General features: G+C 34.9%; 2 protein-coding genes across 2 annotated transcripts; both read left to right on the forward strand.

Annotated features, from left to right (window-relative positions):
* Positions 1 to 1456: 1456 nt before the first annotated feature.
* On the forward strand, positions 1457 to 38664 carry LOC124639098. The gene is made up of 13 exons (XM_047176328.1): positions 1457 to 1696; positions 15009 to 15182; positions 18548 to 18660; positions 19368 to 19456; positions 23642 to 23760; positions 34509 to 34783; positions 34867 to 34958; positions 35323 to 35481; positions 35757 to 35868; positions 36150 to 36319; positions 36787 to 36932; positions 37206 to 37307; positions 38449 to 38664. Exons 1-13 carry the CDS (start codon positions 1692 to 1694, stop codon positions 38585 to 38587), a joined length of 1695 nt encoding a protein of 564 aa, XP_047032284.1. The 5' UTR covers positions 1457 to 1691; the 3' UTR covers positions 38588 to 38664.
* Positions 38665 to 41981: 3317 nt separating this feature from the next.
* On the forward strand, positions 41982 to 44844 carry LOC124639051 (zinc finger protein 277). The gene is made up of 2 exons (XM_047176269.1): positions 41982 to 42300; positions 42699 to 44844. The coding sequence occupies exons 1-2, from the start codon at positions 42051 to 42053 to the stop codon at positions 43742 to 43744; spliced, it is 1296 nt and encodes a 431-aa protein (XP_047032225.1). The 5' UTR covers positions 41982 to 42050; the 3' UTR covers positions 43745 to 44844.
* Positions 44845 to 72089: the final 27245 nt, after the last annotated feature.

The following is a 72089-nucleotide window of genomic DNA, read 5'->3' on the forward strand; positions in this document are numbered from 1 at the left end:
TTTAATAGATATCTCTAGGAGAAAATAATAGTATTCCGTGATCATTTTCATTTTAGAATGAAATACAAAACTTGACTATATGTATTAGGTTGATTAAAATGAAAAAGTAAACACTATAATACCCAAAAAATAAAATAAGACTGTCGCAAAAATTAGAAACAATGGAATTCACGTTAAGAATTTCAGTAGATGTGATAGCAAAGATCTAAACCAAATAATTATGTATGTACCAAGTAGTGCAAGGGCGTAATTCAGTCTAGATATTTTCGTTACCCAAACATAAGAATATATTATAATTACTAAATTACTACATATTTGGATTTCTAATTTTTCATATTATAAATTAGGTTGATTTACACATCTATCCAGTACCAACCAAAACAAAACGAAAAACCAATTCATAATAACACGAGCATGAATTCAGAGTGACACACACAAGCTACTGAAAGCCAATTTGTATAAACGATTAGCGTGACACACACACACACGTGCAAACTGTATCCTTGATTTAGATCGAGTGACGGACTATCCATTGTCACCGGACGGTTTATATTTAAAACTGAACGCGCTCCTTGCATACTGCGCGCGCGCACTTTTTTTCTTCTAGAGTTCGATTAATTAAATGGCACATAAAGAGGACGATTGGAAAACTGATAACGCTAAGTAGTTAGGGCTGTAGCTGCTCAAATGTTATTTATGTGTGTGTCATTAAGAGTAGTCTACATAGTTGTTTTTTTTTGGTTGGCGTTTTGGTCTATTTGTGGGAGAGAGTGCGGTGATCAATTTTAATAGCGTCTGTTTTTTTTTTTTGGAATGTTGAGGTAGCTTTATGTGATAACTATTTACACCTACTTTTTAAAAATATTACGCAAAATATAGGTACTTGTAAAAAAACAGCTGACGAAATAAAATAAAAAAGTCATTTAAAGCACTGAAAAAAATATTCAATACCCAATTTCTTCATTGAAATAAGGCAAATAAAAAATACTTACAACATAATGAAATCATAACACCATACACAAAATAAACACATCACCCAAAACCGACATAACCGCATCCAATACATTACAACATTAATGAAATCGCTAATAAAATTAACATTTCGTTCGAAGCTCGCGCCAAGCGACTCCGCAGTTTTTGTTTATTTGATAGCGATGCATCGCTAGCTTTTCACTGCACACGCATGATCGTTGCAGTCGCCTTGCAGCGCGTTCAACATGAGCACCGAAAGCTCACTAGATACCAATCGTAATCGGTTTCGGTATCAACACGTGTGAACTCGGCTTAACGAACTGAATTAAATGCCACTTGTAATTTTTGTTTACTATTTCCATATCGTAAAATGTGTGTGTCAAGTTTGTGAATTTTTTTGGAGTAATGTGATTTTTTTCTATGAAAATATTTTAGGGAAATAATATATTGGAAAAGAACAGGTTATTTAATATATATATATTATATTTTTTTTACGTAATAAAAATGCAACCTTCCACTTGCTAGGCGCAGTGCATAATTCATGTACATGTTTTTGATTTTGGTTTTATATTCAATCCTATTTTTCACGATCGCATTGAATTTCAAATATGTCTTTATAAACGGTGAATGTTTTTATTTTTGTGGACTATTTCCCGTTGTGTGTCTCGGGAGGGTGTTGTGTGGAGTCTGATCTCTGAGGTGCATCGCGAAACCCGGATATGGGGTAAGTTTTTATCAGAAAATATTTTTTTTTATTAGAAAATTTTGTTGATGTTCATTTATTTCGACTACAAGCTTGAAAGAGTGTAGATAAAAATATGAAGATGATTAAAAAAAAAAGTAAATAAAAAAATACCGTGATAAAATCACAGTGACTACTTGATAAAATTATCAATATTTGAAGCTCATAGTATTGTAAAATAATTTTCTATTATTTTTGAACTTTTGAAATATATTTTCCTATTTTTACGACACCGGGCCATAAATTGCAGTAGACAATGTTAGTCAAAAACACCATTTTGCTTACTCAAGTATACTTTCAGTAATGATAAAAAAGTAAGCCTATCTTTCTTTTTAAATATTATTGCACACACAAACATGACTTCACAACTTTTTAGAAGATTGTTATTAACACGAATAGTTTTACCTGATTGCCGAAGAAAGTTATTGTATAGTGGCTGCATCTCACTAGACTAAATAATTGACACTTGATGTCTCAGGTCTCACTTAAGGTCACAGCTTCAAGTACTGACAAGTTAATACCTGTGGGGTATTGCCTACCTACTACTACCTTTCGTTGTACCCATTTATTTTTATGCCAGTATGACATTTACTTTAAGTATGTAGTTATATACCTACCTTTCTAAATAATTTCTACCATCTTACTGAAACTTACTAATACATAATGTTGCAAAAAATATTTAATTACTTACTACCAGTTATCGGCGGTTATATCCGCATCCCAAGGGAACTCCTTGCCGCACCTGGATAAAAAGTAGCCTATGTCCTTTCTTAAGCTATGTGTAGACTATGTGTACCTAAAAATTGATTATCTACTTTTAGCGTAAAAAGAGTGAAGAGCGATAGATAGAAATTGATAATGTATCCGTGTGTATAAAGCTTCTTTGCCCAAACTCAGCTTGGTACAATATTATTATAGTTAAAACACTCAGTTTGTATATGAATTACAAAATAACAGTCAGAATATGGACAGCTGGTGGCCAGTTAGGTCATCGCCTAGATTATGTCACCAGTTTATCTCAGTTACCAGGGAATAATTTAAAGATAATCGTTTGTATCGAACATAATCATAAATACCAAGAATGTACACAAACGTCAAATTAGTGATAAAATATTATGTGGCAACACTGGCAACTTCTTAGTGTCTGTAATGTGGGTAGGTACCTCGTGGATTTGCCTACTGTATTTCGTAAATATCAATTTCGAACTGGCAATCCTTTACCAAGTTTTAGCATTTAAAAAGTATTTATTGAATAGTGAACGATCTGTAAGTACCAGCTTACAATAATTCTATTACAATTAAAATTTATATAACTGTAAAAAAATACGAAATAAATTGTACGTGTTCCCCAATTTCAGCACATAACCCATAAATTAGTAGATACAGTTTATAATTCTCATTAAAAGATTATAATTTCCTGCTTCTAACTAGTCACAAAATTAATGTTCCTTTTGACTTGCAAATTAAAATTCACACTTCTTAATTGGGCACCCCAGGAACTGAACCCACGACCTTAGGATCAATCGCAGTTATGAACACCGTACCAATAAAATACAGAAAAAAATGTAAAATAATTGAATCACACTTAAAATCAATCTATCATCATCTGCCTAGCCTTTTCCCATGTTGGGGTCGGCTTCCAGTCTAACCGAATGAAACTGAGTACCAGTGTTTTACAAGGAGCGACTCTCTGACGTCCTCAACCCAACACGGGCAACCTAATAATTCTAGGTATGACTGATTGTCAAACGTACCGGTTTCTGGCTATCCGTACGATTATCCATTTAAATGACAGCCGGAAGTTACAATTTATAGTGCCTTCCGAAACACACTTTAGAAATCAAAGTAATGCAAGGAAGAACTGTTCAGTGCAAAAAAACGACCGCAAATTTTCCACGTCAAGCATTGTAACAGTAACATGTTGTATTTTGATACACTTCACCCCATAAAAAAGGGGTAACTATCGCCCCTTGTAACTGAGTATTGACAGCTACATGGTGTAAATATTACAGGACAAATTGGTCACATACGGGGCTTCGTCATCGGGTTACGAAGGGTTAACAATATTGATTCGGTTCGTGTTAATGTTAATTGGCTATAAAAAAAATATGTGTTGGTATTTAAAAATCAGCCTGTAGATTTATCACTTCTTTTAATACATTTTTAACTCTATATCGTGTATTTTTTAATCTCTATCTGTGAGTAGTGGCTTAGTGGTCAAAGCACCAGGCTTGAGAGCCAGAACGAGTGTCAGTGTTCGAATCCAGATTGCGTTTTTTTTTTCTATATTATAGAAAGAGCTATGTGCTCTTCAGTATGAGAATCAAAAAGCTGATAATGTTAAGAAGGTTCTATCGTTCTAAGATGCATTCAGACTTAGCAAATAACTTTGCCTTCTAAACTCAATTTGATATCTCGCACATGCGCAGTGTCATTCTTCTTATACATTTCGACTATCGTAAAGTCACTAGCACCCAACTTTCGTACCAAAGGTAACTGTACTTTTTATTTAAAATACAGTCATGAAACACTACAAATAAATTGAACAAAATATCAACACCCGGCAACAACAATACCGACATTACTACGGCCCAGTGAAACAATATTAAATGTTATTTATTTGCGAAGTATACCAAGTTGTAGCACGTTCGAACCCCGTTTAGCTCGAATAACATGAGAACGAACTCTAAACAATGGCTATTATATTTGTTAAGCGATTCAGCTGAAATCTATGTTATATTTGAGATTTGAAATGTCAATCTTGTAGTGGTGATATGTTTATTTGTATTGGTAGAGGCTGATGGAGTGATTATTGTATTTTATACTAGCTGATCCCGCGAACTTCGTATCCTTCAAACCTTCCCTGGACCTCTACAAACATTTTAAAACCAAAATCAGCTCAATCGGCCTAGCCGTTCTCGAGTTTTAATCAGACTAACGAACAACAATTCATTTTTATGTATATAGATTACGAAAAAAAGGGATAAAGATTGAGCTTTCCCTAATGAGATTATACCTACTTATTATTACAGATAATTATGCTATCAGGTTGTACCTACTAGTTTGAAATCTTTAATCAGAAGCGCTCCAATATTTGTAGCAACTATGTGGTTACGTATCACACAATTTGAAAATAATATTTTGTTCGTTTTCTTTCTTTCGACATGTTATAGAGGTATTAATGGAGACTAGCTATAGCTGGCTTGGCTAGCTATCACGAGATATCTATAATATAAAAATGAATCGTTAAATGTGTTGGTAAGCGCATAACTCAAGAACGCCTGGACCAATTTGGCCAATTCTTTTTCTGTTGTATTTGTTATTGTCAGGAGAAAGTTCTTATAAAGAAAAAAAATAGGGTATAGTAGGGGCGAGTTGGGTAGAGTAGGGTAGGATAGGGTAGAGTAGTCAGTTCACGGAAGCGAAGCTGCGGGTAAAAGCTAGTTGACTTATTAATTCTTAAGATTAGCGTGTTCAAGCAAACAAAGCAACAATTACAATATTAGTATAGAAGAGAAACACTTCCTTCCTAAGCTTAATTTTCCTAGTACTGGATTAACAAACATTTGATTAGAGGATGGCCACACACTAATGTGTATGTGTGTGCGTCCTGTTTATACTGTTTGTTGGATCAACAACACTGATCAAGGGGATCCAGATTTGTGGTTTCTTTTTAACTGATTTCTAAGTTCTTTTGTTAGTTAAGTTTATAGTCATTTACTTGGGGATAAATACGTAAAAAATACAGTCGTGATTTCTCTCTGGGAGTGCGGATATCCGACTTTCATACTCGTCATAAAGTTTGATGTAGGTCAGTAAGAGTCTGACACTCCCTCACCGCTGCTAACCCACAGCGGGAGGGGTCATTTGGTGATTTCTGACGTCGTCAAAAAAAAAAAAAGTTTAATTACTGCAAGTTTTGACTGTGTCTTACCAAGCAAATTTTCAAATTATGGGGCCATTTTGTTCCACAAGATTCATATCACATTTTAAAACTTACAAAAACTGAGTGAGACGTCATAATTTACCATCGATATTTCAAGCTTCACAGAGTAAATAATTCAAACAGTAAACCCACACTCTCGAATCTACTAATAGGCACAACATACACCGCCTATTTTAATCCCACCACGTCACACCAAGTTTGCACTTAGCACCATTTATTTGCAAAGGAAAAATAAAGAAAAATGGCCAGTTTCGAATGCATAAATCACGAACCGATCACAGAAGACACTCCCAAATGCAATGCATATAATTCAATCGTGTCCCTTCTGTGCGACAGTTAATCACTAAAATGTTTAAGCCGAATGACTGTACGACACTTTTTTTTTGTTTTGTTCTTAATTTGTTTCATTCGGATATACGCCCTTTTTGTGTGTTCTTGAAAGTTTTGAAAATGGAATGCTTTATTGCCAGTATGCTTTTATTGGATGTTGGTTTGTATCCATCAAATTTTATCAGTTCTGTGGACCAATTTTAGATTTGGAATTTTTGACTTTATTTTTTTCTGCTGTTTCTGTTATTCTGGAATCATTAAGTCTACGTACGTTTACTAACCTAATTTTATTCATACAGTTTACTGAAATTTTAAGAGATTGCTTCCTTCGAAAGATTTGGCTCTGAGTTCAATAACTACTCATTAATTATTACAAGAATTGATAATGATAATTTGATTTAGCCTTTGATCAAAAAGGTGCCTTAGTTACAATGCCTGACTGCAGTTTTGTAAGAATTTCTTATCCCTCTCTCCAGTTTCACTGACATACAATATGGGTGTCGTCACTAAAATAAAGGCCACTTTTCTATCCAGCGATTTAACAAGAGAAACTTAATTGCTTCCTCATTCTCATAGCTACCGGTCTTCGGCACGACCTGGCCCGTAAATCTATCATCGGCCTATAACCCTGCCAAGTTTTCTAATTATTTCCACTTCATTCTTATAATCCTTGTTAAACCTTTTTGTTCAATCGTAGATGGCTCAACTTTTGTGTCCGGTATATGTAGTATCTTCCAGTTCGGCTCATAAGTAGACACTTGAAGATGATTGAAGAGGCTAATTGTTTTTTAGATTTTGTGAAATCTGTATTGTATCACGATAGTGCTTATGAATCTATAATCCTTGTTAATACTTTTTTCCTTTCGTTCAATGATGTCTTGGATGGCTTAACTTAGTGGCCAGTGTGTATGGTGTCTTCTAGTTCGGCTCATAGGTTATTAGACACTTGCAGATGATTGATGGCACTTGTTTTTGGTAAAAATTTGTGAAATCTACATAATGTTACAATAATGTTTTTAAAGAAACTTAAAAGTCAGCAACTAAAAATTGGCATCGTTCTAGCTTATCTAGAAGCTGTGTTATTTATTTTTAAGTACGTAGTTAATGACTCTATCATTAAATATTGGTTCACAAATTCTCTCCAGGCTCTGACAAGATACTTACTTCCCGATAGTTACAACTAATATCCGCTTGTATTTTTTTTATTAAAAAGCTTAACTTATGTTACCTTTGCCTTCAATCAATCCAAGACAAAAAGAACGTAAAAACTTATAAAAGTAGCATTGGTACTTGTCTGACTTGGAATCGAACCCACACATTCATACTTGCGGATGTTTCTTTATCCACTTAGCCACTACGACTTTCTGTAATGATAATAGGATACAATTTGTAACTTTTTTCATTGTTAGGTTACAAGGTTTTCAATTAACCATGGGAAGAAATCCAAGCAAAAGCTCCCATAGATATTGATTCTAAGTTATTCGTCGACACGTCTAGCTATAAACATTAAATTATCTGCAATAATATTACGTATTACATTTTACATAAAACATGACCCGTTGTATTGTATTATGGTAATTATGGCAATTCTATAAAGACCTTGGTGCTAATATCTAACTTTTATGTTGTGGAAAAGAACACAAGAGTTTGTAGAGGTGTTTTATTTCATGAAAGCGGGTAAGATAAACGTGTGTGTGAAAATATATACGCACATTGTCTTCTTGTATGACTTGACGAGAATATCGTTTTGTAATACCATTTTGAATGATTTCTCTTCATGATAATGACTAGATTGTTTCGTAAATTCAACAAAGGGAAGTTATTCAAGTTTCTTTAAGATTCTAAGGTAAGAACTCCAAGTATTAGAATCCTAATTCATTAATCTTTACTTCAGCCGAAAAAAGACGATATTCGCAAATGAACCAGCAAGTAAAAGCTATCGTTTCTATAAATACTAACAGTCTGCCCGTCCGTCTGTCCGCCACTGTTTTGTATTTCTGTCTGTCTGTGTTTTGATGTATTTTACTTTATGCAGGCGGATTCAGAAACGTCTCCAGGACATAAATAAACCCAAGGTTTGTAACGATTTAGTTCCTACTGAATGGCCAAGCTCTTTGTTTTAGATAGTTATTTTTGTAACATTTTCTTGTATTAATATTATGTCTACGTGTCTGGGTGTCAATGTCTGGGAGATGAAAGGATTGTGTGGAGTTTTGGGCGCGTCATCGCGACCCTGCGGTCGGTAACCTGGCCTAGCGGTGAGTCCTATTCTAAAAATGGGTGATGATGAAGCTTCTTTATTGCAATCTGTTTCTAGAGTTTATTTTAGGATATTTTTATTTATATTCAGATGTACGGTTTTTGAGTATATTTGTGTTACTTTTTATTTTAGCTCTTTATAGGTATATCTGTTCTATGAGTATTTTTAAGATCAAGGGGAAACCTGGAATTTTAAAGAATGAAATCACCAACCCGCATTGGGCAAGCGTGGTGATTAATGTTCAATCCTTCTCCATGTGAGAGGAGGCCGCAGCCCAGCAGTGGGATGATTAAAAGGCTGACGATGATGATGATTCATTTCCTACGACTTACTTTCAATTATTATCAATAGACTAACTTTATCAGACATTTGTATCTTTACCTCTTATTTACTACTCATAAAATATCGTGACTATTTGATACGATTTGAAGTAACTAATGAGAAAAAAAGCATATAAAATAAACAATTAAGAATATTGTTCATTCACTTAGGTACAAAGTTTTAATGAGTCATTACTTCTAAAATGCCAATCAATTACTACAGTTTTCAATTATTTATCTGCGAACACATGCAGTTTGTTAGTTTGGCTATCATTAACTTTAATTTATTATTAACTCGTTTAAGTTTCAGAACACGCATTGCTAAAGTAATTAAATGTTAATGGCAATTGTTTTTGGTAGTTTCAAGGTTTAAGAAAGTTTTAGATGGATTTAGTGGTACTAAGGTATTTCTTTCTTAATACTCAGAGAAAGATTCGTCTTATAGGTATGTACAAATATTAGTTTACAAATCGGTAGGTTTATTCATTAATATGTAGTTGACTATAAAAATAAGCTTATGTTTATATTGTAAAAGCTGACTACAAAATACGGATTTTATGGTCCCAATTCATATACTTTATTAATTAAATAATCCAAGAAAAACTGGAAAAAGGCATGTGATTAGTTCGACATTATAACGCTAGCACCTTTTCATCCGTCTTTGTGTGTTATTTATTTATCATTTATTTATCAATCAAAACCTTACAAAAAGGCCAGTCCTTTTAAGTCCATATCAGAACACCACGAACCCGACAAAAGCATATTTATCAAAAATCTACCTTTACACGTGTGCACAAATACTTTTAATAAAATATCACAAACAAATACTTGTGTTCTACGCAAAACCATTTATGTAAATTGAAAATTCCTATCCAGAATAGCTGATTTGATGGTCGATAATTGCTCATTGTGGTTTACCGTCAAACATAATAAGGAACCGAGTGTAACTGGCACATTTATTTCACCATTTCGGCGAAAGAAACTACCCATACGTAATGTGCTTCAATCTCTTTAACTACTACGACCATGATTTAGTGGGATAATTCCCATTATTTTCGGTTTAAACTGCTTTTAAAGGTCTCTGACTGATACACTCGCAGTTTTACCCGCGTTTCGGGAGAACTTTTTCTTGTATAATAGTAAAATATAAATAGGCCTATGTCACTCGGGAATAATGTAGCTTTCCATCAGTGAAAGATTTTTTTCGAATCAGTTCTGTAATTTCAGAGTCATTATTGTACATGATATGAGTATTAGATAGACCCTCGTAGTCATTGTATGTACTTCCTAATGTTAATTGTAGGTATCTAGGTAATGTAATCCGTTCAATTTCAGGCCTACTTCAGAAATGTAATAAATAAATAAATAAAATTAATTATTGTTAAGCCAAAAGGTTTGAAAGAAAGAAAGAAAGAAAGAAAGAAAATACATTTATTCACATGGACATAACGCATAGACAAATACAAACAATAATACAAACAAAAACGAATTAATAAAAACATAGAACTACAGAAGACAATACACAATAGTGGGGGAAATATGCGTCACATCCACGCGAAAAGGCCCTTGCTCAGCATGTTGCTGTCACTCTGTTGGACAACAAAACAGAAGAACAACAAAAGTGAACAACAAAACAGATTCTTCATTGCCATTTAATAATTTGTATTGGGTAATTCAACGGGAAAAGGTCGAGAGGTTTCTTGAATTTTCCTTCGATATTTTCGTTTTAACCTTATAGTAATTCTAATCTTACAAAACAAATAAACAAATAGAAGGGTATCTTAATAATAATATTTAGAAATTGAGAGTTATGAAATCAACGCAAATCGCAGATTCCTATCCATCTACCTACTTTACTAGTTACGCTATTTTGCTATTCCAATGGTATTTACGTAACTTTTTAGAAAACGTTAAAAAATAATATTCGCAAGCACTGAAAATTGTTTAGGACGCGTTCAAAACATGAATCATCCAGTACCACGTTACAACCTGGTCACCCTACCGAGTACCCACTCAAAAACATCATCAGAGCCGACCGTTTAAAAATAAACATTATTGCCTATATTTCCTTCAGAACAAATACTCCACTGTGTGGAGGCGACAGGTTCATTTCTTTGGTATATTATTGAAAAATATTTTTACGACCATACGATTTATGCGCCCATACCCAAGGTATGACGATTGTAATTCCCAGAGTTCAACGTGAGTCATTGACTATGCCGATTATGATATTGTTGAGAAAAAAGGTTTTGTTCCTGTTGGATATTGTTGTAATTGCAAATTGCGACAAAACTTTTTTTTTCAATTTTCAGGATAGCACCTCTCGTTAGTCTGAATATACTTTCGGTCAGGTCCAATTGGAAGGTTAATACTGCCACTTTGGTATATTTTTTTTTTCGTTTTCATCCTTTTTTACAAGCTTATAAGTACATACATAATGTTATTTTGTAAAACATTATATATATATATATATACTCGATACATTCATAGTTTCTGAATAAACACACGTCAGCAGGTCAACCTGCCCGAATCTGTAAAATTTTAACAATCAAAAATCAACCTTCTACTATTGTGATAAGGTTGAAAACCGATTGAAGAAATTTTACAGATTGAAATAGGCTGTACATTTTGCTCTCCTTCAATTCTTAACACGTTCAGTTACTTAGAAATTACCAGTTTTAATTTCTAATAGGGGTCTTTTCTTTTCTACCCTAGAAACTGAACCCATATAAGTCCATAATTATGAAAGGCAGTATTTTATAAAAATACTAACAAGTCTTCACGTACTCTTGATATCATTTAAGTGTGTGAACGTAAAGTGGGTAGGTAAAAACCACTTAGGTGGTCGATCTTTATAGCAATTTTATAGGTCCCATATATTTCCCCTTTTACGGATAATTACTTCAATAAAAACAATTAGTGTAAAATCAACAGTTCGGTATTAATATTGTACTTTTAATGGCAATTAAAATGATTCAAAGAGTTTACGTTTACGAAATTAATTTTATGATGTGGCTTAATTAATGGCTCCTACAAAACCAATTGGCTTATACCTATGTATTTTGTGGCTTAAGGTTATTCAGAATAAAATTATTTTAGAAACTATTTTAATATTGTTCAAATATTTAGAACGTTCAAAAACACACTTAATATTGTCTACAGATTATAATTGCCATCTAAAGAATCGTATTTTTTTTTTTTTTTTTTTATTTATTTATTTGTTTACCTCAGGCAACTAGGGCCCATAGAAAGTACAATACATACATAATTTAATATTGCAATACTTATAAACTAATACATATAAAATGACAATAATCAGCAGGACAATTTCTATTTGTTAACACGAATAGGCGGTGTCGTGTTGCACTGCGTGGTGTCGCGTAGCCTCCCGCGGAACCGCCGGAAAACGACACCTTTCGGCCAAAACGCTTCTTGGAACATGTCGAGATGCTGAGTCGGCACACGTACCACAAACGATTTGAAATTTGTGTTGTGTCTGGGCTCCAACCTCTCGACTCTTAAGGTCCAGTTCGTCTTGACTCGTATATACTCCACGATCTCCTCGACCTTCGTGGAGTGATGTAAACGCGAAACATACAGCTGCGTCGTCGGTATTGCGGGGCGCAGCAGCATGTTCGGACCAGTCAACGCAGTTCCGCATTGATTTCGGCTAGATGGCTTCTTCTTCCTTCTTTCCACCTTCACGAAACCATCTGCATCAACTTTCCCTTTACATGGTACAGATTGTACCGTACCTCGGGTTCCTTCGGGCTGATATTGTATCGCCACAGTAGCTTTAGGTGGCCGTTGGACGGGATCTCGCTTTACGGCATCCGAGTAAACACGTCCAAGCCTAGACGTGCTTACATTCGTCGGCGTCCCGTAGGCAGGGGACGCGGGGAGGGCGGGGCACGGTGACGCATCACTAGTAGTGGCGACGGCAGGCGACGAGTGCAATTTTGCTGACTCGGCGCGTTGCGGCGATGCGTTGACCTGTCCGTGGCGTGTGTTGTCGCTGTTGGCATGCGCGTGTGACCTACATGCAGAGTTTCGCAATTCTGCTACCTCGTTACGTAGATCACAGATGGTGGATTGTGATGCCTCCAGCTTCAATTGCAGCTCGACCAGGCTGGACCTCAGATCTGGTATAATAAAGATGCGTTTTGTAAGGCAGCTGCCGACTGCAACTGCCGACCGCACTTGCAGCGACTGCATGAATTCGGTCGATATTTGACAGCGACTGCACGTACTGCTGCCACTGCGATCCATAATATGAGCGCCTTTTATTATAATCCGAAAAAAGCTTTACATACATTTGTAATTTTTATATTCCCTGGAGGATTAAATATAAAGTTGACGTTAATTAAAATAACGTGAAGAGAGATTTAAAAATGAAAATTTTATTTTCATGCCTACATATTTGTGTAAAATTATTTCTTTAAAACAATTCTATTCTTTCAACAAAAACAGTTGTTTTACAACAGTTATGACCAAACATTTGCAGAAAATTTATATTTACGTTTACGTTAGTTTGTGCAGTAAAATTGTGCAATTGATTGCACTTCCTTTGTTTCCGTATATTTTCAGACTTTTACTCGACGATGCAATAACTTATTATGAATTATTAAGTGGGAAATTATTAGTTATTGTTAGCTTTAAAATGGCAAAACGCCTTTTTTATGAGGGACTGTTTAAAAGACATATTATTTACAACAAATCGTAATTTATTTATTTTTGAAAGTTAATCTTTATGGGCCTTAACTCAAAACATTTAACGTAACCATAGCTAAAGAACCAGCTAAATTAAAACTATTACAGAAGTGCTCAAAGAATTATTTACTAAACCTGGACTAACAGGGAATAACTCCAAATATTCATTTAAAAACTCATGACGTAGGTACTTCAAAGGTACGAAAAAAATTCAACCCTAGAAATCACATATACTAAAAAGACCAATTAGTACAACAATGTTTAAGTACCAAAAGACCAAAAAACTATCGCTAGAAGGGGATTCCACAAGAAATATGGCATAATCAGCGAAGTGAATATGGCGAAACATTGCTGAACAGGAACCTCGTGTGGTTTTTATGGAAACCTATATGGGAATACCAGGTTAAGATATCGTATTTTATAATATGACGAAGTTTAACAACCCTCAGCTTTGTACGTAATACGGCCTTGGATAATAGGATTCAATTAGACTTTATTATTCCTTTTTGAATAATTTATTTCGATTATGGATTTTTAAAATTTAAATTGGACTGGATTCGAATTCAGTAGTGTATGTTGCCAGTTACGCTTTACTTACCTAATTATTTTATTAAAACTATTTCAATTATTGTTTTCATATATTGGAATTTACATAAATGCTTTATGTTGTAGAACAATATTAATGCTGAATATATTAATATTTATTAATAACTTTGTACTTAGTTATTTTTAAGTCCATTTCCTATATTGATCATTACTCTGTTTAATATAGATCTCATCTTACAACACAATAAATGACATAGGTACTTTCAAAATATCTTCTGATTGAAAAAAATACGGTTGAATATACCTACTGAATGACACAAAACATTTATACTGAACAACGTGTTGTCAAGGGATTTGCTATTCCCACAGCACCTACCCACGTTTTCGATACACGTGGCAAAAATAATTGCCAAGACCACTGACCTCGTTGCAGCTAACCACACTCGAATCGAACCGATTTAAATCGATCCCTGTTGTATAATCGGTACACTCATTGAATAATCGATTTATAACAAGTGACATGGGTATCTATTTCAACGATTTCCTTCGTTTTTTCAATACATTTTCTTTGTTCAAAACAATTTGTGTTGGCACTTTGATTGATAGGCATGCTGAAAAAATTATGCGTTTACCGGTCTATTCAGTTTTGTTTTTTAAGAATGGGCTGGGATAAAAACATGGAGGTAACGGCCTTATTTACGTCAAAGAAAAAAAATATGCATATCAATGTTTGCACTGTGTCTCTAGTCTTGTGAAAAGCTGACCAACACAGAGTACTGTAATATGTTATTCTATCGAGCTAACCGGTCCTTTTATTCAGGTTAATTTTAAAGATTGTAGACAGGTGTGAAAATATTTATAATCGTTTGCAGTTTTAGTCTCTGAAATGGCTGAGTTATTCAACGAAATAATTTCATTTTTAAGAATGGAATTAATACATTTTAGGCTTCCTTACCCAAAAGGGGAAAACGGGGCAATGCTACTAAGACTGCTGTCCGTCTGTCTAATAAATTAGAGTAAGATTAATATTTTAGGGAACCCATACAACAAACGTGACTTTTTTTTCTCATTTACCAGATAATGGTACGGAATCCTCCGTAACTTAAAAACCAGCCTAATGGATAAAAAATCTTCAATCTTCCCTGTACCCAAAAATCCTTTATAGTAATAATTTTGTTTCAGAAATCTAAGCATCTTCACAATGAGGATAGCAAGCCTGCTGGTCCTCCACGCAGCGGGGGCCGGTCTCGCTTCACCGACCGTGCTGGTCTCCCGACCCGTCTCCAAAGTCCCTGTGGAGTGGCTGCCGATTGACAACCAGACTGTTTATAGGCTGGGTGAAGGGGAAAGTAGAAGGTGAGTTTTTAAACCTGCTGTAGTAAGATATCGGTACCTATACCTTATATATAAGTATATTATTATTTCTAGAGAAGTTGTTAACCTTTTCCTTCATATTCACTTCAATGAGGGTTTTCGATACTTTTTCTGCCGCCAGGCGGCGCTTCGTATGCGTCAGGTCCAAACAGCTGTCAAATAGTATGGAATTGTAGGGTCCGAACTTATTGTTTATTGAAATTCTGTTATATTGGAAGTGTTATTGATTTTATTATGGACTACGGTCAGAATAAGGTTTCCGAACTAAAAATTGAGCTAAGAGAGAGGGTGCAAAAGTCACTGGTACTAAGGAAAAGCTTGTTGAAAAATTTGTTAACACAATATGATTTAGTTTTTTTTATTTACTCAACCTCAATAGTAAAACAATAATGCAGTGCTTTAATTATAAAATAAAAAAAAAAAACACTAAAATCGTTCACTATTCATAGTAAAGATAAGCACTTTGACAGTTACCTGGACCTGACGACTCGGTGCTGCCACCTGGTGGACGCCATTTTAGAAAACCCTCATTGTTATCATTCTTCCTACAGAAGTTAACAACCTTTTTTTCCTCTTACTTTTGAACTTTCTAGTTTTAATTCTATCAGAAAGTACAGTTCAATTTGACGCATCGTACATGCGCAGTAGTGTTATGTTTGCACATTTACTTTTTGACTTTTGTGAAGACTATTTCGAAACGGCAATGTTATTTGACAAAACCTGATTGGTAGATGGATGTCGAGATGGCGAAAGTAAAGATGAACGGATCTTATGAAAGATGACATGAATATGACTGAATAAGAGTATGACAGCTAACATAGTACGGGGTTAACAAACTACTTGAGAACAGATAGGAAGAAAATGTTTGATAGACCGATGGGTTAGGTACTATTCTAAAGCTTAAAAGCAACATTTAAGAACTAAAAAACCATAGCTGTACTACATTAGTCATGTTAGTCATCTCATAACATTGTAGGTATAAAACAAGAGATGCACCATTATGGTCAATTCCATAAGGCAGGTGCTACATTCAATTACAAAACACCTCATAACCAATCTTTATCAGTGATACATAAGTGTGCGACTATCTTCTGACTATGAATTACAAGTAATGTGCATATTTTTTCGCCATTTACATTTGTTACAAGACATCTTGTGGATACAATTAGTGGGGTGTCATTTAGATAAACCGTAATAGGGTGAGGCAGTTAGCATTCCAGTGAGAAATAAAGTTAAGTAAATTAATATTTGTTTTGGCCTAAAAATGCGTAGTAAAGAAAAACAATATGGCGAGAAAGAAAGACAGTCAAAATGTCATTTGTTTATGCCTTAAAATGCGTGTTAGGTATATCAAAACTATTTGGTGAGAAAAAAACTCAGTTAAACTGTCATTTGTCTATGTAGATTTGAATACAGAATATACTTTGTTTTTAATATTTTTTAGGTTTAAATATAAAATGCGCGCACACACACATTTACAGTTTCATTTAAATGTAATTTGATTAATATTAATTCTGCACTTTGGTCCCTTTATCCAAAGTCAAATATTGAGTTTTAAATACGAATAATCTGTTATAGTAACAATGTAGCTTATTGAATTCCTATTAATAAACAAATTGAAATGCGAAACGAGATAGAAAGATACGAGTACTCATATTTCGTCCTATTTTTACACTCTACTCTAAAGAAAATATTATTTGTTGAGATCGTTTCAAGTGATACTTGATAATATACATTGTAGCTTTGATAAAAATACCGCGGAGACTGTAGGCGTAAGGTTATTTTAAAAATAATAGCATTATAAAATTAATAAGCGTTAAAGGTATGAAAGGCAAGGAGCGAAATATGATCAGTAAAAAATACAATGTCTAAGCTTTTAATATTATTTTTCTTAATTTTACTATCAGCCTAAAATACATATTTTTAAATTTATAGTTATTTAAATAGCGGTGCCTGTTTAATATCCCCTTAAGGGCTTACCGTGTTTTACTTGATAAGTGATAAAAAGTAATTTGTAGTAGGTATTTACTAACAACAAAATTACCAATAATTTGCTACATTCCCTAATTTAAACTAAAAAGCCTGTGAAGTTAAAATGGTCAATTTACGTACACCAAACTTTTTGCTCGTTAGTTATATCGCCGAATAAAGATTTTAATAAATTCTCACATTTCACACTATTCATACTAATATTAAAAAGACGTAGAATTTTCGTCGCTGTAGGCAGTACCTAGGTACACCTGGATTTATTGAACTAATTGTGAAAATTGAAGAACGGCTAGGATAGAAAGATAGACAGACATACGTATATGACGGCGCTTCGATAAATCGTGGTGGTTCTCCAAAGAGTGTTAGGTGCAATGAGAATAGTCCAAGGAGGTTTATTATAGGCTCATTGTACCTCTCGCTCTTGACACAACACTGAGCACTGGCAGCCTAGAAAAGTAATGACAACAATTCCTTTTGTTTCTTATGACGGTCAGATTGGTTCGGGCTTTTGTGAATGGTGGTCACGTGATCTGTGGCGTGTCGATGGAGTTCTGTATTTCCTATTTTACATGATTATTGAGAATTATTGGGTGTTAAGCTTCGAAGTGTGATTAAAGCGCTGATTGTATTGTAACAGTGAATTTTATTCTCCTCGCCCGATATACTTACGCCTACCATGATGATTCTATGACGAAACTGTAACACATTCCTAGTTCCTAACTCCTGATGTGGGGCTACTCCCTACATATACAACATGTAACGTAATTAACGCACACCCTCAAACACCCCAATTAGAATATTCTGTTATAATCATAATACATACACTGAATTTTTAATTTAACATGTATATGCATTGTTATTTATTAAATTAGTAAAACCAATTCTTGGAGAACTTTTTGGTCATACTACTACGCACGCAAATATCGCGCCGCGCGCCGCTCGACTCGACACAACATAACGAAACATCGGAAAAAGCCGACAATACACGAAGTTTTATTACTTTGAATTACGGTCTATTTGAATTTGTTTTGACTGTACAGGGTTAATATGACAATAATTTCCGTAGTTTTAAGTATTTTTAGGATAAAAAATTACCTATATTAAAAATGATATAAATCGATTCAGCAAACGATTCTGAACAAACTAATTTCAGGATGTGCGTTAATTAAGTTACATGTTGTAAATACTTTATTATGTACTCCAATTAGAATTACAAAAAACAAAACAATATATTACAAGTTTAGGTGACACAATGGGCGATCTTGTCGCTTAAAGCGATCTCTTACAGACAATCTTGGGAAACCACAGTATATTATGTGAATGCCTAGAAGATAGCTAATAAATAATTTTGTTCGCAGTTTGGAGCTAAACACCACTTCCATATCGCAGAGTATAGTCTTCATCACCATCAGTCCATGTTCCAGAGACTTCCATTGGGCATTGTACTATGGGAAACCTGGCAATAACAATGGTAAGTTTCACTATCTAAGTATAGGGAGACCTAGTTGAAAATCTACACTTTATCCGTCGTACCACAAAAACTTTTAAACGTCTGTTGAACACTTGTCTAAAAAGTTTCAGATTATGACATTGAAAGAAAGTCCGTTTTGCAGCCGCATTTTTTTCAGACAAGTGTTCAACAGATGTTTAAGTTTTTGTAGTAAGGTTGTAAGTGTCTATACTTCAGTATTATAAACTTTATCCGCCTTACCACAAAAACTTTTAAACGTCAGTTTAAGAGTTGTCTAAAAAAATGTCTGATTATGACGTTGACATATGGTTCATTTTGCAGCCACAAATTTTTTAGACAAGTGTAAAACAGGTGTTTAAGTTTTTGTAGTAAGGCCAGATGAGTTTTTTTAGTTAAGTGCTAACTCAGGAAACATCCGCACAATTTGAAAAAAAAATTGTTTGTCAGATATTTTAGGCTTTAAGTCTCTTTTTAGCCGACTGTGGAAAGTAATTTAAGCGGTTCATGGGTGTAACTGTGACGAACAGCCACTTAACGTCAAAATCGGTACCTATTCGATCATCACCACACCTCAAAATAATACGCTTTTAAAATGAAAAATGAATATTTAAAGTTATAGCCTATAAAGTTTACTAGGATATAAAACTAACAATAACACACCCACATACTTAAAATAACTATTTAATGTTACATTGTTTGTCTTCCAGGCCAACTCATTCTACAGAAAGAAAGTGGCAGCGGCGAAATGAGCACATTCTCTTTAAATATATCTCAACAAGACAAATATATTATGGTTGTAAGTATTTATTTTCTTATTTTCACATCTTACCTCTTTCTTACCTGTACAGCCTTACCAAGAGATACCAGGTTGCCCAAGTTACTGGGTTGAGGAGGTCGAATAGACTGTCGCGCCATGTAAAACACTGGTACTCAGCTGCATCTGCAGACTGGAAGCCAACTACAACACAGTAGATTGAAAAGGCTAGGCTAATGATGATTCTTTTTAGGGTTCCGTACCTCGAAAGGAAAAAACGGAACCCTTATAGGATCACTTTGTTGTCCGTCTGTCTGTCTGTCTGTCTGTCTGTCTGTCTGTCTGTCTGTCTGTCTGTCAAGACCCTTTATCTTAAGAACGCGTGGACGTATCAAGCTGAAATTCACATGAAATATTCGGGTCTATTGTCCCTTTAGGCTGTGAAAATATCAAGCTTCTAAGCCAAGCCAATCAAAAGATACAACCGATTATGTCGATATTTTCAACAAATTCTCGACACTCGCAAAGGAATCAAAACCTACAGGGTACTTCCCGTAAACTCAGAATCTTGAAATTTGGCATGAAGCATTGTTATATAATGCAAATATAGGAAAAATTGCGAAAATCTCATTTTTTTTTGTTATATAATATAATAAAAATATTTTAATAAAATGAAACTTACTACCTTATTTCTCACGAACGAATAAAGGTACCAAATTGAAATTTATACCAAATACCTAGGTCTATTGTCCCTTTAAGCAATGAAAAAATCAAACTTCTAAGTTAACGCGATCAAAAGATACAGCAGTTTTACCGACACCTTAGACGAATTTCCGTCACACGCTAGGGAATCAAAACCTACAAGGTACTTCCCGTGAACTCAGAATCTTAAAATTCGGCACGAAGCAACGTTATATAGTACAGATAAAGGAAAAATTGCGAAAATGATAAATTTGAAGTTACATAAAATATTAAAATATTATTTTTGCTTACATGACATAAAATATTTTTTTAATAATTATAAACTTACTACCTACCCTTTTTCACATGAACGCGTAGAGATATTAAAGTTTTGAATAAAAAGTGAAATTCATATCAAACACTTCTTAAATATAATGGCCTCTAAACTGTGAAAAATTTTAAATCATTCAAAGGTCATTGGGCATCTTAGTATGAAAACCATACCCACGGCGGATACGAACGAAATATAGCACAGTATAATGATAAAGGCTCTGATTTACTATGGCATTAGTCGCATCAATGTGAACCATGGGAATCTTGAGAAAATCAGGTGTAAACATCAAATATTTTCCTCATTTCAATGGGGAATTTAAACGACCAAGTTTGACGGATTTGAGAAATCATTTCTTTGTAGTGAAACAGTATACTCGCCGTTTATTTCCATTGTCATCAGGTCAGGATCTGATGATGGAAATCCTGAGAAATCGAGGGCAACTATCAGAAATTGTAGGCATGCATAGGATTAAAACTTGATTCTCAGATGTATGTCTGGTGATACTATCAAACAGTGAAGGTTTAGAGCTTATCTGATGATGGAGACGTGAGAAAGTCGAGAGAACTCCTCAACAGTATGTTTTAGTTACGTCGTGTTTGGGCTTATATTATTCGTATTGACGAGAACTTTTCACAAAAGTTAAAATAAAACTGACTGACTTGCCGTACAGCAAATTCTGTAGAGCCCTACGAAAGTGGCTAATTCAAGAGAGTTTTTATAGTGTTAAAGAGTTTCTCAACAAAAGTAAAAGTAAATGTCGTTTTGGTGCCCACTTAACGCCGTACTGTTCATATTCTTCTTTTGTTATCGTAATTTAAGAGTTGCTATTTTAATTTAACTTATTTTAAATATATTGTTTTAGTTTTAAATATTAGCTTTCGATTAGTTTTAAGTATTTGTATTTTGCATACCCGTAATAAGGGTGAAATATGTTTCTGTACACAAACTTACACATAATAAGATCTAATGTAACACCATATTTCCCGCAAAATTATATAAAAAAAAAACTTTTTACAAAAAAAAAAAACAACTTCTAAAACAACAAGAAAACTGTTTATATGCATCGGTCTAGATCTCGGTGGTTAAATAAATATAGATGCATCCTCTAGACACCGACTTCTAGACCGATGCACCTAATATCTTTTTAATTTCTTTCTTGCTTTTGTTTTCTTGTTGCTTTTTTATATGTTTGAAGTTGGATTTGTTTGTAAAATGCTACAAAATAAAATAATGCCGACTTTATAAAACAAAGAAAGGGACAGAATTACACTTTTGTCAAGGCTCTAGAAACGTAAAGCCAGCAGCCCCGAATCCTACTCTCTAGAAGTCGTTGTTACAATTCGACAGCTACAAGTCGTCAGGTGGTTTCGAAAAAAACCTGAAACTGGGGCTCTTTAGGTGATTAATCCCTCAAAAATAAAAGATCCCATTCCTGCAATGGCTGCTTTAACCCAAGTTAGTAGTGAATTCTCATCACCTAAAATAAAATAAGCTCCAACACAAGGTTACGTTATAAATTGTAAAGGAGTTCCCATAACTATATCTGATCTTAGCTGTCGATCCCACAATGGCAGTCAAACCTATCTTTGTGGAAAGTCTTCGCCAATACGAATAAAATAAGCCCAAACACGTGGTAGTTGCAACATACCGTTCGGGAGTTCCCTTGACTCTCTGTAGTCTCCATAATCAAATCAGCTCCAAACCTTCACTGTTTACCAGTACCCTCAAAAATACACTCACATGTCTGGTTATGACTCGATGCGTGCCTACAATATTCAAGAGTTGCCCTCGATTTCTCAGGGTGTCCAGATCCTCATCAGATCCTGGTCATCCGGATTGGCACCTTCCTTCTTTATGAAATGTCTTTAACAATAAAAACTAGCATTGCAACCTGTACAATCCTCTGAAACTGCTTGTCTTTTATATTTTTCAAACGATCCTGGACATTCGTCTCCATGGAATTTTAATAAAATATTTATATTCAAAGAAACGTCATACCATTCTCCACGATTTAAAACTACTTTGGTTCATGTCCGCCACTTTTTACAAAGCGGGTCAGATATGCCCAATGACCTTTAAGACATAATTAGTTATTTTCAATCAGATTTCTGAATGATGACTATAAAATGTTGTAAATAAATAACTTCAATAAAATAACTTTTACAAGGTACTGGCCTACTATTTTAGTTATATTATAAAATAAAAAATATTAACTATTTTGACTCTCACGAAATTACCATAACTATGATTGTTCTAAACTGAACGGTTGGCGCGAAACTCACTTTTTAACTATCATTTGTACGGAACCCTCGGTGCGCGAGTCCGACTCGCACTTGGCCGGTTTATTTTACACAGAGATTTATGTTGTACAAATCTTTGTTATCTATCACCGTCATCAGCAAAGCAGCCTCTTTTTGTGCAGATTTGAAAACATATTTCAGTGTCAGATAGACCATTTTTTAATGAAAAGGGATGGATGAAAGGATTTGTCCAGGTGTGAGGAGTATTTCTCACGGGACTCGGGTGAAACCGCTGGTGGAAGCTTGTATAGAATTTATGTAAACTTCAAAACAGAAAGGAAATATTAATAAAGATGAAGGTCATTTCATCAAAATATTTTTCTGTATTTCCTTCAAAATTTTGTCTGAATGCAAAACTGATTCATTCAAATCAGAAATTTAAGAATTCAGAATCACAAAAAGATATACCTACATCCTGTGTATCTTTGAAAATTTTCATAATATTATAGGTACCTATTGACTTGAATGTCCTAGCTGGATATAGAAATATGTGCATATATAATACTTAGCTCAATTTCGATACGTTTCAAGGACGTTTCACTCTTGTTTTTTTGAAATTAGTCACTATCTTGTACTTCTCTGTCATATAGAAATGAATTAAGCACCTTTCTGCAATGCGCTAATTTATTTTTATTACACACACCTATTACACTGGTCAACAAATTATTTTTCTTTTTTTGGTGCAAAGGTGAAATATACAATTTCTTGTAGAATATTTGATATGTAATCGAGGTCCAGAACATAAAGTTGCACTAGCACGTAGGGATTTAGAGATATACCCCTCCTAAAGTACCAAAAACGCGTTTTTTTTATGAAATTTGATGTAATTTTTTGGGGACAGCAGTTTACGGCAATAATCTTTATTATAATGGTGAAGATGAAGTATTCCCTAATACCACTGTTCTTTTCCAGCTATCATCAACTCGAGGTGGTGCAGCCGTGGTCAGTGTGAGAGGAGAAGCGACCAGACAAGTGCGCATGCGTCTCAGGGTGCGTTCACGAAGAAGGCTAGCAGCTAACTGGGAACCTAGGTGAGTTCTAGATATCATTATCTTTAAGGATGATTACAGAAAAAAAATATTTAAAGGTTTAAGACTTACCGACATAATAAAAAGATCAAAGGACCAAAAAAATGGTCTGAAGTAGGTACGTTTTCAATTCAAGATAGTAGGGCACTATTTTATTATGCATTTGGTGAAGGAGTGGATTTCCCTGTTTGTGTTTCCTAATATTTCAAGAGTTTCAAGAGTGAATAGGTTACTTCATAATCTTCATATTCGAATATGGAGCGCAGGTGAGATATGGCCAGTCTAGTGCCTATCATCAATTAAAAAAAAACAATGATTATCAAAGAAAATCCTCTGAAAAGAAAGTATGATCGATAAAAAAACACCAATGACGTTCAAACGACCAAAACCGTAACTACCACAAAAACATTTTAATAAATTCTAAGTAACCAAGCCTTGTTACTTACCAATATACCTCGTTACACAAGTCATGTGTTATCGAGTTTGCTATCTGTTACCCGTAATAAAGTAACTATGTGGCCGTTAAGTGAATTAAGTATTGGTTAATCTTGGACTGTGTCGAAGACTGGTCGGCTTGGACATGAGTTAGAAGTTACTCTCGCGAGTTTATTTAAGGATTTTCAATAATTGATGGTTTTGTTCTAAATACAAGGCGTTGATTTGCATTTGTGCCATAGTTCAGGAGGAGGACATACAATACGTAAATAATCCATTGGAATTACAGTAGATGGGAAATAAGTAATATGCACTGCTTTTTATGTCATTGTAATGTCGTGGTATTTCAGAAGTAATCCAATTTTATGAATGAAAGGACATTGTTCAATTTTGGCCTAAGAACCGATGTGAATATAAATTATACTATAATTTTTATTTATTTTTATATTGTTTGAAACATATTTTAGTATTCCACGGACACTTCAAATAAATAAAGTCCAAATAAAAAGTAGGGTCACAATTATTGATGCCTTATAAAATATTTCCGTCAGCCAGTGCTGCCAGTTTCGGAAGTTTTCGGGATTTCGGTAAATACGGATCGAATTGAGAACCTACTTTCCGAAGTCGGTTATTAAAATTAGTTGGTAACACTTTATTCATTTAAATACCTAAACTGACTAGCTAGAAAAAAGCTAGTATTCTGTATAATGTTTTAAGATGGTTTTGAGCGAATCGCGAATTTCTAGCTTGGCATTCGAGTAGGATTATAGTTTTCGTAATTGGCAACACTGGTGTACTTCAGTCAGTTTGCTAGAAGTCAGTTTGATTGGTTTGATTGCTTTGCGACTATCGTTTCTTTTGTGATTTTCTATGCGTTTCATGGTTTTATTCTAACAACTTTGGCTTGATTACGGACTCCGATTAGATTGCGTACTTGGTAGACTCGGCTTTGTGTAAAGAACTGGATTTTACTAGCATTTTCGGATATTGCTCTGTCTGTGATCGAATTTAGTTATATTATAATTACAACAATGGATGCAGAATATAGTATATTGTATAAATTGTGGATCTGCTGGAGGTTCTTTGGTATTAGAAAACGAAGATATACTTCGTTGCATACAACAATGGACTGTTCCCCGTATGGTAAGTGGTCTACGAAAGTGTTTTTCTAATTTTGATAAGAATGTTACTATCTACTTATGTTTTCATAAGCACACAATTTCTCGGTTTTCAAATCAATTGCCACAATTGCAAGTTACTTGATATTTACTAATGATTTTTTGTATTTATTATTACAGGTTGAAGCTCATGACCTTATATGTACGACGTGTTGGTCTGAAGCAGTCGAGCATAATAAGATGCAATGCACTGTTGGACGCAATTGTGTACTTTGTAAGAAGCTCCTACCATCAGGCATACTGTTGCAATTGTATCGTTGGGCGTAGAACAGTGGGCTGTTGTGCCCACATAATGACTATTATCTGGTATTTAAGCTGGGCGAGATACCAAAGCTCAGTTCTTAGATATATTATTGAGAAATATTGATGATTAAAAACCTTTAATTGAATATAAATATTGTTTTTATTGCACATCCTCGAAAACCTCTTTCATTGTTATTGGTAAACCTTACTTTAACTGTTAAATTATTTTGTGTGGTAATGACATTTTTAGTATGGTCTGTGCCTTCTTGGTAATAGACCGCGGGTTCGATTCCCGCCTTATGGCATGTAGATAGCTAGGTAACTGTCTAATATAAAAGTAGTAACAATCATTTAAATAAATAATTCTCCATCGTAATAATATCGATATTTTATGAATTGTGGTGAATGGAACTCTTCCATTTTGGAAACTTATGCGTTTTATCACAAATCCAAAGTGGATTCACTATATATTAAGAAACGTAACGTTGAAAGCAAAAGCGTTTAGGTAGTTGTTTTTCATAAAAATTCTAAGCATTTATGAAAACTAGTCACACGCCCCGTCTTCGCACGGTGGCAATGTAAAACCTTGGTGTAAACCTTCCTCTTGACCTACTCTATCTATTAAAAAAAATCGCACCCAAATCCATTGCGTAGTTTTAAAGATCTAAAGCATTCAAAGGGACAGACAGAAAATGCAACTTTATAAAATGATCATTGTCAAAGAATTATCTTAAACTTGACTATTTACTATCTCTTTTCCTAGTATCTAGTAGAGTAGTCTTTTCCTAGATCTAGAAGAGAACATATAGAGCTGTACATAGTATTGTTGATTTTTTGTATAGTGTAGTTTGATAATACTACTCTGATATTTCACGCAAGCTTGGTTATTTTTTATTTATAACCTCAAAATATTAACTTTTTTCGTAATTATTTTAGTTTCCTGAAGTGTCCGTTCGTGAAAACTTATTTCATAGGATTCCATATAATTTTAAGAGTTTATAGAAGTCACTTTCCATTCGAACGGTTCTTAGGCAGAACATGTATGGAGCCGGAACAATGTCCTTTATGAGTGATCGTTGCGTATGCTTTGTGTTTGCGTTTGTGTGAGGGTGCAGCACGGTTTTAAGGCCAGTAACATACGCGCCAAGTTTAAATAAGGCTAGATGACATTTACGGAATTCCAAAAAAAAAATTAAATAAAAAAAATTACGTACCAATTTTTTTATTGATTTGGGTCGAGAATCATTAGCATAATTACCTCTTTGAATATGGCACGGATGCAAATCAACAGCTTGTATAGATGAGTAAAAAGACGGATTAGGTGCTTAGCATTACAAAAATAAAGTCATTCGTATCATCCATCATACACCTTCAAAGTAATACAAAACAAATGAACAAACAGAAATCTACAGCTACTATAATACAGAGGATATAAAAATCAATGTACACTGTCGCCCAGTAAGATGTGATAATGTAAAATACCTTGGATTGTGAAGAAGTTCACCCGAGACGCGGGTGAATCACCAAATAAAAGCCTAAAGGGATTGAAATCTAAACTTTACTTTGATGACTGAATCAAGACATCAAAATCAAAAGAAGTAATCTCTATAAAGTTATCAATCTTCCAAATTTTCCAAATCAGTGTCACATCTAAACTGCAAAACGTAATTCGGTGGTAAATACCTCAGAATCAATATAACATGCTCTTAAATCACCTCGTCAGTTGACACTTAGAAATATCTCTATAAAAAACATGTTGTACCAGAGACCGTTAGAAATAAATGTCTGGCATACATGTGTTCGTCACAAGAAAACCAATTAATTTAAAATGCCGTTTAGGGCTTGCAATAGAATATAATGAAAATTTTATGAAGGCTGGGATATTTGTTTTCGCATTATCTTATCTTCATCAACCTTTTTATTGATTAGGGCACAGTCCTCTTCTCATACATAGAAGGGATGGACATTAATCATCGCTCTGAGACTTACTAATGAAGACAGAACTTAAGGATATTTTGAGATTTCAGACTTAAAGTCCAGATTTGCCCAAGAGGTCTTCCTTCATATCCACTTCGTCCAAGATTCACTTAAATATAAATTGGAGTAAAAGTGTAGGTACCTTCCAGTACACCGAAAGGACCAGAAAACCGCTAACAACTGCACCTTTTCTTCCCCTTCAATCGTACGGGAAAAACTATACTTATACCAGACGAATATTTTAAAGTTATCTGATCACAGTTAGAGACATTTCCTGATGTCTTTTTTATGAGCATGGTTTTCTATTGCGCGTCACGTAGACTATAAATCATAGCAGCTGTCGCACAACATTGTATAAGTATAGGAATTCCATTGGTTTTAATTGTATAAGTTCTATGGACCAATGTGCTGTTTCAAGATGCCTAAGTCCCGTTATTAAAAGTCGTGGTGATGGCTCAGGGCTGTGTGGGTCCTAATTTTTATAGGGAAATAATAAGTGTAGCTACAAAATTATTTATTGGACACATGATTAAACTTCTAATTTTATAACTAAGCAACGGGGAAATGACATAGCCTCTAATAAACTAATTCGTCTTTTTTACAACGCCAACTACTAGAAAGCTTCAATAAAAGATCATCAATTATTGTAACTTGTCCTTCTTATTTATAAATTGTCATCTAATTTACCAAAAACGAGCCGAGAAAAACGTTGATCTCGTTTTTTTTTTGATGGTAGAATTTAATTTGGATTCATTTTATTTAGCATATTGCCATTTATAACCTTCAATTAAAAAACATTGTATTAAAAATTGAAGTTAGTGACGAAAACGAATCGCTGCAAAACCGACTCCACGTAGTCTTGTCTGCCCTACCTCTAGAGTGCAATTCAAAACCGCGTCGGCGCGGAGGCGCGAGGCGGCCTGCGAGCTGAGGCGCAGGTAGTTCCAGCGCTCGACGCCGCGGCTGAGGCTGGCCGGCTCGGCCGGCCAGCAAGCCGAAGCTGCGGTGGTGAGCGTGAAAACCATCTGCGACGATAAGCTCGCATGGGACCGGAGCCCCGCAGCGCCAGAGCCGTGACAGAAGCCATTCTTGCTGCATGTTGCATGCTTACTTCCATGCTGGGTCAATTAATATGGGATGTGTTATATTTTAAACAAAAAACTCAGTAGGTACGAGTTAAAAAATTAGAAGGTAAATAAATATTTTTATGATGTCATTTAATAGTATTAAGATGTTTACTGTTAGAATGCATGCTACAAATTTAGATGCAAAAAAATAACCATAATGCTGAGTTGTATTTAAAGTGGAAGACAACTCGTGGCTAAGATAGTATTATTTAGATGCTCGACGCTTTATTAATTGTGGCTGACTTAGTAAATTAGAAGGCAACATACATTTTTGGGGGCGAATAATGATATTAAAAAGAAGCCTGTTTAATTAGCACCCATTTTTGTAGATGACAGGTACTTTTTTTAAGTAAATAAATCAAATATTGGAATGTTTTTCTTGTAATTATAACGTCACATACCTAAATATGCCAAAACTACTTGTTTTATCTGACTTTTGACGGGACTTAAAATTTTGTACGGCGTGGAAAGTAGTTCCCTTTAGACGCGAGTGAAGCTACGGTAGACAGCTAGCAGAAAATACAATAAGTAGCTACTTTAACAAAAAGCTCTAGGTTTTGAAAGGAATTTTGTTCTTTATTTATTTTTTGAAAGGACAAAAATCCTATTCAACCTTATTAACAATGACAAAATACTCATTTTATTGGTATTTTTGTATTTCTTTCATGTATTCATTTCATCAACCAATTGTATATTATACTCAAATCAAAAAGTACTCCTTAGAATCCACAAAACTTTTTTAAAAGCTGAGAAAGTTTACTTTGTAAGTATACAGTTTGTTGCACTCATAAATTATAGAATAATGTTTTATTTATTTATTGACAACAGAAACTACACAATTAGATTAGTTGGTACCTATGCCATTTGACGGTATAAGTGGAGTATGTGGTCCCAATGGGAGGTTTTCTTTTTGAATTAAAAAAACAATAGTTTCCAAGAAAGTGACGATAGCGTTGTACCTATACGTGAGTGTGCCTTTTTAAATTGTTGATGACAAAAACATTGGGTGCTAATTAAACAGGCTTCTTTTTAATATCATTATTCGCCCCCAAAAATGTATGTTGCCTTCTAAATTACTAAGTCAGCCACAATTAATAAAGCGTCGAGCATCTAAATAATACTATCTTAGCCACGAGTTATCTTCCACTCTAAATACAACTCAGCATGATGGTTATTTTTTGCATCTAGGACAATGGGCGATTCCGGTCCAAATGTCCACCACGAACGAGACCTATATGGCTAGATAGCCCGTTAAATGTAGAACATTTTTTGTTATGAAAGTAAAAAAAAAATATAATAAGAAAAAAGTTATAGCAAAATCAAATACAATATTTTATAGATTTTTCAATTTAATTTTTTCAATTACTTTTCGTGATGTTCGATTTTCGTACTTTCTGTAACTTCTGACAAAATAGAATTGTTAATTATTACAAAGAAGACACAGTTACATCGAACTTTCTTAGATCCAGGAACCGCTGAGTATATTCAAGCACTTCTGGCGCCTCAATTGGTTAGTGATTCGTACATCCATCGGGCAAAAAATATGGGCTGTTTATATACAAATGTGTCTTACTCATCTTAGTTTTAGATAAAGTGCGGAAATGGAAGTGGAATAAAATAAAAAATAATAATGATAACATACAAAAACTACCGAAAATAAAGAATACATTTTTGGCTCTAACTTTTTTTTGGCATTGTTTTTTTTTAACTTTCTTAGTAAAAGTTACTCTAAATTAAGTGGACTATTTAATTATACAGGTCTCGTTCGTGGTGGACATTTGGACCAAATCTCATATATTCTTGCCCAATCTAATTTGTAGCATGCATTCTAACAGTAAACTTCTTAAATATTATTAAATGACATCATAAAAATATTCATTTACCTTCTAATTTTTTAACTCGTACCTACTGAATTTTTGTTTAAAATATAACACAGCCCATATTAATTGACCCAGCATGGAAGTAAGCATGCAACATGCAGCAAGAATGGCTTCTGTCACGGCTCCGGCGCTGCGGGGCTCCGGCGGTCCCATGCGAGCTTATCGTCGCAGATGGTTTTCACGCTCACCACCGCAGCTTCGGCTTGCTGGCCGGCTCCGCCGGCCAGCCTGCAGGAGTAGGGCAGGCAAGACTACGTGGAGTCGGTTTTGCAGCAATTCGTTTTCGTCACTAACTTCAATTTTTAATACAATGTTTTTAATTGAAGGGCAATATGCTAAATAAAATGAATCCAAATTAAATTCTACCATCAAAAAAAAGAAAAATCTCGTTGATCTCGTTTTTCTTGGCTCGTTTGTGGGAAAATGAGGCCGAGTTAGTAATCTAGATGACAATGTATAAATAAGAAGGACAAGTTACAATAATTGATGATCTTTCATTGAAGCTTTCTAGTAGTTGGCGTTATAAAAAAGACGAATTAGTTTATTAGAGGCTATGTCATTTCCCCGTTGCTTAGTTATAAAATTAGAAGTTTAATCATGTGTCCAATAAATAATTTTGTGGCTACACTTATTATTTCCCAAAAACATTTCGTTATACGACCAGAAACTTATATGACGTTGATAAGATATGACGTTCTGTTCCTTGCATTAAAGTACCTAGGTCAGCGCAATCTAGTCAGCTAAGAAAAAAAAATACCTCGTTATAGGCGATCCCGTCATTCCCACATTATTAAACACCTGACCTTATTATGACCTCCTTGGAAAAAAATCCTTACCAAACTCAAAGTTCGTTTATCCTATACGTATTGACATAGATACTCTTCACTTGATCCTCATTCTTGCACTCGTAAATTTGTAAAGCTAATTCCTCGTGTCCGGGTTCCACAGAGACGCCACATGTCTTTGATATTCCTCCATTATTCATTTCAAGTTAGCCTTTTTATTAACATACGGATTGTTTAAAAAAATATTTGGTAGCAATAATACTTGATTGACTTGATGTAGGTAGTTGAAAGTGAGATCCATATTTTCTAGAGCATTTTTGGTAAATCGTTCAATCATTGTCACCATCCATGTGTCAGCTACTGAAGTAGTAGTACCTAAAATCATAACGAGGGCAACGGTAAATGACAAATCAATTACAAAAGGTACTTCTTCTTCTCTTGTGAGGCCCCAAACTATCCTACGAAAACTATAAGACTAGGTATATACATACGAAAAAGATTAAAGGATTTTAAATATCCATTCAGATACGTTCGAATAAAAAAAGGATGAGCTCTTGGCTCCTAGTACCTAGTTTAATAAAATACGAGCTTTGTTTTTACATATTCCAAGCAGCAACGGATTTTTTCGATAAATCTTAGTTACAGTTGCGCCGTATTTGGAATATCTAGTACCTACTACTTTAATATTTAAGCTCTCTTTCACGTCTTACTTATATTTTATCTTGCTCCTAAATCTAATATTGTCTCACGACGAAAAATTTAATAGAATCAAAATATACTTGCCCAAAAAAATATTTTTAATATTTTTTTCTCAAGTTCTTTCTTTGTATTTTCAACGTTGTCTGGGACATTAAAATACTTAATTATGACAGGAGCAACATTTTAATTAAGACGGCGTACCGGTATGCTTAGTCTTGATTAACATTGCTTGGACATGCCTTATTTTTTGCCTATTTCATTGTATGGATGCCACCGCGGTCGGACTGAGTGATAACTTAACCATTTTACTTAAGTAGTGAAGGGGGGTATTCTCAAAGCCGCAATTGAGGTGAAATTTTAAAAGATAAAAAAAAAAAAAAACATACCGGCAGAATTGAGAATTGAAACAAAACTCTATGGATAGTTTTGTTTCCTTTTAAAACGACTTCCCAAAAAGGAGGAGGTTCTCAATTCGGCCGGTATGTTTTTTTTTTTATCTTTTAAAATTTCACCTCAATTGCGGCTTTGAGAATATCCCCCTTCACACTTATTAAAAATGTTTCCTTTCAATTTATCTTCCTAACACGTTCACTTTCGATGAACGTATGTTATGTATGAACATACCTACGTTCATACGTATGGACGTGTGTAGGTATTTGCGTATGTTTACATTTAGACACACGGCAGTGTGTCCGCCAAGTTCGAGCAAAAAAAGCGACACACCGGCCGTGGGTTATATTACACGAACCATTTCGGGCCAAATTCGACCCCCCTATAACTCAAAATCTATTTTATTTAAGCATATCAAATTTCTAGTATCTGTTGAGACTCCCTCACTTTTCTAAAATACAAAATTTCATTAATATACCTATTGTAGGTCTTGAGATATTGACGTCAGAAAATCGCTATTTTTACTATACACTCACAGACTGACTGACTGACTCACTCATCAAAAACCTAGACTTCCAATGGTCGTATTGACTTGAAATTTGGCATGGAGGTACGTCTTTATGTCAAGGTAAAGGGAAAAATCTGAAAATGGCCAAGCGTGAGTCGGTTTCAAAATAATGAAGGTGTAAATTTATACCCGGTGTAAATTTATTATAAAATCTATATTTATATAATACCTATATCTTCGAATGGTCGTACCGATCTGAAATTCGTTACAAAGGTTTGTATTTAGTCAAAGTAACGTAAAAATCTGAAAACGGCCAAGTGTGAGTCACTTTCGAAAATAACGAATGTGTAACTTTGATCCACGAACATAATATATGATAACATGTCATGTCAGTCAGTTGGTAAATCTAGTCCATTTAGTTAATCTAGTTCATTTCTTTGTAAAAAGCATAGTGCATATTCAAAAATCTGAAAGATAGTATAAATGAGACATTTCCTTAACTAACTTAATCATAAGAAAAAAATAAAATAAACAACCTTACAAAAATAAATGAAATCCCACCCAAAACAAAAATGTGAAAGACTGCCAAGTTCGATAATATGGGAATGCTTCGCCTATAAAAGAAGTGAGATCTGAATAAGTACCAAGTTCCATACACATACCTCAGTTAAAAATAGTTACTTTTTAATGATGTTACTTGGCAAGTTTTAATAGAAAATTAAATACTTGATTCATTGCGTTTAGTCGGTTTATAACAAGGTGCGTGAAAACTTGCCAAGTAACATCATTAAAAAGTAACTATTTTTAACTGAGGTATGTGTATGGAACTTGGTACTTATTCAGATCTCACTTCTTTTATAGGCGAAGCATTCCCATATTATCGAACTTGGCAGTCTTTCACATTTTTGTTTTGGGTGGGATAGCTTAGAGCGAAGCACTAATAAATAATAGTAAAAAAAAATGGGTTCAAAGAAGACCAAATCGTAATCATTCTGGTTCTGTTAACTTTTCTTCTTTAGTAGAAACGTACCTTTACTCAGCTAACAGCGTCAAATACATTGTTACTAACAAAGATTAAATGAAATACAATCCAGCATGTTTAGAATCGGCCTCGTGTAATGAACAAGCAAGTTTTTACAAACTAAACACGTATGAAGCTAACCCATCCTACCATTAAAGCAATTCAATAGGATTTTTCAATGTTCCAGCGTGCGTCGTCAATTTAACTTCAATAATTGACTCCATATAAAGCTCGTTAGGAAAGTTGCGATTCCCCTTTCTAGTTCTATCTTGATTATGTGTATACAAAGTCTACTTTTCTTATGTCTTTCTCTGAGAATTGCTGGTTAATTAAGCGGTTTGTTGATCATCTCATCAACAAATCGTTTTATAAGAGAATCTTGCCTTTTGTGGATTGTATGTTAATGCTCACAAAATATTTGAATTTTAATGTTGATTCTATTGCATAAGCTTGGTACTGATCTAGTAGCTCAATGTTCTCCTTATTAAGGTATTATTTTTGGTTACAGCCCCATCGATCCTCAAGCAACCACCTACTGCGTAGTGGCCTCCCATAAAAAGAACTACACTTCACTCTGTGCAGCCCAACACGACATAAAAACTAAAAGATTAGAAAACAAATCTTACCGCCTCAACCAAGATACGGATCGTTCGAAATCAAACGAGCGGTTAAACGAAACTCGTCTTGAAATATTGACAGAAGTTGACAACAAAATCAACATAGAAGATACTTTGAATATTTATGAAGGGAATTTCAACAATATATTTAGGAGGAAGAAGTTTGGTAAGGATATATCTCTTTAGCTTGTAATAAACAACAATGGTAACTTGGGAATGGAATATTGAACTGGACTTTTTCCCTTCTAGGTCGTAGCACAAAAGTGACGGATGAAGATCCAGTGATCGCGTGCGTGGGTAGTAGAACACACCATTTGATCGAAAATCTGGATCCTAGTACGGTAATTAGATTTTTTCTAATCAATCAGAGAGAGAAAATCAGCATATATTTAGAGATGTCCTAAGCATTAGATCATACAGTTCGCACCAAATAACTTTACAATTCGGAAGTAGGTAAGCCATTTGACAATGGCTACTACTCGTAGTAGTGTTTTGTTTTTTGTTCATATCTTTTTTGTCTGTTGTGAAGTCAATAGAAGCTAACTTCGGACAACCTAAGCGTCTCTCGACAATACTTGGAAGATCAAATACGCGCGGAGTCTATTGGCTAACTTCAGAATTGCAAAGTTATATGGCAAAAACTGTTAGTAACTTTGGAAGAAAGGACCAGACCGATTGGCTAACATTAGATATTTCATTATGCAGACTTACTTCGTAAGCGTGTTCGGTGTGGCGAAGGACCGTCGATCAGGATCTCTGCTAGCTACGGGCAGTGTGCGCCCGCGCTCATCAACTGCTAAGCGACTAAAAGAAAATGTTCCTATTAAGGCAGATATACGAGGAAGAAATGTATTTTATTTCAAGGTAAGTAACATGGCTTGATATAATTTTTATGATACTTAAGTTAAAAAAAACAACCACACTGTGAGAACATCCATTTAAGTACTCCACTGCCCACCATAGATATTAGAACAACGTTTTAGATTTTTATGGTACCCACGCAGTTAGTTCAAGAATCAGTATTTTACTTTCATAGCCAACTTCAGAGTGGCAAAGTTATTTGACGATAGCTCTACTTAGATAAAAAATAGTATTGTGAAAAAATTACAAATTTTATCATACAATAAAAATATTTTCAGACAACTGTTGGAGCTGGAGGAGGCCTCTGGCTAACGTTGTCAACCTGTGGAGGTGCAGTAGACGTCGAAGTACTGGTCAGAGGGAAAAGACTTCACATGGCCAGAAACATTGGTAAGCAAATTAAACTTGAATGTATAGTGCAACTAGATTATAAACAGACTATAAACACAAACACAAACTATAAACAGACTCAAAAGCTATTCAAAATTTCGATCCTTTGAGCTCGAGTTTAGTCTCAAAGGACCAAAAACATTGTTTTTAAAATTCCTACACTTTCTCATTTAGAGAGTTAAACTTTCTAACGTTTGATGACATAATCCGAAGTAGGTTTTTAATGAAATCAAGGACTCTCTATGTGAAGGATTGTCTTTATCTCTTTAATTTATTTTCAGACCCTCATTCCAAATTCTTCGTGCCAGCCCCGATATCAATGTCTTCAATACAAGAGACGAGTGATGAAGGATCTGTACAGTTTGACTCAAGTTCAGAGGAAGCTAGAATGAGATTCGTCATCAAAGTCATACCTAGCAAATGGGATAGGGATCGGGCTGTTGGTTTAGAAGTAAGTACTTATGTAGCTTAGTGATTTTAGAAGCTTGTGAAGCGAGTAGTATGACTCTCGCTCATTTTGACTATTGTGATGTTACTAGTAGCTAAATTCGGCCAAAAGTGCTACTCATTAGGAAACTGTTAATATAAAGTTTAATGTTCCTAATGAGGACACACAATTCTGGTAGAAATAAACTCTCGTTAATTTTGTTAAACTTATGCATGGATTCAATGATATAGGTATTTAACAATGCAGCAAAATGGTTTATCAGTGGACGTTCCTTATTTCCATAAAGTTTTTTTAGACTTTGGTTTAATGACAAGTAAATATGTACACACTTTATACACAAAAAACTACTTATCTTTATACAGAACTAAAAACAAAATACCATGTACAAAACATAAAAACATATTGGTTATTTCTGTAGGTATAGCTAGACGGTATGTTGCTTGTAATTAATTATTATATGTATCTTTTAGCTAATAGCTTCAACCACGCGATGGGGTGTCAGCACTCCAGAGCTGACTGAAGATGGAGCAGTAAGAGAGATCAGACCAAATAGGTCGTGTACGTCAGTAGATGTCGCATTCTTGCCTGCCACACATAATGCCACTGATGTTATCAGGTAAGATTCTAAAAGCAAACTTCACGAGGACTAATTGTAGAAGCCCGTCAAAAATGCAATGTCGATGGGTCAACTCCAACTGCTTTGGATTATATTTTATTACCTGTGTATCAATAGAGGGGTAGCCTGTTACCTGGGTAACTGAGAAGGGACTGAGATTGAGAAAGTCCGATAGGCAGTCGCTTCGTTTAAAACAACAAGCCCTGACTCTTAATGAGCAAAAGGCTAGGCAGATGATCATGTCCAATGTCATGTGTTTTCTTTTTCTTACAGATACTGCATCATGGCCCGAGAGACGGTTAGCGGGGAAGTTTATAGTTGCTGGTTTGGTAGAAGAGCTGGGAAGGGCCAATGTGTCGTCCATACAGAAAAGTCGTAAGTTTATCCAAAATATTTCGAAAACACCCTTTACCTACCCTATTTCCATTTTTAAAGGAAAAGTCTAAATAAATGACTGATTGAAACACTAAAGGTAGAATTCCGTCCATCGCGACATCGTAGGACGCGCGCGGCCGACGACAGTCGTAGACCGCGCGCGACAATAGTCAACCTATGAAAATGTATGGCACCGCTGCCGAGGTCTTGAAATTAGTAGATTTTGTTCCTCCGTTCCCTCTAGTCGAAGTGCTAATTGATATCCTTGAAGAAGAGGAGGATGACGTGCTGCTGTGGCTGTATAATGAAAATAGATTACCAATCGACACTATCTTTAAAAAGTAGAAATGAAGAAGGATACTACCAAATACTGATTCAAAAGCATTTGTATTGTAATGAAAACAAGAGGAAGTTTTGCCGACTGAATAAAAAACAATTCAATTCTGGTTTTACTAAGATTCTATAGATGTTATTAAACGCTAGACCATGTTGAGAAGCGTACGGCCGCGCGCGGCTTACGAAATTCGTCGGCCGCGCGCGACTGTCGCGGGCCTCGGCAGCGGTGCCATACATTTTCATATTTTGACTATTGTCGCGCGCGGCCGACGACCGTCGTAGGCCGCGCGCGGCTGCGACAGCCGCGCGCGGCTGCGACAGCCGCGACCCACGGAATTCTACCTTTACCCAAAGCAATCGGGCCTGATTTGACGGAAATTGAAAAATGTAGGTAATGATATTATATAAGTCTCAATTATTGATCTTGTTAATCTCCTGTCTTTTAAAATCGAATCAAAGAAAAAACGCAACATAAAGCCAATTGACATAACAAGAGAACAGGAATACGAATTTAATCAATAACATTAACGTCATGTCAGTTACATTAAAAACGATCAGATAAAAATATTGGCTGTCCAAATAAACTATGTAAAAATATCTACTAGAAAGGGTAGTTACAATACAACTACAGCTTTAATGACCTTTAATGACTTATTATTATTAGAATGAAATGTAGATAATATTATTACTATCAGAAACAATCATTTCCAACAACAAGCATTTTCTCCGGCTACGATTACAACTGAAAATATCTCCTGAAATTAAGCATTTACCACACTGAAATTAATGTTCATTTTGTCTCCAGGCCCGTGATCGTGCAAAAAATTGGAGGACTAAAAGCTGGGAGGAAGTATGCTATCCAAGTAATGGCTTCGAACAAAGGCCATTCAGTGCCATACAACATTTTATACGTGGACACTAAAATCTCGTGTAAAGAGGACTAATGTGACGTCACGTTTTGTGATGCAAGACAAGAAATAAATACATGCAAGACAGCAAAATAGAGAATAATCTACTAGTTCTTTAGACATAAATTCTTGCATGTATTTCATATGAAATCTTGCGGAGCAAAAACTACCTTTCGTAACAGTATTAGTAGAATAAAATTACCTATACGAGTGTTTCTTTTAGTGTAGTAATATAATATTTATATTCTTGTGAAAAAACTGAAATCTGTGTCAAAAAGTTTCAAAAACATGGGTCTGCAAAAATGAAGATTATGGTTTACCTACGACATATAGACTTATTAAAAAATTGAATTATTTACTTGGGAACATTGTATAAATCAAATATTTTAATTAAAAAAAAATCACGAGCTGGCCCGCAAGCGATTCGCCCGGGTCAACATTCGGAATCATTATTCTTATTACCTATTATTGATATTGGTCACATTAAACCATAAAGCCACTGAAATAGAACTGTAAATACCGATATTTATAAAAATATGTATTAGATAGTTAAGTAATTGTTTCATGCTTATAATTAATAAGGTATGTTGTTTTAAAATAACGTAGGACAATTAATTTAATCGTAGTTTCTAAGTATTTCGTAGGTAGGAGGAAAGTGGCATTTATAATTTGTTTTAGTTGTAAGTTAAGGTGTGATTAGGACACTTAAAAGATAATAAATCGGCACATTGTCATTCGATATTTTGTTGTGTTAACACGATGCTATTTATACCATACGATGGAGTTAACTGTAACGCATTATTAAAGTGTTAAAATAATGTTTGACGTCTTCAGGAAGAGTTTTCACAGGTTCTCTTAAAAAGATAAGGTATACAACAAAGTTTTAAGCAATTGGGTAAGCATATATACGAAATCTGTAAGTTCCTACTATTTGTATGTAAATAAGTATAATTAAATATTTAAATAAGATTTGTCTAATAATCAAAATATAAAAAGTAACGAACACGATACCCTTTTTATTTGCTTCCGTAGCTACATACCTATCCAAAGAGTACATTTTTACATGTACCTCCCTATCCACCTTGCTACCTATTTTGCTGATCCTATTATAAAACTAGACTGCTTTGCAAAGAATTAAAATCAATTTTAGCAAAGTATCCAAACGTAACTAATGTCATAAACGTCAACGCTAAAGCTGTCATCGCGCGCTGTGACAGTGTCAGTCAGTACATTGTACCATTGACATATAAATAAAGGGACAGGAAATGTCACGAAAAAAACGTGCACACCTACTGTCAGTCTGCAGTCGTAACTAAAATGGCTGCCATTACTAGGGTTGTACCGCTACCGGATTCAACAAATATCGATATTGTATTCTAGTTAGAAGTATGTACGAGTCTTACTGGGTGCATAAAAATAACCGAGTATAAATAATCTCTTCGTCATAGAACTAACTATCACATTAACTTCACTGATACTAATAACCTCAACAACATCAACCAAATGGGAGGAGTCATTTCAGTAGGGTGATACCTTTGAAAAAAAAAAATAAACAGGCAAAGTAATTATTTATTATTTCAAATAGCCCTATGAAAGTTCTTTCACGTCAGACTAGTTGCAGGGTGCCAAAGATTCGGTCCTATGAAGAAGAATCCGCAAGAAACGCCATAAGGATACTCTCTTAAAAAAAAAACAATAATTTAAAATCGTTTTCAAGCTATTCATAAGAAAGTTATATAATGCAAATGGAGCTAATTATGTATTAATCGATTGTACAAAACAATTTTAGTGCTAAGAAAAAAATATTTATACAATTCGAAATCTATACTCGGTAACTAAGTTCTCAAGCAAACATTGCAACTTGCATTCCGATTTGCTCGTCTGTGCGGAAGCACTGCCGTGCCCGTGGTCGCCGTAGAAGCATCATGTGAAAATAAAAAGGCAAAACATATTATTTTCAATAAAATATGTCTTTAAAATCCTGAATTTTATAATACGCCTTTTTAATCAAAATGTTTTTAACTGATGTTTTGTTGAAAATAATACACAACTCTGAGGGCTCAGTGTCTTAGGGACAGTAAGTTCTGATGTTAAAATTTGTAAAAGCAGACTTATTAAGTGGATATTATATCGATACTATTATGACAACTGCACAGCACTATGCCAATATAACATGTTATTGTAAACAACATTTATTTCTAAATATAGGTTTTTATACAGAAATAAACCAAAATATAAGTACTTTCACCATCAATTCATGTTCCCGTAACATATTTTTTATAAAATGTGAATTATTTTATGTAGTTTCTAGCAAAAATAGGTTCCTAACCTGTGTAAAGACAATCCAGCTTGATTTTGGTGCTTCCTAGCACCACACTTCACAATACAACACATAGGCATATTCGTTGATTATTTCACTATTTAAATAGTAAAGTCTTAAAAGTAAACACGAGTGATATTCTATAAAATAGCAAAAATAAGTCACGAAGAGCACCTATTTGACAGCACAACTACCATGACATAAATGGCCAGATATGGCACGCAGAAGGATTTCAAAAGTAAATGTCACCATTTTACGCAATCACAAAAATATTGTTGTCCCTGTTTTCAAATACACTTATCTGCTTAGAAAGAGTGAGACAGAACTATGTTGCATAGTTTGTTTCATATTTATATAACTATAGATACGTCAATATCAAAACGGCGTCTCCTTATAATTCTAAGCTCGATGCATTGTACATTGTGGCTCTGTGAAATTCAAAGAGTAAAGTAATATATAGGGAAAAGAGAGCCCACTCACGTGTTATTCTTGCAACCCAATTTGACAATGCGCCATCTTTCTCTAAATTGGCCCCGAACTACCTACATAGCTATAGCTATAAAAATATTATAATTATGCATCATATTCATAACATTTTCTATTAGGGTAAGTAGCACCATATAACTATAACATTGGTTATCGTTATAGTTACATGGTGCTACTTACCCTAATAGAAAATGTCATCGTTAATATAGTAAAAGGTCGAAGGAAAACAAATAATTATTATATATTACTTTTTATTTACGCGTGTATGCGGAATGCAAAAAACCGCCATATTGATATTATGATCGGTTTTGTTAAGTTACTTGGAATACTGACACCAGGTCTTTTTAGATGAAATTTGATATTTGTGCTTTTTTAAACCGTATTTAATTTATTCGCCTATTTTATCTTTTTTGAAAGTGTCTAATATTTTCCTCATACTTTTCTCTAATTAATATTGCATAAATAATTTTATATTAACAAACAAAATCGATTATAGTGTAGTGCCATCTGTTGGTAATTTAAGGTATCTTTTAGATAGTAAATAGTTTCCGGGCCAAATAAAAGGTGGCGACTCTTCGTTTACTTAGCTGTCAAAATGTACGGAGAGTCCTCCCCCTGGTGAAATTAATTTCACAATAAAAACGTGAATTATTGTAAATATATTCAACTTAATACTACTAAAATAAAGCCACAATGTCAATGAAAGAGAAAGAATTCTTCGGACCGCTAACACTTCATCAAAAGGACGAGAATCCCTCGATTTTTAAAAGCGAAGAGCTATCGGAATGTTCTTGTGTTTTGTGCGAGGAAAAGTTCACATTGCCTGATAATGAAAAACAGTTGCTCACTCATTTGTTTATGGAACATCGTCTGGTTATAGCTGATGTGAACCAGATCGTTGATCTGAAGGAATACTTGAGATATTGGAGACTTAGATTTAAAGGTTAGTTGGACATGATTCTGGATGGTTTTGGGCTTTCAAAAGTGCCCAAGGTTGTGTGGGTGTATTAGATGGGATATAATTTAATAAGAAAGCTTATGGAAATAACTTCAAAAATGACTTTAAAATTAAACAGACAGAGGAATGATGTTTTGAACTTAATGATTTTATGTGTGTGTGTGTGTACCTTGTGTTTGTATCATAGTTCTTGTGTGTTAATAAAGCATCACTTATTATTCTATGTTACACGACAAGATGTTACCAAACCACTAACACAGTTGCTGCTACTTTACTAAAATTGTGCAATAACCACCACTAGTTGATAGCAATTTTTTTTTTAATTATCTGCATGAAAATTATCAAACCGTCAATCTGTGTAATTAACAAAAATGTTATTCCAGATGAAAATTTACCTTTCTTCTGCACCACAATGCTTCTGGACAATAAGCCCGATGGTACAAAATCAAAGAACGAAGAATATTACCTACTTAGTGACGTCCTCCCTGAAGACAAAGAGCTGCGAACTAATCTTCAACAAACAAGACTCGAAAAGTTATTAGAAAGACACCAGTTTGAACGGGAAGATAAAAACTACATAAGAGAATGTCTCTTTTGCCGTAATATTTCAACGACAACCAGAGCGACCTATCTAAACCACTTGTATGAAAAACACAACTTCCATATAGCTAAACCAGATAACCTAATCTTTATTGACGAGCTGGTCAACACTATTGCAACAAAACTAGAGAAATTACAATGCATTTTTTGTGAAGGCAACTTCAAAGATCGAACCATACTTAAAGAACACATGCGTAAGAAAGGACACAAAAGAATTAATCCTGAAAACAAGGAATATGATAAATACTTTCTAGTCAACTACGTGGGAGATAAGCAGCAACATAAACAAAACTATAGGTTAAATAAAAATAATATCACAAAGAAGTCACCGGATTATGAAAATGACTCCAACATTGATAGTGATCCCGAATGGTCCGAATGGACTGAGGAAAATGGACCGTTAATCACATGTCTGTTATGTGAGCATACGGAGAAAGAATATGATAAAATTTTAGAGCACATGGAAAAGCAACATGAATTTTCATTCGCAAAAGCGACAGAAGGAATGGATTTTTATCACAAAGTTAAAATCGTTAATTACATACGTCGTCAGATACATATGAAACAATGTTTGGCATGTGAGACGAAGTTCGATGACTCGAAAAATTTAGAAAAACATTTGAAAGATATGAAACATTGGGTGCTGTGTAAAGAGAAATGGGATCAACCGGAATATTATTTTCCTACGTACGAGGATGATTTATTCCTATGTTTTATTCAAGATGATGATGAAAGTTGGTGGTCTGGTGATGATCAAGATGTTGAGAAGAGGAATAGCATGTCGGACAGCATATCTAAAGAAATGGCCATGGCGGTACTGAACGATTGAATTGGTGATTTCGTATAAAGGATCTGGCTTCCAAGTGAAAGACTGATATACTTTGTTAATGAATGGTGAAATGTGGTATACAATATGCATTTGTGTATAGTATTTATATGCAATAATACTTGTTCTTTATAATATTTAAATTAAGTTTTATGAAATATACAAAGTTAGAATTCTTGGCCATTTTAATATAGGTAAGTGTTCAACATTTTGTTGTTTTACATTGGCTGATCTTGGGTTCGAACCCCATGTCATGCAATAACTTGTTATTTGTCTTATTAGCAAAATTGGTCTTGTTTTGTGCCTGAAACAGACAGGCATAGATATTATGAAATGCATTTGTAATGTTTATTAAATCAATGCATGAATTAGTACTGTTGATATAGTTATCGGCACGAATCTTGAGCTCTGACCTACATCTGCGAAGAGTGACGGTTATGACGCGATGCACTGCGGGCCAATCACCGCTTTAGCCCGCCCCAGCGCCTCACTTCATACCACAAAAGAGCTCAAGATTCGTGCCGATAACTATACCACTTCATTATACATATAAAGAAATTTTTATTAAAAATTGCAATAAACAACCATGTATATAATAGTGTTATTAAAGATATTATACCTTCAACATATAAAAGCTTAATTGGCATAGTGTACCTCTTTTGTAAATAAGTAGTTTCAAATAAAAAACTATCATGCATGATAAAATACTACGGAAAAAAATAATGTGTAAAAAAATGTATCTTATTGTTACAAAAAAAGTAAAGATTGTATGGTTGTTCTTTGTTTAAACTACAATAATAATGTTGTGAACTTATTTAAATTCTTACCTATGCTTAGATACTGATATAATAATATTTTACTGTAACAGTGTAATATTATGTTATTTATCCTAATATAAACATTTGTATATGTAAGATTGTTCATTGCTCAGTTTCTAAAAGATTGTGAAAATTGAACTTTGAAGTTTATTAGGCTATGTTCAAACAAAATTGAAAAAAAAAAATAATGGTTGAATCAGATCATTCATAATTTACGCTAAAAATTGCTTGATAAATAAAGTTATACACTTGCCAACTATTGAAATAAAATATACTCAATAAAAATATTTATTTTTATTCTGTAATCTTGATTGAATTAATCATAATATTGTGAACATAAATCACAGTATGGCAAAGCTTTGTTTTATCAATATTCGCCTTGACATAGAATATTATCTGCAACATTAATCAAAAAATTGGTACACTTTTAAATCGTGCCTCGGAATATAAAAGTTATGAGATTAAGAGATAAGGTAGAAAGTTCCTTTCTAATCTGTACATAATCACCGTTTCTTTCTTTTTTCCTTTTGAAAATAATTTACGTTTTTGTCCCCATAATTTTCATTATGTTAATGATCTTTGTTGAGCTTTAGTTTTTTTTGTTTTGTGACAGCATTTAGGTAGGGTTCTATTGTTTTTGTTAACCATCACCTAGGGGTTTTATAATTTAGTTTTCGTACGGTGAGTTATAGTTCGATAACCGAACCATTTTCAGTTCAAATCGATTTCACTAATGTTCAACAATTTCACGGCTGGTTATGATTTGGTTCAGATCCCTGATCCCTTTCCGGTCGTGTCGGATTGCCGTCCCATCAGGTTATGAGGGTGAAGGAATAGGGAGTGCACCTGTGTCTGCGTAAATGCTCGTGCACTATAATTTATGTCCTGCGCAGCTGGCTGCTCTCCTTAAATGAGAACAGCCGCCGTGGCCGAAATCGGCCGTTGACGCCATTATTATGATTTGGTTTTAGTTTAATGGTGTAACTCACCCTTAGTTATCTATCTTGCATTTTTCAAAGCTGTATTTATGATGGACCCACATACTTAGCTCGACTTTCTACAAGGTCCAAGCATTTTAACCAGTCAACGTCCGACTTATCCTATTCCTGAAATATAGGCCTAACGCTCCTTAAGGAAGCTATCACTCACACAGTATACTAATGTTAACACATACGTCTGCATAGCTGTATATACAAAGCCGTCGTTATTGTGTAGGCCATAGAGACAAATCTCCCAAGAAAGTAGCGCGATGAAATGCGGGAGCTCGGGGGACAAAGAACGTTACTACCTCAGACCTTCCTTACTTCTATAGAACCCGTCCATTATCTTCAAAATAATATCACCAATCAATCGATACCATTCTTAGCGACTTGTTAGTTCTAGTTTCACGCCTACCGTATGTTGCTTGACCTACAAGAAGGCGCCTGACCTGCCTTCCGCATCTCCGCTATCTTTTCTTCCTCCGTGTTATAGGTAGTATTACATAGGATACTCAACGCCGCCGCCGGACGCTGGCAGAGTGAACAGGATATTTGCTTACGCCCCGTATAATGTTGCACGCACACAAATAACCTTTAGGAGTGAAGTTAGAATGAGATAGATCTGTAAGGATATGTGGCCATCAGTTTGTCACGGAAATGTTCCGGGTTAAAATACTATGACATAGTAGGGCTGTTGTATGTTTACATAAACTAATCTGTAGTGATAATGTTTGTTTGTTTGCTAATCCAGGAACCCTTTCGGTGTTACATTTATTGGGACTTTTTTGGGAAATGGAACTTCGTCAAATGACCCTCCAACGCTGTGGTTGGAGTGGTAGAAAAGATCTGACTGACTGAGACCTGCCGTTATTCCTTCTGAAGTCATGATAACGTTCCCTAAAAATTTCACAATCCCTGAATCCCGTATTCTGTTTTCAGTAGGTAAGTGTGACAAATCTGCCATACTAAGGTACCTACTAAAGCGTTATTTAAAAAAGTAAATATGCTCCAAAGGGAATTACTTTGGTACAGAAATTTGCATCCTGAAACTACTGATGAATATTTCTGATTAAAGCCAACTAGTAACTACCTTCTTACTTACCTTTGATTAATGCTATATTTACCTAGCTACTTATCTTCTCTGTGGCTCAGATTTTCAATTAATCAGTAAGTTATTAAGCTCGCTTTAAAGCAGTGTTCGCTTTATTCGTTGAAGTGACTGTAAGTATTTATTTCCATCGAAGCGAACTGTAAAACTGTTACTTACAAGTGTTACTTAGTCAAGTTTTAAATGGCTTTCATTTACATTCAATATTCATGTATTTTTAAAGTACAGACAATAAATCAATATCGAACTAGTTGCTCTCTTGGTAGGTTGCATCCTTGGCAGTCGTTACGGGTAGTCAGAAGCCAATAAGTCCGACACCAGTCTAACCAAGGGGTATTGGGTTGCCCGGCTAACTGGGTTGAAGAGGTCAGATAGGGCAGTCGCTCCTTGTAAAGCACTGGTAGGTACTCAGCTACATCGGATTAGACTAGAAGCCGACTCCAACTTAGTTGGGAAAACGGCTCGGAAGATGATGATGCTGTGCGTATGTAAAATAAGGTAGGTGTTAATTAAGAAGTGTTTTATGTTGTGTTTGGTGTGTTTAAATATAATATTAACCATTTAGGGTAATAAATACTGACACGTAAAGATGTGTTAAGCTTACATATTTTTTTTTCTTTCAGCCTACTTACGAGTAAACCGGAATACAGCAATGAAGGTAGGCAGAATTTGACCTATATCCCTGGTAGGTAATTCGAATAAATTCGAAAGATGAAACAAAACGAAATACATACATGATATATAAGGCGTCGTCCTAATTGGCAGCGATCGCACGATGGCGCGATGCGTTTTTCATCTCACGATCTCACTATCTCACTTGCGAGGTTCAAATAGGACACTCTAATGAAATCTGTATGTTTGAACTCATCGAACGACGAGAACGCATCGTGTCATCGTACAATCGCTGCCAATTAGGACGACGTCTTAGATGAAAAACGCATCGCGCCATCGCGCGATCGCTGCCAATTAGGACGACGCCTTAGGCTCCTTTTAATCGGACCGTTAGTAATTACCTACCTATTCCGGAAAATGCAATAAATGAAACTTCGTGCAAAGTGAATTCCGTTAGCCAAAACAAAAACAAAGAAATTGGCACGTGCTTATTGAAAATTGCGGTCAGTCAATATAGTTTTGCTGTTCCAGTTTTGGTGGAAATGCTATTTCCTATCTGTCTGTTACCGTTAATTTTCTCATTTCAAAACTAATATGAAGCTTTTCATGTGTGACATTTTATGCGCGGAATAGAAAGTTAAATAAAAATTTAGGGGATATGTTTCTGCCTCGTTTTGATGTGAAGTTTATCCACTAAGCTAGTTGTAGGTACTTTTCAGAGAGTTACTCGCCGTGAGTAAAGTATCAAAGCCATTAAGTTACAAGTAGGTACTTATGTTGTTTTGAAGTTTGCAATAGCTGGATGTTAATCCAGCTAGAATGTCGAACGCTGTAGTTCCCAGCCGTAGCCTATTTAACATAGCAATCAGACAGATAGGTATATTCTGTATTTAGATACAATTCAATTTTCGGTCTATACCTAATAGTTTACTTCGCTTTATATAAAAGACTGATACCTACTCAGCTGCATTCGGTTTAGACTGAAAGCCGATCCCTACATACCTAGATTGGAATAAGCCTGGGCAAATGATAAATACTTAAACAATTCATTTAAGAATTAATAATTCTTAGTACCTAAGTATCTTGGATAAACGGCGTGGTTTCCGCAAGCTATTAAGTATTTCTCATCAAAACAGTCAATTGTTTAGCGGCTAGGAACACTCAACTGTAATTTCCCTTGCTATTACTCGACTTTGATTGCTGAAAGGTATAAAACGTAATCCTTTCGGAGGTACCTACTCAGTAGCTATACTTAAATCCTTGGGTTTACTTAAGAGTCTCCTTTATCCGGGTGCATAGAATATTCTTCTCACTCGGTAAAATCTGGTCATAAATTGCTGTTTACAAAACCAATGCTGGTAAACACCCGGTACTTCTCCGCAAATTTTACCAAAAAAATAACATAATAGCAAAATTGCTTATTGCTATTTTGCCGTCCGATTTTCCTCAGGCAAGGCTTGCCGCTTGCCAAATTGATTTGCGAGGCGTCGCGTCACTTCAGCTTTATTTATCCTTTTTAAATAACGTCACGGAGCGAAAACACGTTTCTCATTTGATGAAGGAAATCAGAGTTTTTTAAAAGGAGCCTTTATTTCGGTAATAGAATCTTTTGATGAAGGAAGTTGCTCTGCGCTTGGCTTGGTTTCTTGGTGTCAGTTGTACTATCGGGAGCGGTCCCGCCCGCCCGACCACTACTATGTTCATTTTGGCTAGGATGTAAACTAGCTTCTCTCGAGCGGGCCCACTCGTGCCCGTGGGAACTACTTCCCGCACATGGATAGAATCTACCCAATAGCCTTCCTCAATAAATGGGCTAGAATTCCTGAGTTAAGCACGTTTGCCCAAATAATTTGATTTTTTGATTGAAAACCTATATTGAATCATAATTATTTTAACAATAGATATACGTACCTACCTATAAATAGACATGCCATTATTAATACGTTGCGCTTGACAATAATTATAATAGTTCAAGATGTTTGGCAACTTGAAACTTGAGTTCAGTCAATTTGTGTGTTGCTCTCTCAAGGGTTTATCATGAGTTAATGCTAGACTTGCTTAGTTTGACATTTGAATGTAGATGTACCTACCAAGTTGCTTATTTTCGAAATAGCTATAATATTCTAAGAACATACATACATCAATACTATGGACCCTAATTATTGAGCATTCACATTTTACCAGCTTTAAAACAAAATTACCCTTGGTAACTATGCTTTACGTTCAGCTTTAGGTACTCCTGGTCTCTAACTTAAATTTAGGTTAAATCCAGCAACAAAATCTACAATGCTTTTCGAAATCTTTAAAAAATAAATATTTTCGCGTACCTTAAACAATTTTGATTACTGAAAACTTCTGTAAACCGGACCGAAGTTTATGCTTTTCATGCTGCACAAACGAATTCAAAATATTTTAGCACAAAAGAAAAGTTTGCAAAAAAAGGTGAAAAATTTAATAAGACGCGACCTACTTGCATAAACAGGAGTAAGGAACTTTTCCTGGACAAAAACGTCATCAATTTTCATTTCTTCGATTAACAAAAAATATTTTTGGTAAAAAGTTTAAGGTTCTTTCCACTAGCTTCTATAAGCAATTGAATAATATTTCATGGGTTATCTAAATGCAAAACTTAGGTTAATAAAAATTGAAGTTGGTAAAAGATAAGTTAGTTAAACTCAATGAACCAATGCAATACCTTGGCATACCCGAACCTGTTGACTTTGCCCGGGTAACTGGGTTGACGAAATCACATAGCAGTCGCTCCTTGTTAAACACTGGTACTCAGCTACATTCGGCTATACTGGAATCCGACCCTTACATTATGTAGTTGGTGAAAGGCTAGGCAGATAGATACCAAGTTTCATGAAAGTGGTTTCATTAATTTTATCACGAAAACGTTACTTTATAAACAAGTCAAAAACCTATTAAATATTATTCTCAAACTGTTTTCAGTCGATTTTCAGGGTAATATTGTATTATTCATCAGTATTGAAAAGCTGAGATAACTTTCGTGAAACATAAAGCATAATTTATCAATAAATTCAAATTCGAGTTCTGGCAAATTGTTTAATATTTTCCCTCGATTCGGTAATCCTTAATAATATTATAATGCGAAAGTACTAAGACTGTCTGTCTGTTGCGCTTTTACACTAAAGCTACTGTGACCCATTTACACGTAGGCACAACATATAAAAGTTAGTTTTTCATATACCTAACAACTGTTTACTTTGTAAATTGGACATAAAATCATAGTAAATAGTAATTTTTTTGGGAGAAAAGTTTTAAATTTTCGGTGAACGTGGGCCTTATTCACTGGTACTCAGCTGAATCCGGTTAGACTGGAAGCCGACCCCAACATAGGTGGGAAAAAGGCTCGGAGGATGATGGTGAACGTGGGTCTTACAAGTCAACATAAACGTCAGTTTTTCATAAAACAACTGTTGTTTTGAGATAACTTTAAAGTTTTCTGTAAACTTGGCACACACTGATAGTGTAGAATCTGAGTAACGACACGACTTCTTTTTCTGGTGTCGTAATGAGGTATCTATAGTTCCCTCGGGATTCGGGTGGAACCGGGGGGAAAAGCTAGTTGTTTCAAATTTTCCTTCGATACGGTAATATTTAAATATTGGCAATTCGTATTTATAACGAGGAAATGATACTCGTATTTCCTGCATTACATAGAAAATCTGTTTTGAAATTCAATTAGATATTTTCGAAGGATTGGTGCTTGAAGATGGAGAATTTATAATGTTTCTGGTTTACTCAACTTGGGAAAATTTACTTGGGAGAATGTCTTGTTGCGTTAATTATAAATGTAAATACTCTGGCTACGTGCTATGTATTCTTAAACAATAACCGTCTTACCACAAAAACTTTTTAACGTCAGTTTAAGACTTGACTAAAAAAATGTCAAATTATGACGTTGACATATGGTTCATTTTGGAGCCACATTTTTTTTAGACAAGTGTAAAACAGTGGTTAAAGTTTTTGTAGTAAGGCCATATATCTGTAAATAGTGTGCATCATTAAATATTAAGTATTTGGAGTTTAAATACTAAGTAGGTATTATGTACCCATAACACTTAAAAAAACTTTAATTTATGAAAACGTATCGAGAGATACTCGGGAACAATAAATTAGACCACTTTTAAATTACAATAACCACTTTTATCATAATCACATCTTTATTTTTGGCATGTTTAAATTCCCGCCAGACATATAAATATTAACGTTATCAATTTTCTTGAATATATTCATTACTTTAATATGAGTAAAATAAAAATAAAATTGTAAGCATTGGTCTTGAGAAATGTCCTCAAGTGTACATTTAATAAAAGAATACTCACGATAAATGACTCTGTGTTTTTATAACATCTAAAACGCTCAAATGATAAAGAAGAAAATAAGTGAATCATAATATTTTTTTAATGTTCATGCACTTAACTGGGATCCCAGAGAATATTTTTAGAAAAATACTTAAAACTCATTTACACCGTCGATTTTTTATAATAATATACGTCACATCATTACCATTGAAGCGTGGAATAAAAAGGTTATTTAGGTGATCTACGCCTTTCGCAAGTCTGTAGCAAATTCTTTGGAAACATTTATCTATAATGACGAAGAATGAAAGAAAGAAAGAAAGTAATGTGGCGTTTATTTTGAAGTTGCTCGTTTTTCAATGGAATGCTGAATGGGGTTTAAATTTTGAAGACTTTGATTAATAGAGAAGGTTCACTTATGATTTAACGATGTTACTGATTGATTGGTTTTGTGAAGTCATGCAGTGCCTGCCACATACACACAGTATTCTTACATACAATTAAGTATACATTGGTCCTTACGTAACTTACTAGCTCCAAACATTGTAAACGCTTCTATGTTGAATGTGTTTATGGAGGTCCTTGTCGGCTTTTCTATAAAATAAAAGACACAGTCTTTGAAGCCCTGCACCAAAGCTTCTGAAGTTTTGGCGAAATCTCTTATAGGTCTATGTGTTTGAATAAAATATTACTTTGGTTCTCGTAATAATTCAATGTTAATTATATCCAAAAATACATAGTTTTTTGCATTGTTGGTCTACTACGCTTGAAAATAATGTTCCCAGTAACAACCTAAGTTCTACAAAATTGTGATCGTCGATCAGGTGTCCAGAGTCTTATGACGATCTTACCTTTTATTGAGCTTTGAAATTTCTGAGAAAGTAAAGGTATTCTGGAGCTCTACATATAGGTAGTATGGTAGGTACATCTATGTATAGTATGTAGGTAGAAAGTATGTATGCAATAATAAAAAGACGAACGAGCTCTAAAAATCTGGAGTGACATCAAGAACGTGACAGTAAAGTTAGTTTAGAACTGTGCAGTGTCACTAAAAGAATTCTCAACGAGGATTGCACTCTGCAAAATATGCGGAGAGCATCAACAATTTTGTTTTTTTATTAGTGCAGTCACCGTGCAGGTTGTGCTACTTATTTGAGAACAAACTACGTGGAATTTCATCTGTTCGAAATAAGAATGCTTTTGCGACCCTGTCAAATACTTTTTTATATCGAAATACAAAAAATAGACTTAGATGATTGTTCCCTAATCTAATTTAATTCCTAATACAAAGGCAACATTTTGTTGTTTATTTATTTGTACAGGCTCTCAAACTACAGAACCGACGATTACGATTTGAAAAATTAATTAATTGTTGAAAACTACACTCTTCTTTTTTTATCCCGGTACGGGCAGTAGTTCCACAGAACGCGGATGAAACTGTGGGATCCCGGCTAGTTCAATATACTTATAGTCAAAACGGGCATTTTTTCAGCATCTAGGAAAATACTATTTTTTATGCCAAGACCAATGAAACGATTCATCATATCAGTAACACTTTCATGAAAGATATCATAAAGGAACGACACTAAAGAGGCATTCCAAGTCTGCCTCTTTCAACCAGCTTTGGCGACACTCCAAATTATTCTAGACTGGAATTCCAGACTAACAAATGATGGTATAACATTCAAACGTTTATCCATCGCCTTTTATTGGTTTGTTGAGCCTGTATTTTTCAGTTTTGTGTTTTTTGTGTCTAATGAGTTTTACTTGTCATCCATTTATTTAAAATCATTTTTATTGCTCAAGGTACCCAAGAAGAACCCGCACCTCGTACTTGAAAAGTAGAAGGCATGTTCCGACGATTTATCGCGGCCATGTATGCAAGTTTTCATGTAAAGAATTTCGTTCAGCACGTTCGATTTGGATAAATTTGCGTTCACCTTTATACTGCATTTCGTAAAGGACTATAGTTCGGCCATTCAGAGAATGCGTTCCTGACACGTCGCGATTGAACTGACGACGTAACTTTGCAATGGCGTTGCAGTTACGATAAAAATATTTTTGCTGGTTGTTTACCGTTTTAACAATTGAGGAGCATTAAAACAACATTATTATATCAATAATCAATGAATGTAGTTACGTCGTCAGTTCAATCGCGACGTGTCAGGAACGCATTCTCTGAATGGCCGAACTATAGTCCCTGAAATTTCATTTTAAGGTCCCAGATTAGTTTTTTATACAGTGAAGTAGTTACTACTTGGGATCAATGTTCATACTTATATTTTCAAACGAAATATTTAATTAAATTGCTAAACCTAATTATTCCGTGAAAGAAACGAAACTCCTAATATTTTAGTTAATACCCAAAAGATGAAATTTTTACAAAAAAATGGCCCAATCCCGCATTTCCTTATAGGACTTGACGTGAACGAAATGGTTATAAATGTTTTGCAGTATCATTAATATTATTCTGTAATACATTCTACAGAACCCGGGCACATTGTTTTGAAATATAAAGGATAATGACGTGTTTAACATGAAAAGTTGTTTGGATAAATAAATCCAATGTTTGTTTGAATTTCCCGTTTCTAATTCCGTAATATTTACGTACCTAACATTTTTATGTAGTATCTTTGGTTTTGTTAATTTGCTTTGAAACTGTACCTAGCATCTTTGATATAGAGTCCATAGTTCCAATCGTATCATGGCAAAATGTACCTACTACGGGTTTGCCGAGTGCATGAAGAAAACATGCTATTTTTATTCCGATTCAATACTCTATTTATCAATCTGAAATCCATCGAGTTTTCATCTATTTTGGAACTTACTTAGTATGTCATCCAGAACCCATCTAAGAATTTTAATATTAAATCCCGATGCCTAGAAAGCTATTTTCATCCCGAATCACATTCTAGTAGAAAGTAGAAAAAATACGTAAGGAATTCATCTCCATTTATTATGCAGCACAAAAGCTTAATAAAAAAGAAAACTTTTTATTTCGATAAATGCTCAATCTTCAATTTAGATTTATTTATAAATATATGGCTTTCCTAACAAATATGCTGAAAATAAATTCTGCGTCGAAGGTTAAAATGCGAAGAATCCGACCTCTCACCGGTCAATGATGCGTCACCATCCAAAGGATCAGCTTGACGTCATGAAAAAAATATTAAGACGCCTACGTAATTTTCGCCGGGACAATACGCACCTAATTTTGATAACTACCCAAGTTATGGGATGATATTACTCTGTGATTAAGATATCTGTGGATATTTGCTACGGGCATCGGTCAATGGTCTCTAAAGTAAAATCTAAGTCCTCCAATCGAAATAACGATGACGCAGGGACTAATCTAGGTTTACAAGTGCCAATTAAACTAGGTTCTAAGTTTTAGGTGAATTTTACTTGATAATGGTGACGTATGTTTGCTGAAGTACCTACTAAGCATTATTTTTGTTTGACGACTAAGGACTACTATGACCGACAGTCTTTTGTGCAATCGTTCGGTTAGATGACAACAATTTTTTATTACGAGGCAGGGACTATCTTAATGTTTTACTTGCTATTCAAAATTGGGCTAGTAATTCAATGTGTAAAAATAGTACAATATGTTAGCTGTAAGTGGACACTTGAAACCCTCCAATGAAAGGACATTCCGATTCAAGCAAAAAGCCTATCCAAGGGGATAATGATAAATTATTTGGCCATACCAAAATAATTTCACGTTACCCACTACTTAAGAAGCAATAAATTCCCACGAACTACTCCCAAAAGAACATAAAGAGGAACCATGGAACAAACAAAGAACATGCTATCTTTGTCCTTTTCTATACAAAAGCCTATCACTATCCTTTTCACTCATGACGTCATAGTTCAAGGGCATTGAATAATAATGAAGGAAATCAAGGAGTAAGGAAGGAGTGGAGATGCCATAATGCGGGTATTTCAGGAGCCTTCTTCTAGGGCTAAGAGGTATGGTGGGCATGACCAAAACGATCAGTTACGAGTGAACTAGCGAGGCATTCGGGTTCTTTGAGACATCTGTCAAAGATTTTTGGTATTACATAAAATGCCCGACCATTTTTTCCAAAGAAGGCGTATAAGGGCGAAGACAGTAACGTTCCTCGTCATACTCGCATTTTGGAGCGCTACTTTCTTAGGAGATTTTCCGTTATGGCACCTCCGCTAGTCATTTTGTTCTCCATGAAGGAAATGTATTGGAAACGGTCCACAGATAAACAATGATAGGCTACAAGTGTTTTCTCTATGGGTTACTGGTTGCCACCATCAATCTTTTGCGTGAAATGGAACGCTTAAGGAAAAACAGAGGTGGTGAATGTTATTTTATACGGGGTTAGATTTGTCAGATGAATTTTTAAAAAGGTTTTCTAAAGGTTTTCTGCGGTGAATGATGGTGTAGTTTTTTGCTTACAAAAGCGATTTCTGCAATGTATCTTTATGAAAGTCCTACTAATTTATGCATGCCAACGCCAGATGTGTGGGTATGTGAGTTGGTTTCTTATGTCCGAAATACTGAGTAGACTTTTATGAAACTTAGCAATGATATACCTTATCAGAATAACACACAGGCTACTCTTTAACCGACTTCGAAATAGGAGGTTCTCAATTCGACCGTTTTTTTTCCGTTTGCAGTAAGCGATTTCCTCGGGACACAGATGACACCACGGACGCAAGCTGTAAGTTGATGATTTTATTTATTTTTAATTTGGTGTACAAGTTATATTTGTGTTATACGTATGCGGTTGACAGGACTAAGTCGTGTCTGAGCTGAGTCACAAATTAATTACTTAACGAAATAAGCGTCAGTATAAAAAAAGTAATTTAAACACGACTTTGTTTTATACCATGTCATTCAGATTACATTTTTACTTTGATATATTTCACAAAATAACGAACGAATTAAAATTTTTCATAATTTCTATTAGTTTTCGGTAGTCTCCGGAAGAGAAAATGGGGTCCTTATCATAAACTCTGGTAGAACTATTAGAATGGTGGGAGCATTCAACAGAGCGAATACACATAACATATAAGTAATTTGCAACAAAAAAAAATTGTATCAAAATATTCAAGCCTATTATCAAAATATATTAATGTCTGAAAATAGTCTTTACGTACAGCGATAGCTTAATGTATGTCTAAGACCTAGACACCCCCCTACTATCTTGATTGATGACTCATATTTGTATTCGGTATTATCAACAAAAATAGTTTCCGTCTAATCTACTTAGTCTAGATTAAGGTAAGATTACATAGATACTAAAAAGGTACTATTTAGTAGGTCATAGTCAGTATTACTATGACCTACTAAATAGTACCTATGTAAAGGTACTAAATAGTACCTTTTTAGTATACATGTATAAGGATAAACAGGCACCAGTTATCATCATCCTCCCACCCGATTCTAATTTTTTTCTGGGGTTGATGCAGTAGGTATATCTTCTTACACATTTCTATGTCTGTCGTGATTTTACAAGTAACGTCTTTTCCAATCATTTCCATACAAGGACTCTCATAAATTAAATTTTTCCACAAAGAAAAGAGAGGTATAACTGTTGTTAACAATTAACCCAATTACGAAGAGATTTGTAAATAAAATCTGAAACAAAACAAGCATAGTATAGCAGCTACATGAAATACTAGGTGCCTAAAACCGCAGCACAAACTACTAGAATGTTTCACTCCAACAAACATAGAACTATTAAGTAGCTACATACCTCTATGTAAATTATCTTCAACGAAAACACGAGTAGAGAAAGGTATAATTAATTAGTTACCACAGGAAATAATGAAGACCCGCCCCTTTGAGGAGTATCAACATTGTGAATAGTTTATTCTTGTATTATGTTAATATGGCTCCATCATTAGTATAGTGGCGGTTTTAATTGCAGATCATAAGGCCTTTTGTTCACACACGTTTTATTGACGTGAAAATCCACTGTAGAATTTCGCGGCACGGCGCGGTTTTTTGTATGGGTCACGATAAAAAGTACCGTAAATAAAATGTGATGTTATAAATGTGCCGTATGGTCAAAAAATGGGCCGTAAACAAGAGCTCTAAAGCCTTGTTCAGACTAGACGTTCTTTACGTGTAGTCAGTCAGCATTACGTTATATGTACTTACATATTTTGAATACGACACGACGCGCGAGTTCGCACGCGAGTCCACTAATGGCAGTACTATGAACTAACCTTCCTGAGTACGTATACGTTGGAACGATAAGTCTGTACAAACCTTAAGTTTTTGGGCACACTTATGAGGTCAGATAATTGTGAGGTAGGTTCTATAATAATAGCAACACGTGTTCTATTTAGGGTTCATAGTAAATCTAAAATTATTATTATTATCTAATAAATTTAGAAAACTATTAGAAAGTTTTGGAAAGGCCACATATTTGGGATTAGTTAAGTAGTTTTAATTACATTTTGTTAAAAAAGACTGGAAGTGATATGGCACGTGTTGTGGAAAGTCTAGAGACTGTGTTTTACTAATATCCTACTAATATTATAAACGCGAAAGTTTGTATGTATGGATGTATGGATGTTTGTTACTCTTTCACGCAAAAACTACTGAATGGATTTTAATGAAACTTTACAATAATATAGCTTATACATCAGAATAACACATAGGCTACAATTTGTAAACATATTGTTCGAAATACTAAACCTGCGCAGACGAAGTCGCGGGCACCAGCTAGTCCTTTATAATACACACTATTTACACAATATATACATTTCGGAGAACTTGATCTATGCGAGTTTGGTATGTCAGAAGTTAAAAGCCGCTTATGTTTCCCGAGAACTTTGGGTCGATACTAGGAAAAGTAGGTACACTAAGGTATATTATATATTTCTATACCATAAAGTGGTTTTATAGTCTTTGATCTGTACATAATGGATGGATTACGTTGGGACTTACTCATCTCAGCCATAGGACATCCACTGCTGAACAGGCCTCCCCCTTTGATCTCCACAGATACCTGTTGGAAGTGACCTGCATCGAGCGTCTTCCAGCAATCTTTGTAAGGTCGTCTGTCCACCTTGTTGGTGGACGTCCTACGCTGCGCTTGCTAGTCCGTAGTCTCCACCCCAGCACTTTTCGACCCCATCGGCCATCAGCTCTGCGAGCAATATGCCCGTTGCCACTTTAACTTGCTAATCCGATAATCATAATAGATGCTCTTTTTTTAGGAAATTATCAAATTACCCCTCCTAGAGAATGACTGACTTAACTGAGTAGAACCCGTCTTGTTTCTTCTGAAGCCTCCAAAGTAAAACATTCGATTTTTTGCGAACAGATTATTATACAGCACAACGTGACATTCACCAATAACTAAAACTATATTTGTTAACTTCAATAAACCAAAGCAAGCAGTTTGTAGTTTACAACAAGTTTACCTTGTTTTTCAATAATTGCTTGGTACGAACTATTGGCAAATTATTTAGTTAGGATCAGTAGATATTCGTGTACTGTGTACATTGTGTTTATTATTGCCGAAACCAAAGTTACAATTAACACTTGAAGCGGGCAGATAATTGTCTAAAGTTTTGTGGCCACAAAACAGGCGATGAAAAATTGAAAAAATAATTTCTGCAGAATGTGTATGCGTTATTTTACAGAGTGTGCAAAGATTTCTTGATATTCATAAATATTAATATCGTCTAGCTTAGACTTAGACTCAGGATTTTCGACCACGGCAACTACTGTCTAATGAGACCAGTTAGCTGCGCGGAACAATATGGTGCACGAACATTTCACAGACCTCACTATTTTTCGGGCTCATAATTAATTATGTAGAAGTGTCGAAACATACAACACATTCCGATAAGTAAAGAAGAAAATACAGTAGCAGAAATAACGTCAAAAATCCGTTGTCGCAATTTATAAACTTCTGATGAACCTATACCGACCTACAATTAAATAACAGAGTCACATATATATGCTGATACAAACTCGCTCATTCTATGGCCTAAAGTATTTCAGATTTCAGGGCAATGACCGGTCGAGAAGGACAAAACATTAATAACGGCCTTTTCTACAATAATTACAGGCATGTGTTACTTAATGAGTTTCGCCCACAAATAAAACGTCAAATTAATAAGAGTGATATTTTTATCATACGTATTATGAATTACCTACGCTCAATTTAATATTTACGAGTTTTTCTAATTTAAGTAGGGTTAGGTTAGGTTAGGTTCTGCGGAAGAATTTGGATTCCCGCGGCCCCGCGCCCACGTGTAAGGAGGACACAGGGGGGTTTTAGCCGGTAAGAGTCCGGCACACCCCTCCGCCTCTCCCCAGGCGGAGGAAGTCCATGAGGATTTCCCCCCGGGAAAAAAAAAAAAAAAAAAAAAAAGGTTAGGTTAGGTTAGGGTTAGCTGCAAAGTAATCGTTCAACAAATCTTTGTTTACGTGTTAGATTAAAATTAAATGGAAACTTTGATAATTATTATTTTAATTAAATATGTTTTATGTACACATATAGTTGTTGTTGTACGTTTAGTACCTATATTAAGTTGAGGAATGAAAACAATATGAATAGTTCAATATCATTTTTATTGAAATAAAATTGTTTTTCTATGACCAAATCTATATTCTAAAGAAATGAGTGCCGCCAGCCTTATAAAACATTTATTTTTACGATACATAGAATTACCCCCCAAAAAACAAAAATATAAACAATCTTGCTAATTAAAACGGAACTCGAAAAGTCTTGCTGTATTTTCTTGGATAAAGTATTAAATTGAAGGAAAAGTTTGTTCAGTTAATTAAAAAGGTTCTCAAGGTAGCTGCCGAACCTTTGCTAGGTACTTTATTTTTCAAAGGTCTGAAACCTTCTTAATGTGATTTAGCAAGATATTTTGGCTTACAACATATTTTGAAAAATTAAGTAGAGGGCACAGGCGCCGTACCTAAGCCCTGCAATTTTCGCAATTACTCAAAGGTTGTAGACGGGATTTTATTTATAATTAGACATTCAGACAGATTTTCCATATTAACAGATACCCACTCGATTTTATTTAACAAGATTTTACCAGTGACTTTAGAAATGCCTTCACTAGCGCAGTATTTAGGTGATTCACAGCATCGCAAAGCGCTGCGGCAAGCGGTGAGGTAGGTACATTTCGTGTTGCATTAGGTACTGTAATTTAGTTAGTTAGAAACTTTTTTATTGTAAGGTTTTATTCATCATATTTGATACTGCCACTTCACAAGTATGTCACTTCACCACTCGAGCCCGTACAATAAACGTCGTGATCTTGAATCTAGTTTTTCATTTTGAGCAAGCGAGTTGTCTCCCGGTCCTACAGTACTCTCTATAAAATCAGCTCAAATCTTTCGCATGAACCATGTGTCGTGTAAATATTCATAGTAAAACTGAAAAGGGACACACTGTCAATCTGCTTTCACATATCACTACCCGACAACATAGATCCTCTTTGAACCCATGTTAAATCTTTTCATAAACTTAACAGACAACTGACGTAGAACAATCCTTTTCTGCCAGATTCAGACAGGACCACGGAGGAAAGAAAGATGAGCAGAGTTCCCATGAGGTAGGTAGGTCATACGCCTTCTTGTAGGTCAAGTTACCTATGGTAGGAGGGATCAGAACGGTCAGGTATTAGAACTAACGAGGTGTTTGGGTTTCTTTTTTTTTCTTTTTTTCCCCCTTGGCATGGCATTCACATCTCTTGAGTGTGAGACGTATTTGGCCAACTACTACGTTTTATTGAAAGTAACGCGTTAGGTAGATGTTTGGTGCAATTCGAGGGGAAACAGGAGTTTGATCCAGGACACCATTAACAAATAACAATTTTTTCTATTCTATTTTTGGTTGATGGCAAGCGATTCGTCTATGCCAATGTCAACAATTCTGCCAGTGTCAGATGTTGTCAAATAAAAACCAATCTGTCAAATATTGGTTTTGATCGATTGGTTTTATTTTTAAAGTGGTCGGGTTCACAAAGCATGTGTATAACGGCGAAGCCAATAACGTTCTTCATCCCTCAAACACCCGCATTTCAGCGTGTTACTTTCTTAGGACATTTTTCATTATGACATCTCTGCTCGTCGTTTTGTTCTCCATGGACAGAACCGACTTCAATTATCCCTATTATGTTCTGGGAACAACGATCCCTTTATTCATTAATAGCCATTAGAAGTCCAAAGACTTTGTTTGTGTTAATTTTATGGCTGTTCTATTAACCCTCTTTGCTTGCGGAAGGGATGGCATATAACATGATCAACTGGAATATTGGATCGAAAAGATTAAGCAGGAATTTCTGTATCTCTGATTTTAAAGAGTTTTAGACTAACAGAAAGCAAAAGCCAAAAAGGTTGATTTATGTTAAATCTTTGTATTCGGTCCAGCTTTTCAAAAGTAAGTTTTGCTAAATAGAATATGGCATTTTCTTTCGGTTCGTTTTCTGCGTACACAGTATTACTATGTAGAAACAGAGACTAATAAAATATACCAACAACGCTTTTCTTTTACTTAATTATCTTTACTTTTACTGTATAAAAATATTCTAAATCCAGTGTTACTAAGTGAAAATGACTTGTTAATGGTAATTAACCTAAATTTTTCTGAAAATTTTCCATTACTACATAATTCACTTTCCTTCAATAAACTACTTGTAGTCTTTCAAGTATCAGCTGTTAGTAAAATTGGGTTAGCTCATTTTAATTTTAATTTCACGGGCGCAAACTAGGTCCGAAAAACTGAAATTGAATTTTTAAATCTAAGTCTGTAAAATGATTTCGTAATGTAATTTTGAAATATGGGTAAATACTTTTTGATGCTTAGCTATTTTAATTGAGGAAAAAAAAGGTTTAATTTCAATTATGAACAGAGTGTGTAGGTGAAAATAGTGACCTTTTTCATATACCGAAAAGTGTTTTTTTTTTCACATTACCTGAGTACCTGCTTTGTCAAAAATAGTGGGTCCTTTGCTCTCTATGAATTAATTCAAGTATAAAGTAATTTCACGCGAGCATAGTTTCTAGACGAGAATGTCAAACATAATTAGTATCTACACTTACACTTCGCCGATTCCTTGAAGTACCTTTTACCACGGTTGAAAATTATAATAGTAACCCTGGAACACTATAGAATCTATATATTATAGTAGAAATTAAGCTTTCTCAACTATAAAATATTGTTACAGTATATTTGTACCGTGTATTTAACCACTTGTACGTCCAATCTTAAATAGATAACTAATACCAACAGTCCCACGTGACAACAAATCCATGTGACCAACAGAACAGAAGCCCATCTTACCTCTTCGAATAACAAGCGTTACCATAGCAACAGCTCTCAAAACAAATGAAACTTCTAGAACAACTAGGTACTTACAGAAAAACAAAAGAGCGTTCTACCTTTCACGAAGGTAATCCATTTTCGTCAGTACTCGTACAATTAGCTTCGAGTTCGTTAAGTCACTGCAAAGAAAACAAAATGTTTTACCTCCTTGCTAGTATTTTCTTAACTGGGTTAGGCTCGATTTTCAGTCTAAGTTGGCATTGTAACTTATAACATCAAAATAGGTAGTTTTTTGTTTATTGTCTTTACAGGGATTGCCTCTCACAATCCTATTTCTCAATTTTCGACAATTCAATAATAACAATTTTGACTGCTTGAGAATTAATCTTGCTTGAGAATGTTTGATGCTTGAAACGAATGAGTTTTTAACAATATTAACTGAAACCTTTTCCTCATTGAAATAACTATTACCTTAATACAAATAAAAATGTAAAAGAAATAATTAAACCACATAAAAGGTGAATCGTACCTACCTTAAAAAAAAAAATTGAAAAATGGTTTCCAGATTTAAGGTAAAGTTAAAAAGTTAAGTAAACTTCGGATTCGCGAAGTTCTTTTGCATCAAACTAAGATAAAAGTGTAGGAAGGCGGAACCAAAAAATGCCCACCGCATAAATCTAGAAAGTCTCATCTTGAAAGTAATATCAAGTTTGACTAAGACGGACATCTTGAAAAATATTTTACCTCCATTTTAGGTAGGAATTACTTTTAACTTTAGTATGAATATTTAAATTGCGGTTTAGGCATGTCGGAGGCACATTATTTTTTTGTAGTAATATCTGTAGCTACAAGGAATCGTAACTGCGGTTTGCAATAACCGATCCGTTAATTTTCGATTGGAGATTAAACACATTACACATTAGCTTCGTATAGGCAAATGTATGCCAATTTAAATTTGTTATCGAAAAGCAAAAGATGGATCGGTTACACATATTCATTTAGGAAAGCGTAGTAATTAGCGCATAAAGCTGATATGTGCATCATAATAATGACAAAAGAAAATGCCAAATATAAAACTATGTCCCCAAGAACAAAGTCATATTCATTTGTTTTAAAGCTAAAAACGAAACGATTTTTAAATAAGATTAGGTAATAAATAAGACTCAGTTTCCAGTCCTAAGTCAACTCTTTTTATAATTTGTACTTAGTTCTCATTAATATTGAGTCCGAACTTCAATGAACTTTTAATGACGACAGTTAAACGTCTTCGAGAAACTACTGCGCACTAATTGAGACTAACTACCGGAGGAAGATCTTGTATTTTTGTTTGAAATAGAAGGGACTTACGACTTCTTCTTTTTCTAAGGGTTACATAATATTATGCTTGTCATCTATGTTTACGAGCTCAATGAAACCCCGGAAACACCGTGCGTCACAGGGGTCTCCTTCCCGGACGCGGATAAAAATAGATTATGTCTGGGATAGAAAAAAAATATTAAATCGGTTCAAAAGTTTTTGAGTTTTTTAGTTCCTTAAAAACATACACATTAACAAAAAATCTAAAATAATTAGTAGTAAAACGTAGACAGCAAAATGACCCTGATTATAAACGATAACTTTACGACTATTTTACAAAACCACTATTTATTTCCCGCAAGTGTATGTAAGTACCACAAACCATCAACTCGGAACAAAGCCTTGCTTCTACAGTACCGTCAAAATGGACATTTCAGTGCTAATTATTCGCTGCACGAAATGCACTATATCAAAGTTAGTAAGCCCATTTTGTAAAATCCCCGTATTCGGGCAAACTAGCGCATAAAAGGCTATGTACTTACCCTCTTAGTTTTGGTAATGGGCTTCTTTTAAATTAGATTTTCCGCGATTCCACTCGCGTCCTGAATGAACTGCTTTCCGCATACGGATAAAAAGAAACCTTTGTAATTTTTCACTGTCTAGACTATCAGTGTGCCAAACACAGTTCAGCATTTTTGGTGTGATATCTGGAGAGACAGAAAGTTACTTCCACTTTTATAATAAATAATTGATTACCATTATTCCTTCTCCGTGTGAGAGGAGGCCTGTGCCCAGCAGTGGGACGATAAAAAGGCTGTAACAGTAACAGTAACAGTAATTAATTACCTAGTATGAATTTGCACGTATAAGTTTGTAAGCCGTCAAGGCCTTGCCTATAACGTCTATGCAATGGCTTCATTTAATAATGATTAGACACAAAAAGCTTCTTAAATAAGGATATAAAATTTTATCATTCTACCACTTTTGAAATCAGACACAGGAATTACAAAAAAGTCTATTTCCGATTCCAGTGGGCGTACTCAGGTAAGTTAACTCAAAAACCTGAATTAAAAAGACCTGCAAAAAACAACGGGATTCTTTGAAACAAGAATAAAAATTATCCCTTTTCCCTTTAAGAGGTGGAAAAAATTCAATGGAGAAAATTTTGGACTGGATTAAAAAAGGCCTGCTTTGCTTCCAAAGGAGAATCGGTATTCATTAAAACTTTCCAATTAACAGAAAGCTTATAGAACAACTCTTCCATTATAATTTGCTCCCAATTCTAGAGAATGAAATAAAAACAAATAGTTTGATTCTGCTGTTTTCATTTAATTTTCGACACGCATCATGACGTTGAATATGAGTGGGGTGATGAAATCATGTTATGAAAGTCATATAAGATGGTGTTGCGAAATGAAAACAAGCATGATTTGAGAGCTTTCTTCTGGATTCATAGTTAGTGTATCGAAATTTACAGTATTTTAAGAAAAATAATTTAGTACTAGATAACGTATTTATCAAGGTCATACGCTACTTTTTAACTGGGTACACGGAATAGTTCACACGGGACGCGAGTGAATCCTCTGGCGGATGCCAGTATTTTTTACTGATTAATCCCATTATTAACACAAAACCCAAAACCTAACTAATGCGTTCGAAGCAGATTAGTGTAAAGTGCAGCACTACAATTATTTTAATAGCAAAAATATACCGGGAAATAAAACACAACGGTTTATTACTGGTTCATTTATTTTGAAAATTTAATTGATCTACAAAACGCATTAATCCCCGATATCCCCACTCGATAGAATGGCAAGGTACCTTATTGTGAGTCAGGTTAATTGGGTCCTCTGGACTTTATCGAGAAGGTACGCTTTTGAGAAATTATTTGTAAAGACCTATATTTATGGTCTATTTTTATCTATCCAAAGGAAGATGGTATGTACTTGAGTACTTATTATATGATTATTTTTAACCTCCTCGTAGTTAAACACAAATACTGTAAAATTACACGGATTGTTAGAGTTAAATATCATCTAAGTTCGATCTCCAAACCGTGAGTGTCACATTTTTGCAACGGAAAAAAATAATTAACTATAACTTCCTACAGGTTCTATATAAAATACGCATTACTTATAGCTTTATAGTGAATACTTTAACTAAGGCAATCTGCCTACCTGTAACCAAAGCTCCCACAACTTATCAAACATAAATTAATATTTACACACGTCCCACTTCTAATAAATTTTCAAACTATTCTCTTAATCGAACTTCAATGAAATTTCAAACTTCTCATCTCATTAATTATGAACTTTGTGTTCCTAGAAATAAGTTTCTTTTTAGACTGCAGATAGTTTTCTTAGCGAGACTATTCTTGGAGACAATTGGACCCTTATCTTGAAGACGTCATTTGCAAACGCGAAATGATTAGTGATTGTTATCAATTAATTGAGATTAATTTGTTTGAAGTGGGTCAGTAGTTGATAATGGCTGGTTTTGGGTTAAAGGATATTATCTTCTTCCTAGCTTTTTCGCAACTATGTTGGGGTCAGCTTCAACTGTAACCTAATGCAGCTGAGTACCAATGATTTACATTCAGCGACTGCCTATCTGACCTCCTTAACCTAGTTACCCGGGTAACACGATACCCCTAGGTAAGATTTTCTGGCTTCTACCCGTAAGGGTTGCTGAAAATTTTCAAATGGCAGCCGATTTCAATGAAAAATCGATTCAGTATTTAAAAAAAAAAAAACTCGGAAATTATACTCGGAAGTATAATTGGTGAGTATGCAGCTAAATATCTAGTTGTTCATATCTATAAAGTTCTTAAACTATGTTTTTTTTTTTATGAAAATCTTATTGTATTTGTAAAAATAACCCTCCTCCATAAAGCAAATGTATATAAGAAAACATAACCGACTTCAAAGTAAGTTTCTTGTTAGATGTATTGTATTGTTTACTTAACGTTTTACCTTTGTGACCAAAACTATTACGAATTTCGGTCACAGCAAAAACCCAAAATAACAAAAGCAAACCTTTGTAGACGATTTGTAAGTTCTGTATAATGTTGTTGAAATATTTACGGAGTTGCTAGCTGTTCCCTGTGGTTCCAACCGCCTCCCGTGGAAACTACTCCACGCACCCCAATAAAGAGTAGCATTCCTTATAAAATGGGCTACCTAACACTGAAAGCATTTTTCAAATTGAACCAGTAGTTCCTGAAATTAGCGCGTTCAAGCAAACAAATTTATCAGCTTCATATTATTTATATAGCTACTATTTGCTGGATTCCAGGCTGGTCTAGTTTTGAATATCCATAGGATGAAAACATATCGACCATTCTCCTTTTAATTCTAGGCAAATAAAATCACTTTAGTCACAAGATAGTTCTTTACCTCATTGAATTAACCAAAGTCATCTCGTATTACAACCCATTCTCAATTCCTAGGTTTAAACTACATCCTGGACATCCAAGCCCCGTGTTCTAAACTGAATTATAGACTAGGGTTCAGTAATTACAACCGCGGTTAGTCCAACAAAGGGAACTGAGTTAAGAGAGCTCGTCTGTGTTTGTCGGCTTGTTAGCACAAAAAGGTAGGCTTTAGGTAGAAATAGTTAGCTATAGTTCGGCCATTCAGAGAATGCGTTCCTGACACGTCGCGATTGAACTGACGACGTAACTTTGCAATGGCGTTGCAGTTACGATAAAAATATTTTTGCTGGTTGTTTACCGTTTTAACAATTGAGGAGCATTAAAACAACATTATTATATCAATAATCAATGAATGTTATTACGTCGTCAGTTCAATCGCGACGTGTCAGGAACGCATTCTCTGAATGGCCGAACTATAACAGAAGTATAAATTGAAAGTAGTTTTGTTTAAGGAAGTTAAGATTCGTAATGAGCTTTGTAGCTTTAGAACATCTTACCTTTTTTATTGTGTGATTGTTTCTTGTTGTTGCAATCACTTGGTAACATTCCTGGGTCTTTCATCATCTCGACACGAATGACACGAATCGACTCTCACCACGAATTTTCCACTTGGTGAAACTCAAAATTTTAACATTTATCATGTCGTCAACTCGACACGTTAAGATTTTGATACTTGTCCAGTTAGTGAAACTTAAATTATAAACTTTTATGTTTTCACCAACTCGACACGTTTTAGAATTTAACCCGATTTCAAGCAAAAAGTACAGTCAACAAATGAATGTATTCATTTTCTGTGTCACAAACATCATCGGCCATTGAGCTTAGTAAACGCTTGAAACGCGACTCCCAAACTACTTACTACAAGTACTAGGAAATCAAAAATCACCAACTGTTTGATTTCCATTATTCCTTACATTCAATTTTCGTTTTCTTTCTCACGACATGATTGTGGTATTACTTAAATATTCTATTTCTAATGTTGATTTTATTGATCTCTGTAGTTATTATCTTAGTCTAAGTAAAATGACTGTGATATTATTACGATTGCGATTATGAACCTGACAAGCAAACGGAATGGCAGTAGTAGACCATATAGTGAGAAAGAAAACGAACATAGTATGTGAGGAATAATGAAAATCAAACAGTTGGTGATTTTCAGTAAATCTCAAATAAAAACAAAGTATTATGAATTACAGACAGTACTCGAAAAGTCTTCTGTCGATAAATTGTAGAAAAACAGATATGTGCATTACTTAGCAATCCGATTAATATTGAAGATAGAATATCTTCTGTTCAGTTCTGTTACCCTAGTACTTGTGACAAACAATGATTCGATTTCAATACCATTATTTTAGTGTAGAACATTATCAAAAGTTGCTAATGCATCTGGCTTCAATGCACTTACGATTTCCTAGTACTTGTACTAAGTAGTTTGGGAGTCCATGTTCGCGTTTGAAGCGTTTGCTAAGCTGACGTTCAGTGGCCGATGATGTTTGTGACACAGAAAATGAATACATTCATTTGTTGACTGTACTTTTTGATTGAAATCGTGTTAGATTCTAAAACGTGTCGACTTGGTGAAAACATAAAAGTGAATAATTTGAGTTTCACTAACTGGACACGTATCAAAATCTTGACGTGTCGAGTTGACGACATGATAAATGTTAAAATTTTGAGTTTCACCAAGTAGACACATTCGTGGTGAGTTAAGTGTGTCGAGATGACGAAAGACCCACATTCCTATCCTGTTGTGTATGTAAACAATTAAATTCCATGAATATAGTATTGTTTAATCGTACTCGTTTAATCACGTTATCTATAAAGGCTGTTCAGAGTTTTCAAAAAGTTCTCAAGATGACGTAAGTGTGCAGTACATAGGGAGTTTAGCGCACAAAGTTTCACCCATATTTATGCAAACTATTTCTATCAGCCAGATAAAAATTAGTAGTAATCGGCTCAGCTGTTTGACCGTGATTGTGATAGACAGATATATTTTCATATTTATAACATTTGTATGTAGGTAAAGATAGTACAGATGTTGATAGAATTTCCCTCCAATACCTAATTTGTAACTTGCAACAAAGCACCTAATACTCCGTTTCCCTCAAGGGGCTTACAAGTTATATTACCTACAGCCATAAATAAATCAACTAAGTTAATATTCCAAGTTTGCGAGATTCCGGGCACGATAGCAATCCCGTTTGAAGTGCCAAAGTTTGCCATACATCTGAAGATTCAATACTGATAATCGTAGAGCTCGTGCCTGTTAGACTTACCTTACATGTTATGCAGTTTTTTGCTATACCTACATACTTCCTACAATGGTTCGGATAGTTTTACTACTATGAAATTTGACCAATGGTCTTTTAAAACATAATAATGCTGAAAATGCCTTGGTAACCTTTTTTATTCTATTCGGGATTTGCCACTATAATTTATCTAAACACTCCTTGTATCTTTATAATTTGGTGAAAATTGCGTGAAAATTAGTGAAATGTTCAGAAGAATTATGCTTTGATAAACTGATTAGATTATAGGTAATATAAGCTGTTGATTTATTCAATAGTTTTACAAATGAACTTATGATAGGGAAATATTAAAACTAAGTATCAAAATATTCATCCGCATCGCTGTCAGCTGGCTGCATTGCCACGCTGGATGGCAATGCATATCCTTTGACCGAAGTATAGGCCAGCCCTTTGGTCACGAGTGGACTCCACTAATCGCTTACTGATTTCTCGAAAGAGTCTGCGGGCACTTGGGCCCCATGGTCCCAAGGTTTCAACCCCAAACGGCTCAAAAATGCAATTGCCGGTGAGGTTTACATATTTGTGCCGTTTGAGGTTTTCCGCGGCTGCAGCAGCTGTACCGACACAGCTCGCCGTACTGGGAAGGTGGGAAGGTGCAAGGGTGTCGACGCAGGTTGCGTCCCACACCAAAGACCTTCCCATCTTCCAAGGCATTATAGACATCCTGTCTGGTCTCTTGCCATCGTCGCGTGCCAAGCCTCTGGGTTCTAAAATGGCTGGCACTCCGGCGGTGACAAGAGCACGACGGATAATGTCATTTATGCTGGCGTGTCGTGCCATGCGACCAGCACTTTTGCTACAGGAAAGACCATGGTGCCCAAGGCGGTCCACAGATTCGCCGCACTGGCAGCGATGCGGAGCCCCAGTGGGAGCGCCGAGGCGTAGGCATGTAGCGAGCCGGAATCTTGTGTCACCCAGCATGGTCCCAACGCTGGGTGACGGCAGTGCGTGAAGCCATAACCCTGACTCCCACTCTCCCACAGCCAGTAGGCGGGCACGCTCAGCAGTATTGACAGATGTTTCAATTAGTTTATTTCTCGTCAATCTGCAGAGCGGCTCGTCCCACTGTCTCTGGGAAGCCGGGTTGTCAGGGAAGGCTGTGTTTGGGCAAGCCACTTTCCAGGCGTTCATGCCATCAGTCAGACACGGCACCTCAGAATCGACCAGTGAAGGGGCTAAAATTTTGCTGGTCAACTCCTTAGTGCCGCAGAGGATAGGAACGCCGGTAGACTTAAACTGGAAATTTTGCGATTTTGTTGATTTGCATCCGTGCCATATTCAAGGACATAATTATGCTAATGATTCTCGACCCAAATCAACAAAAAAATTGCTACGTATTTTTTTTTTTTTTTCGGAATTCCGTCAATGTCATCTAGCCGTATTTAAACTTGGCGCGTATGTTACTGGCCTTAAAACCATGCTGCTCCCTCACACAAACGCAAACACAAAGCATACGCAACGATTATTCATAAATTTCATTCATAAAATTGGATTACTTCTGAAATACTACGACATTACAATGACGAAAAAAGCAGTGCATATTAGCAATTTCCCGTCTACTGTAATTCCAATCGATTATTTACATATTTTATGTCCTCCTCCTGAAGTATGGCACAAATGCAAATCAACACCTTGTATATCTGCCAGTCACGGGCTCTTGGTCTATAGGGTGATATGTCAAAATATGGGTACTGCATAATGCAAGCAATGTTGTAAGTTTCTCACTTCCCCATAATTTGATGTATGTTCCTTATTTATACTCTTTTTGTGTAAATTATGGGTCCAGCTGCAATAAAATCGGAGTGCTTTTTGATATACTTACAGGAAAAGAAAAAAACATTTTAGAGACGTTTTTTTACTTTTTACCTTCATTTAGAGTGGTATTGTAAAGAATAATGCAGATTCACATCATTGTAACAAAAAAATATAAAAATTTTACTTCTATGAGAACCGTTAAAAATTTTAATTACCACTATTCCTCTCGCTTATAAAACTACTCAAAAGTCTTCTTCTTTCTCCTGCCCTGTTACCAAATTTTACTTGGGGTCGGTGCAATATGTCATTTTCTTCCATTTTCCCCTGTCACTCGTCATACTGACACTCACTCCCTTCCTATTCATATCATCTTTCAGGCAATCCATCCATCTTTTCTTAGGTCTTCCTCTTCCTCTCCATCCAT

Source organism: Helicoverpa zea, chromosome 18 (assembly GCF_022581195.2).
Source record: "Helicoverpa zea isolate HzStark_Cry1AcR chromosome 18, ilHelZeax1.1, whole genome shotgun sequence".
Classification (NCBI taxonomy): Eukaryota; Metazoa; Arthropoda; class Insecta; order Lepidoptera; family Noctuidae; genus Helicoverpa; species Helicoverpa zea.

Bases quoted from the DNA above. Each gene is read 5' to 3' on its own strand.
- LOC124639051 (XM_047176269.1), top strand. From the start codon at position 42,051: ATGTCAATGAAAGAGAAAGAATTCTTCGGACCGCTAACACTTCATCAA. The intron at 42,301-42,698 runs GTTAGTTGGACA...ATGTTATTCCAG, and splicing joins TTGGAGACTTAGATTTAAAG to ATGAAAATTTACCTTTCTTC.
- LOC124639098 (XM_047176328.1), top strand. The intron at 15,183-18,547 runs GTGAGTTTTTAA...TTTTGTTCGCAG, and splicing joins GGTGAAGGGGAAAGTAGAAG to TTTGGAGCTAAACACCACTT. The intron at 35,869-36,149 runs GTAAGCAAATTA...ATTTATTTTCAG, and splicing joins TCACATGGCCAGAAACATTG to ACCCTCATTCCAAATTCTTC.